At 39.6% G+C, this 72,089-nt stretch overlaps 1 pseudogene; it reads right to left on the bottom strand.

The window, feature by feature from the left end:
- Window positions 1-17,263: 17,263 nt before the first annotated feature.
- Window positions 17,264-44,144, bottom strand: LOC114083874 (homeobox protein OTX2 pseudogene; annotated as a pseudogene).
- Between the last annotated feature and the right edge of the window lie 27,945 nt (window positions 44,145-72,089).

Raw genomic sequence — 72,089 nt, 5'->3', positions numbered from 1 at the left:
TTCTTTCTTCTTTTCTTCCTTCCCTTTTTTCTTCTTTTGTTTGGTAGTGGGGATTGTTTAAATAAACAAATTAAATTAAATAAATAAGTAGATTTCTTTCCCTGAAAAATTTTCCATCCTCTACACTTATAGGGACATACACTGTCAGTCCTGAAAGTAGGGCTATTTCATGTACCTGGCAGGCTGATGAGGAATAAGTGCTCTCAGATTATTTTTGCAAATTAATATAGAATTTTAATATGCATAACTATGTTTTAATAGTTTGAATCCTCATGTTTTAATGTGCAGTAACATTATGGTGCTAATCACTGAGCATTGGTTATATACAAGATTACAATTATTATCCTGGTTTGTCTTAAACAGGCTTGGTTTTTGCCTTTTATCTTGGCATAATTATTAATAGTGCTTCCTTTCACTTTCAAAAATCCCCTTTTGGTTGACATATTATGTGCTCACTTAAGTTTTGTATATTGTTTCTGATTTTTCCCTATTATGAACAGCACTTTACTAAATATTCTTCCAGCCAAGTCTTTGTGTGGAATTTTTATATGACTTGGTCAAAGAATGTTTTACATTTTAGGTTTTTTATATATGTTGCTTTTCCTTTCAGAAAGATTATATAAATGTATGCCTCCACCGGAAATTATCAGAGAGTCATTTTCCAAAACTTTAACAAACTGGGTAGTGCTATTAATTTGTGTCAAATGGATAATTGTCCTCTAAGAGGAGGGGGTGAGTTCTTTGTGGGGGTCACCAGAGATATGTACATAATTAATTACCCTCAGCTAGCTGCCAGGAGCAACTGCTAACCATGGGGAACTATTGCACATATATTTTCCTATTTTTATTTTTATTTTTTTTTGTGGCTCTGGGGATCAAACCTGGGGCCTCTGACATGCTAATAAGCATTGTACCACTGCTCTATATTCCCAGGTCTTTTGAAACTTTTTTTATTTTTTAGTCAAGTTCTCAATAAATGCCAAAGATGGCCTTGAACTTGTGATCCTCCTGCCTCAGTTTCCCGAGTAGCTGGCATTATAGATGGGAGACTCAGTGCTGAACCAAGATGTTTTTTGTTTTGTTGTTTAAAACTGAAACTTGCTGACTGGTGGTGCATGCCTGTAATCCCAGCAGCTTGGGAGGCTGAGGCAGGAGGATCATTGAGTTCAAAGTCAGCTTCAGCAATTAGTGAGGCCCTAAGCAACTCAGCAAGACCCTGTCTCTAACTAAAATACAAAAAAGGGCTGGGGGTGCTGGGTTTGTGGCTCAGTGGTTGAGTGCACACCTAGCACATGAGAGGCCCTGGGTTTGATCCTCAGCACCACATATAAATAAACAAAATAAAGGTATTGTGTCCAACTACAACTAAAAACTAAATATTAAAAGGGGGGGGGCTGGGGATGTGACTCAGTAGTTAGTGCCCCTGGGCTCAGTTTCCAGTACCAAAAACAAACACCACCCTCCCAAACCCAAAGTACAACAACAACAAAAACTGCAACAAGTAGTTTATTGATTTTACAAGGGAACAGTTGTACACATCAGTAAATGACTCAATAAGAGTAAAAATAAAATGAGACTATCAAAATTTATAGAATACTCAAATTAAGTTACAAAGTCCAATGACCATAAATCTCATTTTGAGTTCTTTGACAAAACCAGGAATTATCACTCAAAATAGCAATATTTATCTGCTAATACAAGAAATAAAAATTCTTATTATTACTGTGATATTGCTAAACTTTTCAAAGATAGGAACTATCATGAAGTTTTCACATTTAATTTGAATATTGCTATAAAAGCTATGGTTCAAACAAAAAAAACATACCAAGAACAGCTCGGTCCCAAAGAGAGAAAAGAAAATAGAATGAATCAGCATGGAGCTAACAAAATTATCTACACAGTCACTAAGGTCAGTTCTGAAACTGTCCCATAAAGGCCTCAGAAGACTTACTTGGCCTGCTAGAGGGAAGCTGTGGCATGAAAGCCTATGTAAATCCTTCCAATAAATCGCTGCCTCAAACTGTATATCAGTGAGGGGCTGGGGCTGAGGCTCAGCAGTAGAGTACTTGCCCATCAGTGCAAGGCCCTGGGTTCGATCCTCAGCACCACATAAAAATAAATAAATAAAATAAAGGTATTGACAACTACAACTAAAAAAAAACAAAAAAAAAAACCAAATAAATAAGTATTTAAAAAAAATTATGGCAGTGAGTTCCTTCTTAGCTTCTTCAAGGGCTAATATGAGATTTTCCTGGATATCTGATACTATAAGGGCTCCACCCAGGTGGCCACTACTTTGCCATCTTTGAGGGTAGTGTCTGCCTCGGACAGTCTCAAAAAATGTTATCTATCTGCACACCCTTGGTGTAGGTTCCAGGATAGCCTGTACTTGCCAAGACAGATATGGTGTGGCTTTCTAGCCAAAAGGGTAGAGAGATGCACAGCAGACCCTCTAAGGTTTTAAGAAATGAGAGGAAGATGGGTGTGATGTTGCACCCCTGTAATCCCAGTGGCTCCAGGAGGCTGAGACAGGAAGGTCCCAAGTTCAAACCCAGCCTCAGCAATTTAGCAAGGACCTAAGAAAGTTAGGGAGACCCTGTCTCAAAATGAAAAATAATAAAGGGCAGGGGATGTTGCTCAGTGGTTAAGTGCCCTGGGCTAATTAACTGGTACCAAAAACAAACAAACAAACAAAAAAAGTGAGAGGATTATTTGGCACTCTGGCTCGCCAACACAACAATTGAACTTCAGAACTTTGGGACTTAAGCTGATGTAATTCTGTACTTCAATCAATAAAAATCTAAGATTTGGGGGTGTAGCTCAATGGTGAGCACTTAAGTGTCCACCAATGTACAAAGCCCTAGGTACAATCTCCCTCATTGCAAAACAAAACAATAAAAATCGAATGCCTATAGCGTATGTGTGATATACGACTACATGCAAAACGAGCAGTAAATCAAATTGTTTTTGTGCCCCTGGCTGCCACATGAAAGAGTGACAGGACCCTCAGTTACTATGGAAACACAAATAGAACTGACAGTCAATAAGGTCCTTCTTACTTCATTGCAACTTAGAAGTTTTATGTATGGAAGCTTTTTTATTTCTTGAGTCTTTTGCTGGGCTTTTGCTCAGACAATTCTTTTATGTACTTCTTCCTCTTTTTAAAAAACCATTGTTGTATCTGAAAAAAATGAGGCAGGTGGGGTGATTAGTATAGGAATCAAGATGCTGGTTATATGCATAATAGTGCTACAGAAGTGACTTTATCTGAAGAAATAGGTTGTTATACCTGTTTATCTGTCATGCTGAATTCAAATGAGAGTGACAGCCTGTCTTGTACTGTGGGGCACGCGCTTAATTTAAACTTTGCCCAAAGAGTGTCCATGAGGGATTTGCTGACTGGTCTCTTCCTGGGACACAGCTCCTCATGTTCCTCTTCATTTTTCAGGTTGTCTTTTAGCTTCTCTTCTTCTTCTTCTCCTTCTCCTTCTCCTTCTGCTTTGGCTTCTTCTCTCCAGTTGCGCTCCTCCTTTCCTTCATCTTCACTAGGACACTCGGGTGAATGCTCTGGACTTTGGCTCCATGGCATAGCTGGTTCTTTGTGAGTGACAAGATCTGTGAATAAAACCAACAGACACATGAGAATGTATTTGATTTTTGTATCAATGTTGTATATTGGTGGAAAGCAGAGAGGAAAGGGAAAGTCAATTTTCAAAATATTTTGAAAATATGGAATATTTTCATAAAAGTTACAAATTAAAATTTATTCACTTATGTTTTCTTTATTCTTCACCCTCTCCTTTTTTTGTTTGTGAGTTTGTGTGTGTGTGTGTGTGTGTGTGTGTGTGTTTTGTATTACTAGGGGTCTAACCTAGAGCCCTGTGTATGCTAGACAAACACTCCACCACCGAGCTATCCCCCCAGCACACCTCCTTTTTAAAAATTTCCACTTTGAGACAGGGTTTCATTGTTGCCCAGGCTAGCCTGGACCTTGCTATGCTCCTGCCTCAGCCTTCCAAGTAGCTGGGACAATAGGCACACCTCCTCACCCAGATCTTTCTTTTCTGGAGATTGAACCCAGGGAGATTTTACTATGGGCTACATGCCTGGTCTTTTTTATTTTTTAGTAAGACAGGGTCTTACCTAAGTTGCTGAGTAAATTGCTGAATATGGCCTCAAATGTGATCCTCCTGCCTCAGCCTCCTGAACCAGTGGGTTACAGGCATCCACCACCACACCTGGCTGTTGTTGGATTTTTAACTAATGTTCATAATGGAACAATACATAAGTATTTTATACTTATTCTATTAAATAGGTGTTATGCAAATTACAAAATGTTTTAGTATTATCTCATGGATGCAAAAGTTTTGAATAACACTACTGAATAAGTATGGAAAGAGAGTTGAATGACATCCACATAACTCTAACAGTGGTTATAAAATGGGAGTGAAATGAAATGAAATGGAAGTGACTGAGGGACACTTTTGCACTGTACACCAGACACTTCTGTATTGTTTGACCCACATGCAATGTCAGTGCATTTGTTTTTAGGTATATTAAGGAAAACAATCACATCAATGAGCCCCATACAATACCTGAATGTGGAGAAGCACTGCAGTGCTTTAGGAAGCCTTTTTTAATTGTCTTTGTGCTGTGGAGATATTGCAGGCAGTCCATATATTGTGCATCTTGAGCTAAAAATTGTAGAACTGAACTCAGGGTCTCTTCAAAGCTCATGCTGTTAACAACATCCTCCAAAGACAGATTTACATTTTGGTTCAGGCCAATCCAATTATTCTGTGAACTGGATATGCCTGTGTTATCTAAAATGAGAGTAAAGAATTTCTATGAGTTGGCTTTATTATTATTATTAACGGTATTATTATTCTGGGTATTGAACCCACTCCCTTCCACATGCTAGGTGAGTGCTGTACACTCCCACTGATATATGCTTGGAGTCCTTTTTAAAAAAAATTTTATGTTCATTTATGTTTTGCAGTACTAGCAATTGAACCCAGAGAAGTTCTACCACTGACCTAATTCCCAGCCCCTGCCCCATTTTTTTTTTAAATTTTGAGACAGGTTCTTTGTAAGTTGCACAGGCTAGCCTTAAATTTTCAATCTCCTGGTCTCAGCCTCCTGAAACAATGGAATTACAGGCATGTGCCACCACATCTGGCATCTTCTCTTTTTTTTCTTTTCTTTTATCACCATTTTGCCATTTTGCTATAAAAGATTTGTAATAAAACCTGGAAAAATAATCAACTTGGGAGGCTGAAGCAGGAGGACCACAAGTTGGAGGCCAGCCTCAACAATTCGGTAAGAACCTGTCTGGAAAAACAAAAATAATAATGAGGATGTAGTTAAGTGTAAAGCACTGCTGGATTCCCCAGTACTAAAAGACAAATACATAAATAAATAAGTAAATAAATAAAATAAATAAGTAGATATGTGGATGTAGCTCAGGGATAAATATCCCCTGGGTTTTTATTTTTGAGGGGGTACCAGGAATTGAACTCAGGAGCACTCAACCACTGAGCTACATCCTCAGCCCTATTTTGTATTCATTTTATTTTAAAAAAATATTTATTTTTTAGTTGTAGTTGGACACAATATCTTTATTTTGTTTATTTTTTTTTTTTTAATGTTCTGTGCAGGATTGAACACAGGGCCTCACACATGCTAGGTGAGCACTCTTCCACTAAGCCACAATCCCAGTCCCCCATTTGTATTTATTTAGAGACAGGGTCTTAGAGTTGCTTAGTGCCTCACTTTTTGCTGAGGCTGGCTTTGAACTCGTGATCCTCCTGCCTCAGCCTCCCAAGCCACTGGGATTACAGATTCTTTTTTTTTTTACTTACTCCAGCCTTTTGGTTTTATGAGGTTGTCATCAACTTCCAGCCCTTGCTGATAGTCATTCATGATGTTTTGGATCTTCTCTCCCAGAAGCTGATTGTTTTAGAGATAAAAATATTCTTAATACCAGAAGTCTTTACCTAAGAAAAGTCCTAAAAGAGATGAAAAGTAAAGTAAATAAGTAAATTATAACTTTCCAAAACATCTGTATTTGATAAAAATGAAAATCGTTGAATTTACTGAATTCCCAATTTGAAGTTCATTTCTCTAATTTTGTTGAAAATGAATTTTCTTGTGGTTGCTGTTGGTGCTGGGACCAGGGCTTTACACACAGGAAACCTGTGCACTACCACTGCAAAAAAAATAACCTGTCCAGCCCCTGTGTGTTATGCCTTAATTATTTATTCATTCACATGTTCTGTTTCATAGTGTATATTTGAATAATCGGTAGTTCTTATTTTGAGAATTCCATGGTCAAAGTTCTATCAGGTTGGAAAATGCACATGCACATCATAGAGTCAGGTTTTTTGGTTGTTGTTTGTTTGGTTGGTTGGTACTGGGGATTGAACCCAGGGGTACTATATTATTGAGCTACATCCTTAGCCTTTATTATTTTGAAAAAGGATTTGAGTTCTTGAGGTTGGCCTTGAACGTGGGCTCCTCTTGCCTCAGCCTCCCAAATCATTGAGATTAAGGCCTGTGCCACTGGCCCTAGCCTTTTTAATTTTTTTAAAATTTTGAGACAGGGTGTCACTAAATTACCATAATTGAGATTCAACTTGTAATCCTCCTGCCTCAGCCTCCCATGTAACTGGTATTACTGTGTCGGGCTATCTTTCTTATTACAATTTACATGTTGAAGCCTGGTGCAAGCCTGAGCAACATAGTGAGACCCCATCTCAAAAAAAAAAAAAAAAAAAAAAACAATGAATAAAAGGGTTGGGGGCATTGCTCAGTGGTAAAACATGCTGGGTTCAATCTTCAATACAAAAAACAAACGTTTTTGCATGGTGACATTTCTCTTTCTGTGTTTTAAAAAAAACCCAATATATTATAGTCATTTTGATCAGCAAACTCTTGTTGTTAATCCCACACCAGCTAAGTGAATAGAGAGTGTCACAGAATCAGTCTGAGAGACTGACTTTTGTGTGTGACATCTGACATCTGATTTCAGTTTGTTAGTGCCTAAAAGAGAGACACAATTGGATCTGTCCATGGTAGCCAAATGCACACAATTCCTTGAGGGTAGCGTCTTTGCTGGCACGTGGATCAGGTAAACCAAGTGTGCAATCATCTGAAAGGAGCTGAATGGGGGCTGTCATCGGGCATGTCATTGCTGCCTACAGTGTCACAGGCCTTTCATTCCAGCAGCTCTTCTTCTTCTTCTTTTTTTTTTTTTTCTTTTTTGGTACTGGGGATTGAATCCAGGGGCACTTAATGGTTGAGCCACATCCTCAGCCCTTCTTATTTTTTATTTTGGGATAGGGTCTCCCTAAGTTGCTAAAGGCCTAACAAAGTTGTTAAGACTGGCCTCCAACTTGCAATCCTCTTACCTCAGCCTCCGGAGTTGCTGGGATTACAGGTGTGCACTACCACACCCAGCCCAGAAGTTCTCCTTGAAAGGGACACTGACTTGCATAAGCCTGGGTTTCAGAGGAAGTTCCACAGGCCACCATGAATTCTGTAGGAGTAGGAATTGGATGGATAATAAATTTGCAATGGACCTGAGATTTTCTAGGTTTGGTTTTCTGGAAAACAGTAGCTGTCTTCCAGGCTTTAAAAATATATATATATATCCAGCTAGGTAGGTGCAGTAGCACATGCCTATAATCTAAGTGACTCAGGAGTATAAAACAGGAGTATTGCAGGTAAAGGCCAGCCTGGGCATCTTAGTGAGTCCTTGTCTCAAAAAGAAAAAGAAGAAGAAGGAGGAGGAGGAGGAGGAGGAGGAGGAGGAGGAGGAGGAGGAGGGCTAGAAATGCTGTTTATTTGGAAAGAAGACTTGGTTTCAATCTCTAGTATCAGGAAAAAAGACACACACACACATACACACACTACATATATTTATTTATTTTCAAGGGTTAGCAATTTTAGGAATTTAGCATTTAGCTCTGTGGAAGAGCCCTTATCTAGTAGTACTCATGAGTCCCTGAATTCAATCTTTGGCACTGAAAAAAAAAATCAAGTGGTGTTGGGTGGCATGTATCTGTAACCTCAGCTACTCTGCAGTCTGTGGCAGCAGGATCACAAATTCAAGGCCAGCCTGGGCAACACAGGGAGGCCCCCTTTAAATAAAACAGACAAACAGATTTCTTTCCTTGGCAAAACCCATGGAAGTTCATACAATTTAACTACTCTCTTTAGAAATTGTTTTTACCCTGGGCACTAAGGGAGACAAATACTATCAGTCCTAAAAGGAAAGCTATTTACTATGCCTGGCAGGCATAGCTCAAGTTATGTATATTATCTCTAATTTTCCCCTATCATGAACAATACTTTAATAAATATTTTTGCTTAAATATACATTTTAAGTTTTTGATATATGTTGCTTTTCTTTCCAGAAAGATTATATAAATTTACACTCCTACCAGCAATTATAAGAGGAGTCATTTTCTAAAACCTCAACTCACTGGGTAGTACCATTAATTTTTAAAAATCTTTTCCAGTTTCATAAGTGAAATTGTGATTTCTGTTGTAATAGGAATTTATGTCATTGATACTATGGGTAAGCATTTGGACAGATTAGTGTTCTTCCATTGCAAGCAACAAACAACAATTTTGTGTGAGTTAAATCAACAGGAATGCAGAGAAAGGAAATCAGAGACATTTAAAATATTTAATGCATTTTGGTGATATTTTTGAAGTTGCTTTTGATTATAATAGAAACTTCACTCTATGACTGACAGGTCTATTATTTGAAGAACATATAGGCATTCTTTAATATGGCTGGGGATGTGGTGCATTGGTTGAGCGCACCTGGATTCAATCTCTAGTACCAGAAATAAAAAAACAAAAAACAAACATCTTAGCTGGAAGCTGGGCATGGTTGCACATGTCTGTCATCCCAGCTACTTGGGAGGCTGAGACAGGAAAATCTCAAGCTCCAGCCCAGCCTCAGGAACTTGGTAAGGCCCTAATCAACTTAGAGTCTTCCTTAAAATATGGGCTGGGGCTGTGGGTCAGTGGTAGAGCACTCACCTAGCATGTGTGGGGCACTGGGTTCAAGCCTCAGCACCACATAAAGATAAAAAAAGGTATTGTCCATCTACAACTAAACAATAAAGATATTTAAATAAAAATAAAATGGCCTGGGTATATAAAAGGTTAACTACTGAGATCCAACTCTGGGTTCAGTTGGCACTGGGGTTGGCAGGTACAACTCAGCTGGAGCAAATGAATACGACAGGGCAACTCCTGTGTGAAACAGATCATCAGTACAATGGTGTCAGGAGGGCAGTCAGCTGCCTAGTGAAGTCCTGGGGATTTCAAAAGCTGAATGGGAGGGCTGGGAGTTAATGGTAGAGGTCTATCTAGCATGTAAGAGGCCTTGGGTTTGAAACCCAATGCCACACAAAACAAAACTCGAATGTCCCCTATTGGAGGACCCAGCACCATACACTGTTCCTCATCATCCCCCTAGAAGTACAGGCTGGGAAAGCGCCAATGTTACCAGCTTGCATTCTGAAATTTGGGGGAATATTTACTCCTGGGGTACATTGGTAACTGGTGGGGAATGCCCCGTAGGTGGTAGGATTCGGTCTCCTAAGAAATCACAGAGTAGTAGACATCATACCTGGGGCACAGGACTGAACATGGATGTGGAGGGTGCAGTGAGTGGAGCAGGGCTTCGGCCTGAGAGTAAAACACATGCAGACTTTGCCTAGAAGCCTCCTGCTCCTCAATGTGGTGCACCTGCTCTTAAGTAAGAGAGTAGCAGCTGGGCACCCTGGCATGTGCCTGTAATCCTAGATACTTGGGAGACTGAGGCAGGCTTGAGGCCAGTTTGGGCAACATATGGAGATCCTGTTTTCTTCCCAAAAAACAAAACAAAACAAAAAAAAAAACCACACACACAAAAAAACGGCCACATATGAGGTGGCAAGTGCATACAATCCCAGCAACCATGGAGGCTGAGGCAGGATTGAAGTTTCAGACCAGCCTCAGCCATTTAGCAAGAACCTCAGCAACTGAGAGACCCTGTCTCAAAATTAAAAGTCCTGGGATGTAGCTTAGTAGTAGAGCACACCTGGTTCAATCCCCAGTCACACAAAAAATTTAAATTAAATACATTTCTTTTTTTAAAGGCAGAGCATGGTGATACATGCCTGTAATCTCAGCAACTTGCTAAAGCAGGAGGATCTCAAATTCAAGGACAGCCTGGATATTTTAGCAAGACCCTGTCTCAAAAAACACAAGAGCTGAGCATGTAATTTAGTGGTAGAGTACCCTGGGTTCAATCCCCAGAACCAACACACCTGCACAATTAAAAAAAAAAAAAAAGAATAAAAGAAAAAGAAAAGAAAGCAAGAAAAGGTAGGAGTCCAACCTCAGTTCAGCCTTGGGGAGCCAGGACTCACAGGAGAAATAAAAGGAAAAAGAAGTTTTTATGTAGAAAACCTGGACCTAAAAAGTGAAGTCCCAGAAAACCTACTGACTCAGAGTGTCACTATTGCCAATTTCTAAATTTAGCAAGAAGACTGGGCCACATTAGAATCCATCAGTAATTCATTCATTGAATCCTTACTGATGGCTTAGTATATGCTCAGTACTCTCATAGGTCCTTGGAATACATTAATGAAAAAAGCTGACTGAGACCTTACATTACAGTGAGAAAAAGGTGTTTACAAGATTACTGGATTTTCTTCAGAATATGAGAAGCACAGGACCAACTAATTGGAAGGAAATCTCATAGTGACTTTTAAATTTGGAGGTGGGATTCTTTTTCCATAGAAAACTGGCATCATATAGATTTTTTGGTTTTGGAAGGGCTGGTGCTTGAACCTAGGGCCTTGCATGCACATGCTAAGCACACATTGTACTAAAGAACTCACCTCCTATCCCTAAAACTTCTTCTTCCTTTTTTTCTTCTTTTCCTTTCTTTTCTTTCTTTCTTTCCTTTTTTGGTACTGGGGAATTGAATCCAGGGGCACTTAAATACTGAGCCACATGCCCAGCCCTTTTTAAAATATTTTATTTTGAGACAGGGTCCTGCTAAGTTGCTTAGAGCCTCACTAAGTTGCTGAGGCTGGCTTTGAACATGCAATCCTCCTGCCTCACCTTCCAAAGTCATTGGGATTACAGGCATGTGCCATTGTACCTGGTTCTAAAATTTGTGACTTAAAACAATGCAGTGCTGAAAGTAGAACCCAGGACTTAGTGCTTACTACACACTCTGCCACTAAGTCACACCCTCAGTCCCATGGCACCATTTTGAGTGTGAAGCCAAGAAGATCTTCCTCTCTTTTTCCTTGTCTCCTATTTACATGCAGTTATCACCATTTCTTTGCTATGATCTTTGTGGGTGAACACCAAATAGAGAAGACTTGAGCCTTAGGAAAAGTTTTGTTTGGGAAATGACATTTCCAAGAGATTGGTGTTATGATTTAAGCTGCTCCAGTGCTCAAGCACTTCTAAAAAATGTCTTGGCACTTTTTTTTTAAACTTTTCTAATGTAGCTATATTGAGTTGGGAGTGTGATATTCTATGGAACTATGAGAGAATGCAACATACTAGAATCTAAGTGGCTGGGTTGTAGCTCAGTGGTAGAGAAGGTACTTAGCATATACAAGACCCTGGGTTCCATCCTCAGCAAACCCCCCACATACATTTTCTTTTTTTTACTGCATACTAATTTAAGGTAACTTGCAACAATATTAGGTTTTTCTCATGAGTATTTAGATAATCTCTCATCTTAAAAGAACAACACTTGGGCTGGGGTTGGGGCTCAGCGGTAGAGCACTTCCCTAGCATGTGCAAGGCACTAGACTCAATCCTCACCACCACATAAAAATACATAAATAAAATAAAGGTATTGTGTCCAGCTACAACTAAAAAATAAATATTAAAAAAAAGTTCCTGCACAGAAAAAGTAACAATTAAGAATGTGAAGAGAGGGCTGGGAGAAAATCTTTGCTACCTACTCTTCTGATGGAGGCCTCATATTTAGAATACATAAAGATCTCAAAAATCTTAACATCAAAAAACCAAATAACCCAATTAACAAATTGGAAAACAGACGAGTCTCAAGAGAATCTATGCCACTCCTCTGTTACTTATCCTGAAGAATTAAAGTGATCATACTACTGTGATACATGCATACCCTTGTTTACACTAGCACAATTCACAATAGCCAACCATGGAACCAGCCTAGGTGTCCATCAATGGATGAATGAATAAAGAAATAAAGAATAAAGAAATGTAGTTTAGCTGGGTGGGGTATGCTTGTAATCCTAGTGGCTCCAGAAGCTAAGGCAGGAGGTTTGAAAGTTCAAAGCCAGCCTTAGCAATTTAGTAAGGCTCTAAGAAGTTAGTGAGACTCTTTCTCAAAATAAAAAATAAAAAGAAAGGGCTGGGTATTCAGCTCAGTGGTAAAGCACCCCTGGTTCAATCCTCAGCCCCCCCCCCCCCCAAAAAAAAGAAGGAAGAATAGAAAATGTGGTATATATGCACATGGAATTTTACTCAGCCATAAAGAAAAATGAAATCATGTCATTTATAGGAATCCGAATGGAATTAGTGACACTTAGGCTAAGTGAGTAAGCAAAACAGAAAGTAAAGGTCAAATATTTTCTCTCATATGTGGAAGCTAGAGAGGAAAAAGGAAAAGTGTGTGTGTTGGTGGGGGTTGAGGGGGGACAGGGAATCTCATGAAAATCAAGAGAGAAGAGTAGAGGAAAGGGACCAGGGGAGGCAGGTGGGAAGGGAGTAGGGAAGTGGTTAGGGAGTGATATTGGCCAAATTTTATTTTTATATTTATATAAATATAAATACATGATTTATATGTATATCTCATATATATATATATATATATATATATATATATATATATATATATATATATATAAACATGTAACAACAAATGCCATCATTATGTACAAGATAAAAAATATGGGGAAAAAAGAGGTGGGGATGTAGCTCAGTCATAAAGTGTCCCTAGATTAAATCCCCAGTAACTCCCCCCCCCCCCCACAAAAAGTGTGTTCTATTTTATGTTAATTCATTCCTTTTGTTTTTAACTCTGGATGGAACCCAGGGGCACTGTTTGGCTTATTTATGTCTCAGTAAGTTACTTAGGGCCTCACTAAATTGCTCAGGTTGGTCTGAAACTTGTAATCCTCCTGCCTTGGCCTCCCAAGTCACTGGGATTGCAGGCTTGTGCCATCACTCCCAGCCTTGTTATGAATTTTTACATAAAAATTTCAAAAAGTGAGAACTTAATGTATTTGTGTTTGACATTGCTCAAAAGTTATCTGGAGTGGGTGCAGGAGGGTGCATGCTTTTAATCTCAGCCACTACAAAGGCTAAGACAGGAGGATCCAAAATTTGAGGCCATCCTGGACAATAAAATGAGATGCTGTCTCAAAATAAAAAGTTAAAATGCTAGGGTATTAGATCATTGGTAAAGCATCTTGCTTCATTTGAAGAAGTCCCGTGTTCAATTACCATTATCATCAAAACAAAACTTAACAAAAACTAGTCAAGGAATATGTGAGAAATACAGGAGATCATATTTGTTTTTTTGTGGTGTTGAGTGTTCAACTCAGTGCCTGTGCATGTTAGACAAACCCTCTACCACTAAGTCACATCCCCAATAGAAATATCAAGAATAAAGCAATAAGAGTGACACTGGAGATCTTCATTGGATTCAGCAGTCATGGGTTACCATTGACCAAAAAAAAAAAAAAAAAATTCATAGTCAGGCACAATGGCACATGCCTGTAATCACAGCTGCCTAGTAGGCTGAAGAAGGAGGATGGAAAGTTCAAGGCCAGCCCCAGCAATTTAGTAGGCTCTAAGCAATTCATCATGAGCCTATCTAAAAATAAAAATAAAAAAAAAAACAAAACAGAAATAAAAACTGCTAGGGATGTCACTTTATGGTTAAGTGCACCTGGATTCAATTGCTGGTACCAAAGAAAATCAAACCAAACCAAACCAAACCAAACAAAAATCCTATTATTTCTCAAAAAAAATTCCAGGAAGTGGTGGGTGCAGGTGTGCATGCATGAAAGCCCAACAGTTCAGGAGGCTAAGGCAGGAGGGTCAGGTTTGAGATCAGCCTTGACAATTTAGCAAGAAATGTCCTCAAATTAAAACAAAAACAAAAAACAAGCTGGGCTTGGTGGCCTATGCCTATAATCCCAGCAGCTCAAGAGGCTGAGGTGGGAGGATCATGAGTTCAAAGCCAGCCTCAGAAATTTAGTGAGGTGCTAAGAAGTCAGTGAGATCCTGTCTCTAAATAAAGTACAAAAAAGGGCTGGGGATGTGGCTCAGTGGTTGAATGTCACTGAGTTCAATTCCCCAGTATCCAAAAAACAAACAAACAAACAAAAAGGAACACCCCCAAAATAACAAGAGCTGATGATATAGAACATTCTGGGGTTTGTTTTGCAAACAAAACACAATAAAAGAAAAAGAAATTTTCAAAAAGTAATAAGAGAGTAGCTATTTATTTCTTTTTTTCCGCTTATTTATTTATTTTTCCCTGCAGTACCAGGTATTGAACCCAGGTATGCTCTACCACTGTATTTCTCTGTCCACTTTTTAATTTTCAATTTTAAGGTTGGGTAGGGTCTTACCAAGTTGCCCAGATCTGCTTCAAATTTGTTATCCTCCTGCCTTAGCCTCCCAAGTAACTGGGACTATAGGTGTGTGCTGCAGTGACAGATCACTGGAGCTAATTCTGAATCACATTTTTCTTCTATAAAATATCAACCAGGTAAACCTTGAATTTTTGTTAATGACCAAATAGGCATGGTCTTTTAAAAATGAGTGTTTAAGTTTTGAGAGAAAGAGACTATGCTCAGATTTGTATTTTAGGGAAAAACCCCTAAGGATTACGGGGAGAATAAAATTGAGGACAAGACTGACAGTGACTAAACTGAACTATTGTATAAGTCCATTTTCTGTTGTTAATAACAACACCGCAGACTAAGTTACAAAGAAAAAGGTTGTTTTGACTCACAGTTCTGGAGGTCTGAGGTCCAAGTTCAAGTGTGGCTTATGGTGATGGTCTTCTTTCTGGCAGAATCCCCAAGTGATATGGAACACCCAGTGTTAAGACACAGGAGCTCAAGACCTTATGCCTCTTCTGGTCTCTCTCCCTCTTCTTATAAACCATCATAACCCAATCAGGAAAGCTCCACCCTAATAGCTTGATCTAATCTTCAGCACCTTGTGGAAGCCCCACCTCCAAACCCATGATCAGATTAGTAGCAGTGGTGCATGCCTATAAATCCCATCATCTTGGGAGGCTGAGGCAAAAGGATTGCAACAGTGAGGTGCTAAGCAACTCAGTGAGGCCCTGTCTCTAAATAAAACCCAAAATAGGACTGGGTATGTGGCTCAGTGGTAGAGTGACCCTGAGTTCAATTCCCAGTTCAAAATAAGCCTCAGCAACTTAGCAAGGCCCTAAGCAATTTAGTGAGAACCTATATCAAAATAAAAATAAAACAGGGCTGGTGATGTTGCTTAGTGGTTAAGCATCCCTGGGTTCAATATCTGATACCAAAAAAATAAATATATTTTTTTAAATAAATAGTTGCCTGAAGCTGATATAATCATAAATTAACTTTGGACAGTGAGATGTATTCATTTGTGGAATTGGTTTGAGTGACAGTAAGATCTAGGCTGACCAAAAGCTTTAAAGAAAAATAATAGTATATCTGACAAATAAAATAATAAATGGGCATTAAAGAAAATGGGGGAAACAAAAGGAAAATAAAATTATAATCACCTTTACCTCACTAATCAGTTAAGAAGTCATTAATTTGTGTTTTTTCTCTTTGTTACTTTTAATATGTATATACAAACTTGTTTATATGTGCAATATAAATAACAGTGATAAAGCATTCTACACTCTGGTTTGTATACTGCTTTGGAGAATGATTTTTAAGTGCCGAATATCTAACTTGGAATCCGGCCCATAATAGACACCTGTGGTTCCACAGTACCATCCCTGTGGCTCCCCAGAACTTTTCAAAATTATTTTTAGGGAGTACTAGGGATTTAAACCAGTGCCTTGAGCTTGCTGAGCAAGTGCCCCACAACTGAGCTACATCCTCAGCCCTTTTTTATTTTTTACTTCTTGCATATGTGTTTCTCTTGCCTCTGCCATCTGCAGTGACAGAGGAGTGCCATTATGCCCAGCAAGAATTTTTGTGTGTGTGCTAGAACCATTTTAATATAATTATACTTATCTGCCAAATCCAGGAAGAAAAGGCTTATGCATATAGATCTTCCAGTTAACATCTGCAAGCATAAACAACAATGATCTCAGTTTAAAAATTCATCAGGGTCAGAGCAATTGACCAATGTCTCTTTACTGCTAGGCTTACCAACAGTAAAATACAGATGAATTAATGTCCTTTATGTCTCTTCTCTCACTCTCCTTGTCCAGACATTTTGTTGTAAAGTTTCAGTGCAGCTCACCTCCAGCCAAAAGTAATTTTTTAAAATCAGTACTCAGTTGCTCTGAATTTTGCTTATAATTATAACCCATTTAATCACGAAGAACTCCTGGAGAGGTGGAGTTCAAGGTTGCATACAATAACAGGAGATCACAGTTTTGAAGTTTAGCACAGATTAAAAACCACAGAAGTACCATTTATATAAGACACACACTGATTGTCTCTTAAACTACATATTGACTACTTATGAACATTATTTTTTAAATAAAGTAGTGCATCTAGGACAATCAGTCACACAATTCACACAGCCCTGAAGTTTTTCAGTGCCAACTACCAGTTGGTCATGAAACGTGAATGAGCTTGACACACTGTTCATTCCTAAGATTCAACCAAAGATTGGCTAAAACATTGAATCACCTCTGCTTATGAAGGCTAGGACCTTCCCTCCCTTCCCTCACAACTTGTTGTGTGATTTTTATTTTTTCGTTGTGTTTGGTTGCACATGGCTGGAATGCATTTGATAGATCACTTTGTAAATCAGGAAAACCAATGATCTACAACTATGAGAGGATCTTAAACAGATTGGTTTGTCCATTTCAGGTTGCTGGTTGGTAGGCCCCTTTAAAGCCCTTCATTTTTCCTTCTATGCCTCCTGGAACTTTCATCAGAGGAGTCTGAGCATCATCCCATCTAACTCTTTTAACCAATGCCTGGCTAAAACTGGAACATCCAGCCCAGCATATTTAAAAATCACCCACAAAAAGAGGTTCTATAGGTCTTCACAAAACCTGGAATTTCCATGAGGATGTCTGATCTTTATAATCCAAGCAGTGAGCATTGAAGTTAAGCTTCCAGGAGGCAGTTTGGTTCTTATAATCCAAGCAATCAGTGGTTGAGTTAAAACCCAAGCTTGAAGCTCCTTATTCCTGGATGGAAAGAGAAGCTGGGGACTGATTGAGATGGCTGGTAACTGCATTGGTACCCGTGGGACTCAGTGTGGCTCCTGGTCCACGAAGCTGGTGATGCATAGGGGTCAAATAAGATCCACAGTCCATGCCCCCAAAGTAGGAAGTTGAGCCAGCATATCCTTGACTATAACCTGAAGCCTGAGTATAGGTCATGGGATAGGACCTCTGCATGCAGGAAGAGGAGGTGCACAAGGGATCTGACAGTGGGGAGATGGAATCTGGCCTCCAGATAGACACTGGAGCACTGCTGCTGGCAATGGTAGGGACTGAGGTGCTAGAGGGGGGAGTGAACTGGCCACTTGTTCCACTCTCTGAACTCACTTCCCCAGCTGGAGATGTCTTCTTTTTGGCAGGTGTCACTTTATTTTGACCTCCATTTTGTTGTTGCTGCTGCTGTTGGCGGCACTTTGCTCTTCCATTCTTAAACCATACCTGCATCCTGGATTCGGGCAAGTTGATTTTTAGCGCCACTTCTTCCTGCATGAAGATGTCTGGGTACCAGGTCTTGGCAAACAGTGCTTCTAGGATGTCTAGTTGAGCTCAGGTGAATTTCGTCCTCTCCCGCTGTTTCGGGGTGGGGGGGGGGGTGAGGATTGGGGGTTGGTTGCGGGACGCGAAGCCCAGGGCCCTTTAGGGTGGGGGAGCAGTTTCTCAGTCACAGGAGTTTCCGCAGGTCCTCTGACTATCCCACCTTCCCCCCCTCTTCTCCTCTACTCTTCCCAATGCTCTCCCCTCCGCTTCCAGGGCCTGGGCTCCTGAGACTCAGGACATACTGTCCTTTTCAGAGTAGCACCCAATTCTGAAATGCAGCAAGAATTTTTAAAATTGGGGTTATTGGTGGGGAAATATTAATTAGTGATTTTTTATAGTGCTATAATTAAATCCAGGGCCTCAAGCACGATAAGCAGGTACTCTCCCTGAGCTCCTTCCCCAATCCGATTTTATTCTTATTTTGAGACAAAGTCTTGCTAAATGGTCCAGGCTGGCCTCCAACTTACAATTCTGCTGCCTCACACCCCCAAAATAGCTAGTATGGAGATGTAACTCATTGGTACAGCACCCCTGGGTTTAATCCAAGCAACACACACACACACACACACACACACACACAAAGAGAAAAATTTTTAAAAATTAAATTTTGGCAAAATCTAAACATAGGATCATATTCTTTCAATTAGAAGCACCAATGACCAGTCTTTCTTAAACAGTATTATAGCGAAGGTAATCCTGTTATTTGTTTGTTTGTTTCTTTATTTGTTTCAGTAGAGGAGATTGAATATAGGGGTACTTTATTACTGAGCTGCATCTCCAGCCTTTTTCTTTTCTTATCTCTTGAGACAGGTTCTGACTAAGTTGCCCAAGCTGACCCTGAACTTGAGATTCTCTTGCCTCAGCTTCCTGAGGAATTGGTACTACAGGTATGTGCCACCATGTATAGCATTACTGCTACTTACTAAACCCATTAAGTTTTTTTTATTTTTTTTCCTCCTGTACCAGGGATTGAACCAGTGGTGCTCAACCACTGAGCCACATTCCCAGCTTATTTTTTTTTTAATTGTTTTAATTTGAGAAAGGCTCTCAATATGTTGCTTAGGGCCTCACTAAGTTGCTGAGACTGGCTTTGATATTTTGATCCTCCTATCTCAGCCTCCAAAACTGCTGGGATTACAGAAGTGCACAACCAAGCTCAGCTAAACCCACTAGTTGTGTTTTATTTTAACACAATTTTTATTTATTACTTCAGATATCTTTAATAACCATATGTGTGTGTATTTGGTACTGGAGTTTAAACCCAGGGGGTTTTCACCAGTGCTCTACATCCCCACCCCTTTTCATTTTCTATCTTGAGATGGGATCTCCCTAAGTTGCTTAGGGCTTCATTAAATTGCTCAGGCTGGCCTCAAACTTGTGATCTTCCTGCCTCAACCTCCAGAGTTGCTGGGATTACAGCACCCAGCTCAAACATATTGTTTTTTAGCATGTCAAAGTTTATTCCCTCCTTCATGAGGAATCTAATAAGGAGATAATAGTCTGTGCCACTCACAGTGGCCTGGAAAATAAGAAGATTCCATAAGGAATTAATATCTAGGTTTCCCCATGCAGTACTGGTCATTATTGACTGCTGCTGGCCTTTCCTTTCCTTTTTCCTTTTTCTTCTTCTTTTTTTGTGAACCTGGGGATTGAACTTAGGTTCTCACTCTCACACCTGCTAAGGAAACACTCTACTACTGAGTTACTCACCCAGCTTTCCATATATATATAAAATATATATACATATATATTCATTAAAATGTCATGTTTTTATTAGCTGATATAAAGTAAATTTAGGACATGATGATTTGGAGGTATTTTCCCAGAAATACCATTAGCAGAAACAATACATCATGTATCTGTGAAGCAAGCCATAAATAAATTGACCTGAGACTGTTTGTTCATCAGTCACAGGCATCAAGGTCCATCTTCCTGGCTGGGTGTTCTTTATCTGAGAAGCACTGAAAAGTGACAAGGAGAGTTCTTCTAGCAGAGGCATGTAGTTTCCTTTGTTTTCTAGTAGCTTTCAATTTCTTCATTAGTCAGTATAAATTGTGAGACCACTATTTTTTTTTCATTTATTGTTTTAATTTGTTATATATGACAGCAGAATGCATTACAATTCATATTACACATATAGAGCACAATTTTTCATATCTCTGGGTATACACAAAGTAGAGTCACACCATTCGTGTCTTCATATATGACTTAGAGTAATGATGTCCATATCATTCCCCCATCATTTCTACCCCCATGCCCCCTCCCTTCCTCTCCCTCTTTTTTTCCCCTTTGCCCTATCTAGAGTTCATCTAATCCTCCTAATCCTCCTATGCCCCTCACCACCACATTATGAATCAGCATCCTTAATCAGAGAAAGCATTCAACATTTGTTTTTTGGGGGATTGGCTAATTCACTTAGCATTATCTTCTCTATCTCCATCCATTTACCTGCAAATGCCATGATTATATTCTCTTTTAATGCTGAATAATATTCCATTGTGTATATATACCACATTTTCTTTATCAATATCATTCATCTACTGAAGGGCATCTAGGTTGGTACCACAGTTTAGCTATTGTGAATTGTGCTGCTATAAACATTGATGTGGCTGTGTTCCTGTAGTATGCTGTTTTTAAGTCCTTTGGGTATAGATGGAGGAGAGGGATAGCTGGGTCAAATGGTTGTTCCATTCCCAGATTTCGAAGAAATCTCCATACTGCTTTCCATATTGGCTGCACCAATTTGCAGTCCCACCAGCAGGTATAAGTGTGCCTTTTCCTCCACATCCTTGCAAACACCTATTGTTGTCTGTATTCTTAATAGGTGCCATTCTGACTGGAGTGAGATGAAATCTTAGAGAAGTTTTGATTTGCATGCTTCTAATTGTTAGAGATGTTGAATATGTTTTCATTATTTGTTGATTGATTGCATATCACCTTCTGAGAAGTGTCTGTTCATGTCCTTGGACCATTTATTGATTGGGTTATTTGTTTTTAGTTTTTTTTTTTTTTTGGTGTTAAGATTTTTGAGTTCTTTATATATCCTAGGGATTAGTGACATGCATGTGGTAAAAATTTGTTCCCAAATTGTAGGCTTTCTATTTACTTCTTTGACTGTTTCTTTGGCTGAGAAGAAGCTTTTTCGTTTGAATCTATTCCATTTATTGATTCTTGATATTAATTCTTGTGCTATAGGACTCTTATTAAGGAAGTTGGGGCCTCATCTGACATAATGGAGATTTCAGCCTACTTTTTCTTCAGTAGCTCAGGTCCATCATAGTGAAATCATTCTGGACAATGAGTAGGTGCATTATTTGAAGAGAGAGTGTCAGGGAAGCCCATAAGCATGCAGGGCTGTGGTCAAAGCTTTCCAGGGAGAAGCAGAGTGTAAAGCACACTATAGGAGTTTCACTGGTACACCTGACTTTATTTTTATTTTTCTGTAATGGGGATTGAACCTACAATGCTTAACCACTGAGCAACATCCCCAGCCATTTTTATTTTTATGTTTTTAAATTTTGAGACAGGCTATCACTAAGATGCTTAGTGCTTGCTAATTTTCTGAGGCTGGCTTTGTACTTGCGATCCTTTTGCCTCAACCTCCAGAGTGAGGCAGTGTGATTACAGGCAGGCATGTGCCAGTACACTGGGTTGACTTTATTTTTTATTTTTTTTGAGAAGGGGTCTAGCCATGTTGCCCAGGATAATCTCAATCTCCTGCCTCAGCTTCTCAAGTAGCGGGAATATAGTCATGCACAACTGCACCAGGCTGTTCTAGAGGCCAGCCACTTCTATCTCCAGAGTTAATGCCCCTTTTCAAGGAGAATTGGAAAGGATACTGGTTTTATACTCAGGGCCCATGGTCACATTTCCAGGAAAGACAAAGGGGTCAGGTTCCAGAGTCAGGCTTTTGATCACTACAGGGTCCTTACCTTGGTTACAGTTATCCCAGTAAAAGGTAATGATTCAGACAGACAATTTCAAAGACCTCAGGATCCCAGAGAAGGGGCTCAGGGCACTCAGGATCAGGTCCCTGTAGGGATGCATTGCAAAGGATGCATTAGCACTGGCAAAATTTTTCATCTATTAATGTATTATTCATATAGTGTTAAAGTCTGATTCTATCAACTCTGTTCCAGGATTTTATTTCATTTTCTGTTTTAAATGAGATCTTGTCTTTTTTTTTTTTTTTCTTTTTTCTTCTCTCTACTTAAAGGATAGAAACCAGGGGCTCAAGTATGTTAGGCAAGCACACTACACTGAGCTACATCTCTGGCCCTTTTTTCTTTTGAGAAAGGGTATTACTAAGTTGCCAGGGGTTGGCCTCCAGCTTGTGAACCTCTTGCCATTCACTCAAGTTGGTGGAATTACAGGCTTGCTCCACTGTGCCCAGCTAGATCTTATGAAATTTTTTAGTACCAGGAATTGAATCTAGGGGTGCTTAAACACCGAGCTACATCTCCAGCTATATATATATTATTGTTAATATTTATCTGTACATATGATATTTCAATATATTTACACATTAGGTAATGTTTCAATCAGATAATATTCAACATGTCTATTTCTTTAACATTTATCATTTCTTTATGATGAAAACATTCAAACTCCATTCTTCCAGGTTTTTAAAATGTATAGCACATTATAATTATCTACAGTCTACTCAGCAATGGCACACCAGAAATTGGCTTATTTCATTTAACATAATGACCTCCAAGTTCTAACCATGTTGAAAAAGGACAGAATTGCATTCTCCCTCATAGATAAAGAATAGTCTATGGCATATTTATACCGATTTTCTTTACCTATTCATCACTTGATGGACATTTAGGTTCATTTCTTAGCTATTTTTGAATAGTGCTGTGTTAACATGTGAATGCAGATATCTCTTCACTGATATTATTTCCTTTGGATATATTCCTCATGGTGGAATAGCTAAATCTTAAAGTATTTTTGTGGGTTTTATCCATCAACGAGCAAATACTTTCTTCTCAGCAGCACATGAATCCTTCTCTTAAGGAGACCATTTATTATGCCACAAAAAATCTTTTTTATTATTTTTCAGCTTTATTAAGGGTTAATAGGAAAACAAAAATTATATTTATGGTATACAATATAATGTTTATACATATATATATATATATATATATATATATATATTACAAAATTATTAAATCAATCTAACGTATTCATCATCTCACATTTTTTTTTTAGTGAGAATGTTTACAACCAACTCTCTTTTAAAAAATCTTTTATTGATTTTATTTTTTTAAATACACGACAGCAGTGGAATGCATTACAATTCTTATTACACATATAGAACACAATTTTTCACATCTCTGTAATAAAGTATGTTCACACCAATTCATGCTTTTATACATGTACTTTGGTGGAGTTTTTTTGCATTTCAATTCTTAATACACATATATACCATGATTTTTCATATCTCTGACAAAGCAACTCTTAGTAAATACAAAAAAAAAGTAGAGATACTACGCTGCATTTTATCAGACCACAATGAAATGAAATTAGAAATTATTGGTAAAATAAAAAATAAAATCCACTCCAACACATGGAGACTAAATAATATGCTATTTAATGATCAGTAGGTTGCAAAAGATACCAAGGAGGAGATTCAAAAATTCTTAGAGGTAAATGAGAACACAGATACAACATATTGAAATCTTGGGACACTATGAAGGCAGTTCTAAGAGGAAAGTTCATTGCACTGAGTTCATACTTAAAAGAAGAAAAAGGTCAACGAATAAATGACCTAACATTACATCTCAAAATCTTAGAAAAAGAAGAACAAATCAACTCCAAAAGCAAAAAAAAAAAAAAAAAAAAAAAAATCAACCCCAAAAGATAGGAAATAATTAAAATCAGAGCTGAAATCAATGAAATTGAAACAAAAGAAACAATTGGAAAATTTGACAGAACAAAAAGTTGGTTCTTTGAAACATAAGATTGATAAACCATTAGCCATGCTAACAAAGAGAAGGAGAGAGAAAACTCAAGTTCCTAACATCAATGAGGGAAAAAGAAATAGTATGATGGACACTACAGAAATACAAAAGATAATTAGAAATTATTTTGAAAATTGTACTCCAATGAAATAGAAAATATCGAAGGCATCAACAAATTTCTAGAGGCATATGATATGCCCAATTAAATCAGGATGATATACATGATTTAACCAGATCAATTTCAAGCAAGGAAATAGAGGACGCCATCAGAAACTTACCAATCAAGAAAAGCCCAGGCAGGACCCATGGATGCACAGCTGAGTTCTACAAGACCTTTAAAGAAGAACTAATATCAATACTTCTCAAACTATTTCATGAAATAAAAAAAGAGGGAAGACTTCCAAACACATTCTATGAGTCCAATATTATCCTGATTCCAAAACCAGACAAAGACACATCAAAGAAAGAAAACTTAGTGAGAGGCATGTGCCACTGCAACAGGCTAGATCTTTTCTTTTTAAGGTACAGTTATTTTCCATCCAATACCAGATATTATTCATAAAATCTTGAGACAGCATAACTCCCTACTTGAATTCCTTTCAAAGAGGAGACTAGAGGTTCCTGAAAAATAATACTTTAGCCAGGTAATTAAGGTCAATGTAAACAGTAAGTTATAAGCATGTTGTGCCCTTGGGCTGGGGACATATAGCTCAGTGGTAGAATGCTTGCCTGGTATGCACGAGGCCCTGATTTAATTACCAGTATCCAAAAAAAGGAAGCTGGGCTTAATAATGCACATCTGTAATTCTAATTACAGGAGGCCAAGGCAGAAGGACTGTAAGTTTGAGGCCAATCTCAGTGGTTTAGCAAGATCTTTAGCAACTTAGTGAAATCCTGTCTCAAAAAAATAAAAAGGCATTTGGGGATGTAATTCAGTGGTAAAGTGCCCCTAGGTTCAATCTCCAATACAAGAAAAAGAAAAAAAGAAATGATATGATAAAAATGCCACTTTTTGTGGTTTTTCTAACAAAAATCCATAATCAAACTGTCATGAGAAAAAAAAAAGTCAAACAAATACCTAAAAGGGACATTCTGCAAAATTCATGACTAGTATTTCTCTATCAAGTTCATGCAAAAATAAAGGAGAAGGGATTCTAGCTCAGGGTCTCCAATGCCAAGTGAATAGGAAGGCTGAGCCAGGAGGACCACAAGTCAGAGGACAGCATTAGGAATTTAGTGAGAACTTAAGCAACTCAGTGAAGCCCTGTCTCAAAAGTGAAAAGGTCTGGGATATGGCTTAGTAGTAGAGTGTCCCTCAGTTCAATTTCCAGTACCAAACAAACAAACAAATGAAAAAGCAAAAACAAAAACAAAACACACATAAACAGAGACACAAAATCCAAGAGAAATCTGAGAAACTCTTATAGGTCAGAGAAATCTAAGGAGATCTGATTATTAAATATACCCTGGTATCCTGGTTAAATTGTGGAACTGAAAATTACATTAGTTGAAAATTTAAAAAATCCAAATAAAATATGAACCTTAGTTAATAATAACATATCAATGCTTGTTTATTAGTAGTGACAAATGGACCAAACTAATGTTATTAACAGGGGAAATTGGATCTGTTTCTAGGAACTCCCCAGTGCTATCTTCTCAATTTTTCTGTAAAGCTAAATTCATTCTGAAAGCTTAAGTTTATTTTTTGAAAAAACCGAAATTCAACTTCTGCATTGTAGTGAGGAGTTGTTGGATAATCTGACCTTTTCCCAGAGATAATTTACTTTCAATTTGGCAGCTGGAGTTAAGGTAGATTAAGGCACATTTTGCCTTAATACAGTCAGGGATTGGGTGGTTTTCAAAACTGCTTTTCAGGGCAATAGTAGAGTGCTTGCCTAGTATGCACCAGGCACTGGATTCCATCCCTAGTACTGCAAAACAACTAATTGCAAATTTTACAGAGCAACAAACTGCATTTTAGCCTGAGATAACAATCTATTTTCAGTTCTTCATTATTCCTAGGGCACTGGTGGGTTGGATCCTAAATCCCCTTGCTCTGGGAGTCTTCTAAATCCCTGTTTTTGAGTTTTGGTCTTTCTTGTCACTTTATGTGCAGATTCACAGTCTTACAATCAAGGGGTTTTATTTATTTGTTTTGGTACCAGGGATTGAGCCCAGTGGTGCTCAACCACTGAGTCACATCCTCAGCCTCTTAAAAAAAAAAAAAATTGAGACAGGGTCTCAGTAAGTTACTTAGGGCCTCACTAAATTGCTGTCTGGCTTTGAACTCATAATCCTCCTGCTTCAGCCTCCAGACTTGCTGGGATTACAGGTGTGCTCCACCACACATTGCTGCTCTCCATGCTTTCAAATGGTTGTTTTTGTGTTTTACCCAGCTTCACTAGTTGGTCTCAGCAGAGGATTGATCTGACACTAGCTATTTAGCCACAGTCCAAACTGGAAGTATCTGCTTCTTATTTTTGAGTGTGCCTTTCATATCCTCATTGATTGAACAATTTTAACAACAGGATTTCCATTAGTCCTGGTGCTGCTTCTTAGGATCAGACAATAAAATAAATTTAGTAGTGGCATTTTAAAAATCAGATAAAAAGTCACATAGATAATAGAATAATAAAGAACTAGTTAGGGAGTAAATGTAGAAAATCAAGAAGAATACTACTGACACATCTCACATTATACTATGGGAAGGTAAAATACTAGTTAGCATGTTCCAAAGTAATCCCCAAAGTGCTGGCAGGAAGTGCTAAAACTGGATCTAACACAGGTGTATCTTTTTTGTCTAAAAATGATGATGATGATGATGATGATGATGATTGTTCTGGGAACTGAATCTGGAGCATGCTAGGCAAGTGCCCCATCACTGAGTAACATCCCCAGTCCTTTTTAAATTTCATTTTGAGTCAGGGGCTCATTAAGTTTCCCAAATGACTTCAAATTTGGCATGATACTGTCTCAGCCTCCCAGTGACTGGGGTTATAGGCTTGTGTCACTGTGTCTGACTACCTGTGAGAGTTGCCCTCTTAATTCTCAGCATTATTTATGTTATGATACTGGCAACATGTCTTGGTCTATTATTTATTGATCCATTTTGACAAAAAGAGATGTGAGTTAATTTGCTAATTAATTTTTAATATTTGTCAATTTGGAACCACTGATAATTTAAGGGCCTTCTTTAGGGCAAGAAATGCATGCTGGGAAAAAAGGAAGGGGGAAAAATTCATCTTTTTTTTTTCTTTTTTCCAATACTGGGGACTGCACCCAAGGGCACTTTACCAAGGAATCACATCCCTATCCCTGTTTTTATTTTTATATTGAGACAGGGTCTTGCTAAATTAGTTGCCCAGGCTGGCCTCAGATTTGTGATCCTTTTGCCTCAGTCTCCTGGGTTGATAGGTGGAGTACCACTGCACCTGACTGTGGGAAGCCATTCTAGCACGTGATTTGAGTTACCTCCCTGGCTAGGTGAGAGGCACTTAGACACAGCTGTGTCAGAGCCTTCCCCACCCTGTCCCAGGTGCGTGGGGTTGTCCGTGTGGGGGTGTGCCTGACCACTGACCCCAAGAGCAATCACTGACCCTGACCTTGGAATGCTGCCCCTCTTGACCTTCATTGGATGGAATTTTCCCTTGAGTTTTTGTTCCCCAATAAAAACGCACTCCCTGGCATGTTCCTCCTCTCTTGTTTAACCACCACATTAGGTGGCTGGAGGCAGGAGCTAGGAGGAGCCATCTCAAAGCTGGGCAATAAAGGTAATGAGAATTATGTCTCTTTAATTTTACAACTCACTAGTTAATTTTTATGCTTCGAACATCTATTATGAAGCTAGCGTACTGGTCGCGTGGCTGACCTGACTAATATTTCAGCTTTGGAGGTCATGAGCAAAAATATTAAAAAATAGTAGTATGGGGTCCAGGGGTATATTTCAGTGGTAGAGCACTTGCCCAGCATGCATGAGACCCTGGGTTCCATTATCAACACACACACACACACACACACACACCTGTATTAATGATAAAATTTACACAAAACAGCACTGCTTCAAGAAAGAAACAGGAGCAGAACTTTTCCTCAACATGTTTCCCTTCTTGAGGGGTGACACCTATTCTCCATATCTAAAAAATACACCCCACGAGAAGGTGTACTCAGCTAGGTTAGTTGAGCCAGATAGGGAAGGCTTAGAACCTAGTCTGTCATGTTTCCTCACAGATAACAGTAGCTTTATCTGAGTTTCCTATATTAATCTTATGTTTTCTCTGTTCTGAAATCAACTCTCCCTTTCTTTATCTGCCATTCAGACTGAAAAAATGCATAATTGGGTTTTTTTTTTTTGTTGTTGTTGTTATTACTGTCATTTGTTTGTTTGCAGTGCTGGGCATGGAACTCATTGCCTCCCATGTTCAAACAATTGCTCCAACAGTGAGCTATATCCACACCCAAGATGCATAGTTTTATCAAGATTGATACCAGTTTGTGAAATTCTGAGTTGGAAGCAGCAACAGGCTGCCTGCTTCCAGGTCTTGGGACTGCACATGTGGCTGGGAAGGCTCCTGTTGATCAGCCAGGAGGTGGTGCTGTGGGTGGTGATGGAGGAGGCCAATCACCTCCAGGATAGGTCTGGGAGTCTTCCACCCTCTTGGACAGCTCATGCCTTCCCTTAAGGACTATGGGATGGGTGTACATGTGAACTTGCTCCACCCCTCTGACCTTTATCTTGATTGGCTCCTGTACAGTATATAAGCTGTGTGTACTTCCTTGTGAAATGAGATTCTGCTTCCACTCCTCTCCCTGGTGCATGTGATTGTCCTCCCATGAGGGAGGGCTGGGTGAGAGCCGCCAGCCAACCTTTACCTCTCTTGGCTTGTCCTGGTCTGGCCTGCTTTCCCAGCTTCTACTGCAGGTCAGTGGGGGGGGGGGGGGGGGGGCTAAAAACCCCAACAACAGAGACTGCTGAAGTAAAGAGAAAGGAAAGGAGAGAAATAACAGCATTCCAGAGTGAACTATCACCAGACTAACTACACTTCTCTGTTGATCAAGGATGAGCTCTGGAAAATGACCCAGACACTAAGAGAGAATAGGGTAATGATAATACATGGTGCTTAGGTAAGGAAGAGCAGGAATTAACTATCTTCTTCAAGAATACATAGCACTTTTGTGAGTATTTGACTTTGTATCAGATTATAGCTCCTTCCCTGGTCAACATTAACCAATTCACATATAATGGAAACAGTGAAAAACAGGCAGTCTAAAACACCCAGTATCCAAGACACCCCTGTGTCTCCTAGAGGAGTAGTTTGCAGAGTTGGGGATCCAAGTGAGGTCCTCCACATAACAGGAAAGTGCTCTACCACTAAGCCACATCCCCAGCCCCAAGATCGTTTTTTTTTTTTTTTTTTTTTAATGAGGATCAAACCCAGGGACATTTATAGCCACTGAGCCACATCCCCAGCACAATTTATATTTTATTTAGAGACAGGGTCTCGCTAAGTTGATTATGGCCTCACTAAATTGCTGAGGCTGGCTTTGAACTTTTTATGCTCCTGCCTCAGCCTCCTGAGGTGCTGGGATTATGTGCATGTGCCACCATGCCCAGCTCCCAAGATAGTTCTTAAGAAAGATGCAGAGAAGTGAAACTAGTCTTTGCTTTCCTTTTGCAGAGTTTCAAAGGAACTTACCATCAAAATCAAAAGATACCATTAATAAATCTTTACTAAAATATGAGATAATAGATGTTGTTATTATCCCATTAGTATATGCATTTGAGACTCATGATGTTTTACAATAAAATTTTATTTTCAGTAGGACAAACATACAGAATTGTATCTACAGGCACAGTTTTTGGGTGCAGAGTTCTGTATGTCCTCCTGCCCTTTGTGAAAAACAATGTATTGCATAAATGAAAAATTTATCAGCTAATGAATAATATTACTATGTTTGAACTTGGTTATTTTGTAAATGTAGATTTTTTTGTTCTGTAGTACTGGGAATTGAATTCAGGTGCATTTTACCACTGAGATACAATTCTAGCCCTTTTTGTGTTGTTTTGAGACAGATCTCACCAAGTTGCCAAGGCTTACCTGCAATTTGTGATCCTCCTCTCTCAGCCACTGGAGTTCATGGAATATTAGGTGTTTGCCACAGCATCTGGCTTGGAAATATTTTTAATGATGTAAGATTTGAATTTTTCTGTTCACTTTCTTGACATATGGTGGTGTGGTATGAATGTGCCCCTGCTGAAATTAATATGTTGAAATCCTTACTCTCAAGGTGATGATCAGGAGGTGGGGCCTTTAAAAGTTGTTTAGCTCACAAGGGTTCCCCCACATCATTGAACCCAGTGCTCTAACTAAAAGACTCAAGCCAGGTGCCATGGAACATGCTTATAATCCCAAATATTATGGAGTCTGAGGAATTAAGAAGGCTAAGGCAGCAGGATCACAGGTCTGAGGCCAGACTGGGTAAATTAGCAAGACTCTATCTCAAAATAAAGTAAAAGTAAAAATGGGCTGGTGACGTGGTTCAGTGGTAGAGTGCTTGCTTCATATATGAAGGTCTGGGGTTCCATCTCCAGGATACCCACCCAAAATAAGATCTTGAGAGGGCTGAGAGTACAGCTCAGTGGTAGAGCACTTGCCTTGCATGCATAAGGCCCTGGGTTAATCCCCAGGATTTCAAAGAAACAACAACAAACAAAACAAAGTTTAAAAATAAAAACAGAAACCCAGAGAGCTACCTTGTCCCTTCCACCATGTGAAGACACAGTGAGAAGACACCATACATGAACAGAAAACTGTAACCAATCTGCTGGTACCTTGATCCTGAACTTTCTAGCCCCCTGAACTATCAGAAATAAATTTGTGTTTTTATAATATCCCGTTTACCCTATTCTGTTATAGCAGTGCAAATGGACAGACATTGGCTTTTCTTCTACTTCTGTGGACATTTTTCTTTTTCTTTTTTCCAGAAAATATAATGTTTTATTCATATGATATCATTAGCAATGGTTTTTATCTTTTAAAAAATGTTTACTTGTTTTGAATTGTTTTAAATAGGAAATTATGAAAGGTTTTAACAAAGTCAACAGGTAAATTTCATTTGCAATTCAATTAGAATGACAGAAAGTTTATAGAATTAAATTTGAGGAAAGTGCTGTGTTTATTGAGTATTCCCACCTAGGAGATGCTGCATCATTCCTTTTAATAAGATCATGTTTAGCCTGTCAGTAAAGTTTGGTGATTTACTTCATGTTACTTTTTCTTATTAAATTCATGGTTAGGTGTGGTTTATGATTTCAGTTACTATAAAATGAGTACTAATTACAATATAATTGTGGCTCTAGACTAGAATGCCAACAAAACAGTGATACAGTTACCTCACTCATCCCTTATTGTTATAAAAATGTTATTAATTTCCTTAGAATTTTGAAATTTTATTAGAGTTCAGCTATGTCATTTTTTGGAGGATTTCAATGAAATGTTTTGAATGTCATATTCTTTCATTGAGATATTTAGCTGGTAGAAGCGTAGTTTATATACAGCAAACTACACCCCATTTAAGCGTCAAGTTCAGTCTTGACAAAGGTGCACAACTATGTAGCTATTGGTCCAGGAAAGACAGAATGTTTTTACCCCCATTAAATGCATTCATGCCCATTCTAATCAATGATCCCCAAAGGCATCGGCTGTTCTGATTTTTCTGACCATGGATTAGTTTTGCTTGTTCCTGAATTTTACACTCATACACCATTTTGTATCTGGCTTCTTCTGCTCAGCAAAGTGTCACATTTTTTATATTTACCCATGTTGCTGCACATGGCGATTGTTTATTTGGTTGGGTTTTTTAAATTTTTTAAAATTTTGATTTGTTATTTATGACAACAGAATGCATTATAATTCATATTACACATATTCAGCACAAATTTTCACATCTCTGATTGTATACAAAGTAGAGCAGTATGGAGAATACTTGGAAAATTGGGAATGGAACCACCATTTGACCCAGCTGTCCCACTCCTGGGTCTATACCCAAAGGACTTTAAAAAACAGCATACTACAGGGACACAGCCACATCAAGGTTTATAGCAGCACAATTCACAATAGCTAAACTGTGGAACCAACTTAGATGCCCTTCAGTATATGAATGGATAAAGAAAATGTGGTACATATACACAATGGAATATTATTCAGGATTAAGAGAGAATAAAATCATGACATTTGCAAGTAAATGGATGAAGCTGGAGATTATAATGCTAAGTGAAATTAGCCAATCCCAAAAAACCAAATGATTTCTCTAATCTAAGTATACTGATACATACTATGCTAGGGGTGGGAATGGGAAGATTAGAAGAACTCTAGATAGGGCAAAGGGGGAAAGGGGAGGGAGGGGAAGGGCGAGGGTATAGAGGTAGGAAAGATGGTGGAATGCAATGGTCATCATTACTCTAAGTACGTGTAAGAAGATATAAAGGATGTTTTCTGGACATTATTATGTGTCCCCTTTGCAGACTCATCCTCTACAAACAATACACTCAAAAACCTTAATACTGAAAATTCTCTTCTCAGTGTGCACTCCAGCCCAGACTGTGTACCCAGGAACCCATTGTGTGTTCTCTGTCATGAAAGGCAGCCCAGCCATCTGCTCATGCATTCAGAGACTTGGAAGTTGTCCTAGAAACCTATTCTCTCCAGTCTTCCCTTTCCAATCTGTCACCAAATCCTGTGGATGTAACCACATAAACAGCTCTTGAATTGGTCTACATCTTCCCACCTCTTTTCCACCTCTGGTTCAGGCTCTGGAAACTTTGGCAAAGAATGCTAAAATCCTCCTCATTGCCCTCTTCACATCTTGTCTTGCCTCTCTTCAACAAATTCTCTCCATTTAAGCCAGAGACAATTCAAAAGAAAGCCTGATCCTGTCACCTCCTTGCCCTGGTGCCTGTAATGGTTCTCACCTCTATTGGATAAACTCCAATCTCACTTTACACTGCAGGGTCTCACTGCTAACTTCTCCTCTGACCATGGTTTAGCATTTCCACCACCTTGCCAGATGTGGAACAACCTAAAACACTAAGGGCTGCTGTTCTAATTGACCTTCTTTCTTGGTAGAATGTTGCAAAGGTAGCAATACTCACAAGGAAATCCATTTTTATGAATGCATAAGCAGTAATAGATTGGGAGTGGGGTCCTTTTTACATTTTGGTTGTTCTTATTATTTGTGGATTTTTTAAAATTAGAGATTGAACCAAGGGGTGCTTTATCACGGAGTTACATCCCAGATCTTTATTTTGGGACAGGATCTCACAAAATTGCTAAGGGCCTCCATGAAGTTGCTTGAACTTGTGATCCTCCTTCCTCAGCCTCCAGATTAATTAGGATTACAGGCTTACACCATTGCACCTAATTTTATTGTTTATTTTAATCAGAATAGTTTTACATTTTGCCAACAGTAATTTTATGTCTTAGGAATATAAGTTCAAAGTAGTAAACTTCATTTATTTATTTTTTACTTTATTCTATTCTATTTGTTTATTTAACTGGTTATTTATTTTTGTGATTCTCAGGATCAAGTCCACCCTGCTAGGCAAATGCTCTCCCACTGAGGTCCATTTCCAGCTCAGCAGTATAATTTTGATTTTTATCTGAATGTCATTTAAAAGAAGCAGAGACTCATTTTTGAGATTGTCTCTAAAAGCAAGTTTTAAATGAGATTAATACATACAAATATCAAAGTTTCAAGACCCAATAAGGGGAATACTATTTATATGTTTTCCACAACAGAATTACTGGGTTAAAAGTGATTTTCAAAAGAATTAATGGCAACACTGTAACCTGTTTTTATAATTAGCCTCATTTTATCACATAGATTTTGTTTCACATGAACTGTAAATGATATATTTATTTGACATTTTAATATGGAGACCTTATTTTCAGTCTTTATACTAATATAACTTAAAGTGCATTTATTAGTATTACTGTAGTATATAAACAAATGATAACCATTATTTTAAAGATTTTTCATGTAACTTTTTTCTTAATAAATGTGGCCCTGCCCACAGGCCTCTTTTTTTATCCTAATATAATTTGGGTCACTGTGTAACTCATGCTGTTGTTGTGGGTGTTTTCCCATCTCAAAGATGGAAATAGTGATGAGATACCCAAACAATTCAGCCTGTGCAGAGTAGCCAGACCAGTGCCTGATAAGCAGCTGATGGATATCAGGTATCTTTGTATGGACATTAATATTAACAGTAATATGTAAAACTCCACATATTTTCTTTCATATAAATTTTATCTCATTTGTGGTCTATTATATGTTCTTCATTCAAAACAGGACTTAAGTATAAATTTATAATTATAAATTTTAAAAATTGGATACAATTTTTTTCCTTTTTGAAATATGAAAACATACAGGGGTTAGATAGTTATTTTCTTACTCTTTGTTAAAGATTTTATTTTGTTTTAGATAGTTTTAGTTATATCCTTTTGTTGTTGTTGTTGTTTGTTTGTTTATACCTAGATTCTCAAATAATGTTAAAGAAATTACCCATCTTAGGAATATTTAAACCATTAATATTCCTCTGAGTATTTAAACTAGCTGTTCATAATGGCACAAGCTTGTAATCTCAGCTACTCAGGAGGCTGAGGCAGGAATTTGAAAACTCCAGGCCAGCCCAGATTTTATATATATATATATATATATATATATATATATATATATATATATATATATATGTATATATATTTAAAGTATTTTTATTAGTGCATTATAGTTATGGTAGGATTCATTCACTCAGGAGCCTGAGGCAGGAGTGAAAAGTCCAGGCCAGCCCGGACAATTTATTTTTTTTATATATATTATATATATTTAATATATAAAAGTATTTTTATTAGTGTATTATAGTTATGGTAGGATTCATTTTAATATACTCATGCATGCATATAACATAATTTGCTCCATTTCAATCTCCTGTATTTCTCCTTTCTTTCTCTACCTCTCCCCTGCTGATCTCCTTCCTCTACTTTATTGGTCTCCCTTCTATTAATTTATTGTTGTTCTAATTGGTGCATCATAAAGATATACATAAACATGGGATTCATTTTGATACATTCATATCTGCACATAGCATAATTTGCTCAATTTCATTCTGCAGTTCCTCCTCTCTCCTATTCCTCTTCTCTCCCCTACAGTCCCTTTCATCTGCTTTACTGTTATCCCTTCTATTTTCATGAGATCCGTCTACTTTAAAATAATTTCTTATTTCTCTTCAGCTTCCACATATGAGAAAAAAATTTTGGCCTTTGCTTTTCTGAATCTGGCTTATTTCAGTTAGCATGATGTTCTCCACTTCTATCCATTTACCAGCAAATCACATAATTTCATTCTTTTTATGGGTGAGTAAAACTTCATTGTGTACCTATACCATATTTTGTTTATCCATTTATGTGTTGGCACCTGGGCTGGTCCTATAACTTCACCTTAGGCAATTTAGTAAGCTCATATCTCAAAATAAAAAGGGCTGGGGATACAATTCAGTAATAAGCATTTACTTCCCAAGTAAGAGGCCCTGGGTTCCATAAACAGAAACCAAAAATAATTTTAAAATGTATAAATGTGGGCTGGGGATATAGCTCATTTGGTAGAATGCTTGCCTCACATGCACAAGGCCCTGGGTTGAATCCCCAGCATTGCTAAAAAAAAAAAAAAATAAGTTATTCACAATACTAATAAAGTAAACTAATAAATGCTATAATAAATTCAACTTTCAGCTCAGTGTGGTGGCACATCCCTGTGATTCCAGCTACTTGGGAGGTTGAGGCAGCAGGGTCACAATTTTGAGGCCATCCTGGGTAAGTTAGACTCTATTTAAAAATAAAATTAAAATGTCTGAAATGAAATTATAGGGTAGAGCACTTATCTATACAAACATGGTTTGGGGTTAAAATTCCAGTGCTGGAAAATAAGAAGATGGAGAAGAAGAAGAAGGGAAAAAACAGAAAGACTTTAGATTATTTCATTTGTTTAATTTTTTTCCCCAGAATGAGAATTAAGTGCAATGAAGTCTAGTGTTTTCTCAGCTCCATTTCTTACTTTCTCCTTCATTCAGAACCTCACTAATCCTTTATTCTTATTTTCATACTAAGATTCTTGTCTAGAGTTGTAGTTCAATGTAATTTTTATTTTTCTTTTTTTGCAGTGCTGGGGATAGAACTAAGGGGCTCTTGCATCTAGGCAAATACTCTGTCACTAAATTGAACCCCACCCCAGTGACAGGTCATCTTTCTAGTGTATGTGAGGTCCTGGGTTCACTAACCAACTCATTAAGGGAAAAAATATTTATACATTTATATTTTCTAAGTGCTCAAGTTAATCCTATTCTGGGTTATATTACATGGTCAATCATGGAGTTATGATGGCTTGTGCTTCCAGTGCCTTTCACAGACAAACTATTTTAGCTGTGATATGATTCGGGTCAGGCAAACTATTATGAAAACTCATAACATGATTATGTTAGTGTCTCACACTTTGAGCTACTGGCCTTTTTTTTTTTCTTACTGAACTAGACCTCACTTCAGCATGAATATAATTTCTGAACCGGTAGGTAGGCACAGGAATAAAAGTTATACTGGGCAAGGAAATCATCCTACCACAAAGGTCAGTTGTAATCCACAGTCTCTGCTTCAGTTAGGGTTCAAATATCTTCAAATAGCTTGAATATCAAAACTTGAGGATGCTCAAACTCCTTATATTAAAAATGGTGTAGTATTTGCATATAACCTACCCATCCTCCTGCAGACCTTGTGTGTCTGTGTGTGCATGTGTGTGCACACACCCACCTGCACATGTGCTGGGAGTCCAACCCAGGATTAACCTCACCCACATGAGGCAAGTGCTCCACCACTGAGCTACAACCCAGCTTTACCTAGCTTTATAGCTGTACACATTCAAGACTCCCTCAACATTTAACTGTTTATAAGATTAATTTGAAATTCTTTAAGATAGAATCTGTGTTTTTCTAACTTTTGTTGTTCTGTCACAGGCTCCCTTACTTTTGGGTGACTTGGAGGAGGGGTTCCCAGGATTTAAAGTTCCTAGCACATTGAGCCAGGAGCTCTGCTAATTTCAATCATGAAGGACCCCTTAATATATTTTTTAAGTCTTTTATAGAACAATCTCTGACTGGCCAATAAACACTTGGGTTCCCCTACCCCTTCAGCATGTTGTACATGTCCCAATGTCACCATTTCCTGCCAAGAAGAAAAGCACTTCATCCTTTATGTTTTAGGACAACGTCAAGTGAAGACTGGGAACTATCTCCCTGCTTTTTGCTGCTGTATATTCAAAATCCACCTGCATAGAGGAGGGAGGGAGTAGCATCTGTGGCTTATCATGGTTTAATTATATTTTAAGTCTATAACCGCTCTTCTATTATCAGTACTCCAAACTATTTCATTACCTTTGTAACAAGGCTTTAATTACACTCAGTAAAAATGCATATTTCAATCCATATGTTTTTCCTTCTTCAGATAGTATTGGTATATTTTGATTCCCTAAGAACTTTTAATTTTTAAAGTCCTCAGAGCAAGAAATGTATAATATACATAACACATATGGCTGTGTCTATGTTTGTATATGTATGATTTTCGTGATTGAACCTGGTGGTACTCTACCACTAAGATTTTTCCCATTCCTTTTTATTTTTATTTTTTGGTATCAGGGATTGAACCCAGGAGTAGTTAACCCCTGGGCTCATCCCCAACCCGTTTTAATATTTTATTTAGAGACAGTGTCTCACTAAGTTACTTTCAGCCTCCCAAGTTGCTAAGACTCACTTTGAACTTGTGATCCTCCTCTCTCAGGCTCCTGAGCTGCTAGTATGACAAGTGGCAATAAGGCAAGCCCTATTTATTTTGCTAAGCCATTAGATTTATAGCAGCAAACTACCATGCCCGGTTTCTCTTGCTATCTTTTAAAAACTTGTTAGATAAATAAAAATGTCATGTCTTTTATTTCTAAACTCAGAATTCATGCCTTATCATTTTTTTTGTGGAACTGGTAAAAGAATCCAGGTCCGTATACAGGCCAAGCAAGTATTCTACAGCTATAGCCCCAGTCCTAACCATTTTCTGTTTAAATTAATAGTGTTCCTGGACATTTATCGATTTTATTAGATATTTTAAAGAACCAATTTAGTTCTGTAATGAATTTCCTTATTGTGTTGATTTCCCATTGCATTGATTTCTTTGTTTTGTTTCGGATAGTGCTGGAGATTAAACCCAGGGCCTGGAGTATACTAGTCAAGGACTCTCTCTACCTCTGAGTGACACAGGAAAGGAGCCACTTTTTAAAAAAATATAAATAAATAAATAAATGCATAAATAGACTTACTCTGTAGAAAAAGTTTCTTCCTCTATTATTCATAGGAGGAAGAATCTATCAACACATAATCATACTTTTAAAACATACAGTTTGCATTTCCCTTTTCTTAAATTTATTTCTTCATAGAAGATTTGAAAAATAAAAATAATCAAGAAAATTTTTACTGAATAAATAAAACTCCAACCACATGCAATGAATTACCAGGAGTATTTTCTTTCTCTCCAGCCTTTTAAGGTTTTCTCTCAGTGTATATAGTAAATGATGTGTTTATAGTTACATATATTTTAGAGCCATCTTGGAAATCATAAATAAATAGCTGACATTCCATCAGGAAATCATAAGCATCTGCCTCATGCAGAAGTTTCCAAACATCAGTTACACTGGAATCACCTGAAGAACTTCTAAAAATAGACTGCTGCCCCCTATATCCCAGAGTTTCTGACTCAGTAGTCCTGGGGTATAGTGCAAGAATCCTGTGTCTGACAAATTTCCAAGTGACTTATTCTACTGATCCAGGGACCAATTATAGAACCACTGATCTGTATCATCCAGCTCTGAGCAATCAGGGTAGGTTCCAGAGCCAAGCAGAAGTATGTAATTGTCCTCACAGTCTAATAAGAAATATATTTTGCACTCAAGTTAGTAACTTGTTTTTCTTGTTACTAAAGCAGGGAAATTTTTCATTAAAGTATATGAGGAGTTTCATTAGTGGATGAAGTTTCTTTTTTAAATTAATTTTATTTTTAAAATACATGACAGTGGAATGCATCACAATTCTTACTATACATATATAACATGATTTTTCGATCTCTGTTTACATATAAAGTATGTTCACATCAATTCATGTCTTCATATATGTACTTTGGATAATGATGTCCATCATATTCTTCCATCATTGCTAACCCACTGCCCCCTCCTTTCTCCTCCCACCCCTCTTCCCTATCTAAGTTCAACTATTCCTCCCATGCTCCCCCATTATGAGTCAGTTACCTTATATCACAGAAAACATTTGCCATTTGTTTTTGGGGGATTGGCTAACTTCACTTAGCATCATCTTCTTCAACTGCATCCATTTACCTACAAATGCCATGATTTTATTCCCTTTTATTGCTGAATAATATTCCATTGTGTATATATGCCACATTTTTTAATACATTCATCTACTGAAGGGCATCTAGGTTGGTTCCACAGTTTAGCTATTGTGAATTGTGCTGCTATAAATATTGATGTGGCTGTGTTACTGTAGTATGCTGTTTTTAAGTCTTTTGGATATAGACTGAGGAGAGGGATAGCTGGGTCAAATGGTGGTTCCATTCCCAGTTTTTCAAGGAATCTCTATACTGCTTTCCATATTGGCTGCACCAATTTGCAGTCCCACCAGCAATGTATGAGTGTGCCTTTTTCCCCACATCCTCACCAACACTTACTGTTGTGTCTTCATAATATCTGCCATTCTGACTGGAATGAGATGGTATCCTAGAGTAGTTTTGATTTGTATTTCTCTAATTGCTAGAGATGCTGAGCATTTTTTAATACATTTGTTGATTGATTGAATATCCTTTTTGGAGAAGTGTCTGTTTATGTTGTTGGCCCATTTATTGATTGGGTTATTTTTTTTTTTTTGGTGTTTAGATTTTTAAGTTCTTTATATACCCTAAAGATTAGTGCTCTATCTTATGTGTGAGAGGTAAAAATTTGCTCCCAAGGTGTAGGCTCTCTATTCACCTCACACAAATTGTTTCTTTGGCTGAGAAGAAACTTTTTAGTTTGAGTCCATCCCTTTTATTGATTCTTGGTTTTAATTCTTGCTCTATAGGAGTCTTATTAAGAAAGTTGAGGCCTAATCCCCCATGATGAAGGTTAGATCTTACTTTTTCTTCTATTAGATGGAGAGTCTCTGGTTGAATTCCTAGGTCCTTGATCCACTTTGAGTTGAGTTTTGTGCATGGTGAGAGAGAGGGCTTTTTCTCCTTTCCTCATTCAGGTATTACGGTGAATCAATCACAAAGATGCATCCTCCATTAGAAATTAATCATTGTCAGTTAGGTACAGTGGCATGCTCCTGTAATTTCAACTGCTGGGGAGGCTGAAGCAAGATTATCACAAATTTCAGGCCAGCCTGAGCAAATTAGAAAGACTCATTTTTATTAGAAAAATAAAAATGGCTGGGGATGAAGCACAGTGGTAGAGTCCCTGGGTCCAATCCCCAGGACTGCAAGAATAGAAGAAAGAAGGAGGACAATGAGGACAGGAAAGAGGAGGAGGAGGAGGAGGAAGGAGAGAGGAGAGAAAAAAAATTATCATTGTCATGAAGCTACAGGGTCTGCTCTCCATAAAACCAACTATGAGGATATGTTTTAATAACTTCTCCTGGCACTTTTCACCAGCCTATGTGAAAATATATCTTCAGTATTTCTGCTAGTTATTGGGGTATGGGGCAGTTTTAAGAGGGTGGGGTGGAGTATAGGAACCAAAGAACTTATCAGAATTTGAGGAGCTGGGTAGAATGTTTGATAAAAGATCACTACATGAAAGACCTGTAAATTCTTCCATTACATTTGTTTCATTGCAGCAAAGTGCCTTGTCTTTTCCAGAACTTTCTAATGTAAGAGAACCTCTGTGTCCACAAGAATAGAGGGATTTGGGCAATTTTTTTTTTCTGCTTCAATTGCAACTTCTAGAACAGTACCTGGCACATCATAGGTGCTCAGTAAGTATTTGTTATGTAAATAATTAAAATCTAAATTCCTAAAACCATAAAAATTTATATTAGTATAATCTCAGTTATGTCTGTATTCCATTATAACTCTCAGTGCATTTGTTCCAGAGTTTATAATTTTATGCCTTTCCAACTGTAGACAAACTTTCTGTGGTGTCTTTTGGGAAACCAAATGTCACTGTACAAAGCAGAGCATTATAAATAATACATAACCTGCTTTCCCTAAAGAATCATCCCACCATCTTATTAAACTCAAGTGGGCTTGTAATGTGGAGAAGCAGGCTGGGAAAGCATATGCTTTTCCAGAGGTAATGCTATCAGGCTTGCTTCCATATTACACTCTCTTCTTAAATCAATGAAGGATAAGGTGCTCTCTGGCCTTTTCACCTTCCTCCATTGAATCATGTAGCAGGAAGGCCCTTGCTAAATGCTGACATCTTGAAATTGGACTTCCCAGCTTCCAGAATCCAAGACAATATATTTCTGTTCATTACTTTTATAAAACAAACTGGGCATGGTGGCCCACACATGTAATCCCAGTGATAGAGGCTGAGGCAGGAAGATTGCAAGTTTGAGGTCAACCAGGACAACTTTGTGACACCCTGTCTCAAAATGCAAAAAAAAAAAAAAAAAAAAAGTTGTGGGTATATCTCTGTGGAAGACTATCCCCAGGTCCAATCTCCAGTACCAGAACTAGAGAAAAGAAGCTAAGGGAAGAAAAACATACTAAAAAACATCTCAGCCTAGGGTGTTCCTACTGTCTCCCTGCAACCAGCCCACTACTGCCATGGGCTCTGGCCTCTGCCCACTCTCCTCTTACCTCTGCTGGATAGGCCCACCTTTCTCTGACTGCACGTTCCTCCTGGATGTCTATCTCTATTCTAAGGGCAGGTGAGGTGTCCCTCAACTTCACTCACATCATAAGACTCCTACTTCTGAGGCCTCGCAGCAGCATGCAGCTCCACTCCTCCTGCTTATGACATCCACTGTCCTGAGTGCTGGCACCTGCCTGTACATGGCCTTGAGGTGTGTAAACTTTCTTAGGTCACATGGCAGGGTTGCCTATGGGGGGAACCCCCTCCTTCCCTAGGCAGTCAAACAGAGCTAGCCTGTGACCTTGAGAGGGCCCCGTCCTCACCAACTCTCCCCATTCCAGGTACACAGAACCCAGTGCTCTCAGAGTGACAGGCGCCAGATACTATTTGATAGTGGTAATCAATAGCCTTTTCCTGAGGAGGGTCACTTGTGCATCAATTGCTTTGCTTCCAGGACATTGCCAAGAGCAAATGTGTGTAAATTGCTATGGGGGCTTTATTATTGATAGTCTACCCCTAACACTTCTGGAAATGCTTAGCAGTGTAAGAAGATCAACATGGTGTAGCATGGCGGCACACACCTGTAATCCCAGCTAGAGAATGAGGCAAGAGGTTCCTAAATTTGAGACCACCCTTGGAAAATTAGTCAGATCTGTCTCAAAAGAAAAGATTAACAGGGCTGGGAAAGTAAATGACTTCCAAAGCAGCCTTGGCTTCAATTGACCCTAACACAAAAAATATAAAAATAAAATGAATTTTTTAAAAAGAAAATTATTATGATGATATTAAAATGCCTCCTTAACATTGACCTCTCTTCACTTCAAATTCTGCATTGTGTCTGTGTGATTTCAATGGGTGTGTCCACACAACCTTAGACCCAGGTTGGCAGGGCAGATCCACATTCAATCACATTCAATTTGTATTCAATTTGTATTTGTACCACCCTTGGAGAGGGCTACAGTACCATTCCACAGATGAGGAATAGGAGGTCCAAATGAGACCAAACTTCCAAAGACACCTGATCTGTCTGACTCCAGGTCCCATGTACCTAATCTCAGGGGCACTACCCAGGGAAGACAGCACTCTCTGGTGAGTGGGATTCCTCACCACTCTCTAGGCAGTCACCTTTGCCCCATACACAGGGGCTTCTATCTCACCTCCTCTGGATGGCCCGTGTATGTCCACCCCACAAGATCCATGTGCTCTACTGGGGACTCTATCTGTAGGTACACATTGATGATGATGGCAGAACCTGGTGAATGGATTGGGCATGAACTTTAAATGAGTCAATAATAAAATTTATGACTACAAATACCTAACATGTCATGATAAAAATTGAAAAAAAACCCCAGCATGACAAAAAATAAAATTGACAATTTATAAGGGCAAGGAAAGGACAGCTGTGGTGGTGGAACTGCCAGTAGGTCACACTCAAGAGCTGACGGGGATGGAAGTTCCATAGAGTCCTCTAGAACAATGGCAGCTGGAGTGGCTTCTGCATTGAATGTTCCTGTACATCCTACCTCTGGCTTTTTGGTGCCTGCAATGTCTGCTGCTACATGGGGAGGTAGCTCTCTTTCAAGAGATGTGGATACAGATGACTTACCATTCATAGCAACTGGAAGGCATCATTCAATGTCCTCTGGCTTGCTTGCTGGCAGCTTAGATACCTCCTGGCCCACAAGTATCACAGTGGCCTCTGGAAGTCGAACTCTCCTTCTGTGGATGGTATCAGAGTTGATCTGTCCTCCTGCATTGATTACTGATCTTCTTCCAGCTCAAGGGGTATGGCTATGTGCTGCCCCAAATGTTAGAATGCAAATTGGGGTTCTGCTGCTGGAGGCAGTTCTCTAACTTGTGGTGGCATGGAGCTTCAGGATAAAAGGCCCCAACATGACTGCCTCTCCCTGGGCTTTTCCCAATTCATAGAAGATCCCCACTTCTGAAAGTGGCCCCAGGTCCTATCTCCACAATATGATTTCTTACCAGAGTAGGTTCCACCACCTGCAGGATGCTTCTTGTGTTCAGGATCATATGCCAGTCCCTGGTGGGACCAGCATGAATTCTTCCTCATACACTTTGTCAGTCACCCCAGGTCTCCTCATCACTGGACTCAGGCTCACTGGGATCTGGGTCCTCCAGCTGTTCAAGGAGTTTGTGGACATGATCACCTGTGATTTAGGCATGGTGAAGGCCAGGATGGTCCTGAGATGCTTCAGGTTCTTCAGGTTTGGTGAGTCACCAAAACCTTCTGGATAGCTGTACATCTGTGTTTGCACTAACCAGCAGAGGGCACTGGACAGCAGCCAGGGTCTTGACCTCTTCTTCCCCTGGAACCCCTTAAGGACCTTGCATCATGTACTTACCCTGCAGTGACTACCCATTTCACATGCAGCTGGGCACAGAGGGCAACCATGTGAAACACGTGTGTGTAGGTGCCTCCCTGCCCCTACTGTCCAGCCTCTAGACAGGAAAGGGTGGGCAATCAAGGCTGGGATGGACTGTGCTGTGGAGGGATCCAATAGGTTCTAGCTCTGAGCCCCCAGTCACTCCTCTGCTCCTTGGGGCCTGGAAACCCACCACAGCTCTCCATGTTTCTCTTCCTACTGGCAAAGTCCCAGATGTAGGCTCTATGCTGGAAATTACACAAGGATAGAACTTGGGGTTTGCCCAGCCCTCCTCTATACCAGCCTCCCAAGTACCTTGCTCTGGAGACAAGAGCCCTCCCTCTTGGCCCAAAGTCCATTCACTTCTTTACTTTAAGGTACTCCTCCTGAAAATCTGGCTGGAGGTTTCCATAACTAGAGAAGGCCAGGAGGATATCACCTCTTACATTTTGTACCACTCATCTTCCTAGATATGCATAATGGGATTGGCTGACTTCCTGGCAGGGATGGAAGTTTATGAGGGCTGGGAGTTTTGTCTGCACTGCTGCCTAAATGATAAGCTAAGATACTGCAAATGCAGGTGATTCACATATGTTTGTACTACAAAAAAACCCAAACCAGCTCCTTCTAGATGGCGTAGGGTCATGTCACCCTCAGTTCACCCCAGGGTTCCCTGCTCCAAGTACATGTAGGTCAGGGCCTCCCCATGAAGCAATCTGAAATGTCCACACACCTCCCAGGAGGAGGCACCTGCATGTTGCCTAGCTTCCTTCCTGACAGATGAGCTAAAGTTCATAAAATGCACTCCTGGGTCCAAATCCTGGCCAGATGCTGGATACTGTCTCATCCTGGACTAGGTCAAGATGCATGAAAATATTCTGGATAACTCTTTAACTTTGGGACTCTGAATGTGTAGCAGAGGTCAGCAATGTGCAAGAGGGTTCAGACAATCGCCCTCTTAAACACCCTGAACCCCCTGCAACCCACACAAAAGTCAGTAAATTATTCTGATATGAAACAAGCCCACTTTCTACATGCATAGCATACCCTGGCAGAACCCCCTAGCCTGGGCACCACTCAATTGGAGCCACTATGTGTTGTCTCCAGGACCAGCTGTGGCCTTGATCTCAGGGAAAGGCCTGAATAAACAACAGTTCAGCTCCAGAAGGAAGGCTGTCCCTGAACACACATTCTTCACTGATCCTCCAAGGAATAAACTTGGCAGTAGCCTTCATGACTTCCAGATTTGTATGCCAACATCTTGAAAAATCCAACTTAGAGGCGATTAGGAAAGATGTTGTGCACTTTAGATCCATTTTGAGTCCCTCCTGCACAACTTTCTGGTGATGACAACTTTATTGATGATACCTTTATTCCCCACTGTCCAAATGTAGCTTCCACAAGAACATTGGAAATGGAGTCAGGGCCTGCTTGCTTCTGAGAGGAAGTTGGTTGTGATATAGGAAACCGGAACCTGAAGTCTTTGTTCAGAGCAGGGGGATGATATTCTACAGTTGTAAGTCCTTGAAGAAAATGTAGACTCCTCTCCTTGTGTTTGGGAGGGTTCCGTGAAGATCAGAGCCATTTTGAGTCACTTCCCCAGAGGTGGCCACCAAGGACAAAAAATCGCCAGCTGCCCTTGTCAGCTTCACAGTTGTATTTAGTGACAGGGATCCTGACTGACTGAACTTCCTCCTATCACAGGTCCCAAAGGGGCATGAGAGGCTGGTCCAGGTCACTTTCTCCTTCCCAAAGAAACAAAGAGGCCTAGGACATGTAATCACCTGAGGCCAGGAACTGAATGCCTGTAGCTTCAGGACACAAGAGGGCAGGATTTTCCATTCCTCTAACCTCAATGGGGCTTCAAACTCAGGGGCCATTTCCTGTTTGCCAGTGGAATGAAGCCTCAGGGTGGGCCAAGCCCATCTCCCTTCTGAGTGGCTGCTGGTCTTTCTTGTGGCCTTCCCTGCCCAAATGCCACTCTACAGCATCTATCTATCCAAGAGCACAGAGGCAGCCAGGGATGCCCTGTGCTAGGAGCCTCCCTCAGGGGTGATTTGGCAAATGAGGAGTGATCTTCCAGTCTTTCCTGGCCAGTGGTCTATGCTGTGCCTCTGACCTTGGCTGGCAGCAGCATGAGCAGCCGCTTAGCTCTGTGTGCACCAGGAAAGTGGACCTGAGGCTCCTGGCATGGGGGGCAAATTCTTGAAGTTCCTTGGGAGCAGGGAAAGGCCTCAGCCTCTTGGGTTGCCCTAAACGGTGAGCACAGGGTGCTCAGTCAACACGCATTTGGTGAGGGAGTGCCCCTGCCAGGAGTGGCCTCCTGTTCCCTTTCCATTCCTCCACACTGAGTTGTCTGTCCTTGGGCCTGCTCAGAAGCCTTGGTTATTGTATGGATATTGCCTTCTGGGAGGCTTCTTTGCTCCTAATACTGGGGCATGGTTTCCTCTGTGTTGAAAGAATGGGAGACAACAGTCTTGCCTTCCACTGTGCACCAAACAAACCAAAGTGGCTTGCTGCCACCCTGAAAGAAGCAATGTCGCCTCTCCCTGGAGATGTGGAGGAGGGGGCACCTATGCCCATGCTTGAGACCATGATACTGGACAGACTCTTAACCACTTGACACCATCCACACTTCTTGATATATTTTGTGCTTGAGTGAATTTTGAAACCCCAATATTTTCACCTATGTGGGGCACTAGGAAATAGAAGCAGAGAAAGGCCAGCTGCTGGTTATTTCCTGGGGCCCCTGGGTCTCTGCCTGCTGCCACTTCACCTATTTTTGTCACACAGCTCGAGAATCCCAGCAGTCCCTCCTGGCTGGGGGGCAATAAACCCACAGAGTCCTGAGACTTCTCATGAGACCATGTTGCAAGGGATACCCCATGATTCTGGCTGTTGCCTCTTTCTCAGAATCCAGGTAGAAGTGATGTGGACCCCCTAGAGTGTAGGGAGCTACAGGACTTGGGCACAGGGCTGCTTTGGAGATTGGGAGCCTTCGTAGTGCACCCACATGATACCATGGAAAGAGACATGGGTGCTATTCAAAATCTCCCAGAAGCCACTGGCAGTTCTGGGGTAAATGAAGGCTCTCTCTGAAAATCAGTCCCTACACACTTCAAGTCATGCACAGTCAGGCACAATCAGAGCCAAGAGAGGAGTCCACTCTCCCTCTCTCACTGTAGGACTCAGGGTGGGGTAGAATTGCATGTCATCCCTGGTTCCCCCCCTTCCTGTGTTGTGTCACCTCTGTGTTTGTGTATGACAGACACATGACTCCAGCATGAGGGTTGCCCAGGTGGTTCACACATGCATGGGCACATACAGGTGATGACCATCTCCAAGGCAGAGGGTGGAAGGATCCCGAGGATATATTAGGAAGCTCTGCAGAGCCTGTGAGGCCCCCTGGATTCTTGAGACTCACACCTAAGGTCAGAAGGAGGAGATGGGTCTGAACCCAGCTCTGTCTCCCCCAACCAGGGCAGTTGCTGGCAAGACCTGGATCTTCCTGGGGAAGAGATCCAGGCTGTGTTGGCAGAATTCTGTCCACTTGTGCATAGGCCATGGAAGATGGCAGCAGCCAGCACCCCAGGTGGCCTTTGGAACCATCTTGTGTGAAAAAAGGGACTCAGGTAAGGAGTCCCAGAGGAAGTGACCTCACTTCCTTGGCGATGGAACATATAGAACTTGGAACCCTCCTAGCTAGGTCCCAACGGTCCACCTCCAGCCCCTGTCCGTTCACTTGAGTTGACAAGACAAGCAGAGGGCCATGAGCTCTTGTGGTCCAGTCCTCAGTGGACACACTGGCCTCAGGAAAGCCCTTCATAGTGGCCTTTCACGTGCGTGGAGGCGCTGGGTCAGCCGTGGGTCCAGAACACTCTGGCGACTTTTCACAAGGACACTGGAGGTGAGACAAGACAGAGAGTTGCAGGTGACCAGAGTCTAACCCGCTTCTGCGACTCCCCTTGGGACAGCTTCAGAGCCTCACCAAATGCGAGTGGGTGTGAGTGCGTGTGTTTCCTTCATTTCAACTGAGAATTAGAAGGGAAGGAAAGCGTTTTGTTTGGTTTTTCACTTGAATGTATGACAGTGAGACATTTTGCAGATGATACTGTTTCCTGGTTGAAATGTCCCTCTTTGATCCCTGAAACTAGGGAGGTGACAAGCGTTCGTCCCTGGCTGTGTCCCGTCTGGTGGACAGCTTCACCTCACTGGTCCGCCAGGAGTTAGAGAAGGACCTCGTGAATGTCCTGCAGAGGGGGCACTCTTCTTGGCTGGAAGGATTGTTGTGCAGACGCCCAAAGGTGCTCAGCATCCAGAAAGTGCTGGAGCTCCTCAGTCAAAAGTGTGTATGACCTCCAGGCCCCGGGACATGGCCATATCTTGGGTAGATGGGATGCTGGGCACCACTCTGGACCTCTGGCAACTCTGTGGGATGTAGGATATTCACAGGAGAACCCCACTGGGGTGTCGAGCCAACCAAGTAGGATGAGCCCTAGGAGTGTAGGTCTCAGGCCTTATCCACTGGGCCAGGCTTCCAAGGCCTCAGGACTTCCCCCGGGGTGCCTGTCCTGCCCCTGTGGGGAACTCTTCTGCCTCAGCCCAACTGGACAGAGGCCTCAGGAAGAGCAGTTTGCACGCTGGGGAAGGAGCATGTGGCTTGCATGTGGAAGGGCCGCTGACCTGCCTGGAGGCAGAGCGGGGACAGCTAGGGTGGATGGAGGGGGACCTGGTTGGGTTCATTCATGGGCCCAATAGATGTGAAGCACCTGCCCTTGGCAGGCACATGGCCTATCCATTAGGAAGCAGTGCACACACACCTCCCAGCTCTCCTGAGCTTTCAGTATTGGCAGAAAGTTAGTCAAAGCCACCAGGCGTCTTGGTGCATGCAGGGCAGAGCATATACGAGGTGACATTCTCCTGGCCTTCTCTAGGTATGAGGACCAGCAGCAATGCATGGAAGAAGTCTTCCTTCCGGGACAGATGTGAGTGGTTTGGGGGCCATGAGAGTGGGCTTCTGACTCCAGGGTCTCTTGGGGAAACTTGGCAGTGGATGGGTGGGCAAAAACGCAGGTGTCCGCCTTCTGTGATTTGTGGCCCACGGATGTGGTCTGTTGATTTCCCTCTGGAGTGGGCACAGGTAGCTGTGGTGGGACTCTGGGTAGCTAAGGACCGCAGGTGGGGCTGGTGCCTCAGAACCTGGCCCTGTGAGCATCCCTACCCTCCACAGCCAATCCCAGCCACAATGGCCCTCACTTTTCTCTATTGAGGCAAATTTGGGGAGCCCCCGATGCACAGGAGATGGGAGCCTCTTACCCACACATGGCCCTCACAGGATGTCCCCCTTCTCGCCCTGCTGCATGGGACCCACTTGGCCACTCTCTGGGAAGCCCATCATCCGGGTGGTCCAAAGGGGCATCCAGCTCAAGGAGATGCCCAATCACTCATGGCTCCCTGCCCCACTCCTATGTCCCCAGGGCCTTCTGCTCCACTGTCCAAATGTGGCTCTACCTATACCCAGAAGATTTTGTGGGGTCCATGGACAGCCTGAGGAGCCTCAGGACCTTCTTGCTCCACACCATGCCGGAGTCAGGGCTGACAGTCCAGGTGGAGAGCCTCCTGACAGGACTGGAGAACACAGATCCCAGTGAGTCCAAGGCCTGTGATGAGGGGGCCTCGGGTGGGTGACTGCATGTGTGTGTCCAGGAAACTCTGCCACTCCTACTGGGAACTGGCCTGTGGTCCCCAGCCAAATACTCCTGACCCTACCTGCAGCTGGAGGGCCCTCGTCCGGGAAGAAGTCCTGGTGCCAGGATAGGGGCTGGGCTCTTCTCACAGCCAGGGTTCTTCTGAGAATCGGGAAAGACCCAGGGAAAGGCAGTCATGTTGGGGCTCTTTTCTCTTGCAGCTGCCTCTCCAGGAAAAACCCTCAATTAAACACGGCCAAACACCAGAGGCACCAGGTCACCCATCTCTCAGGCCAGCACCCACTCCACATGTGCTGGAAAGTTGACACTGCCCTAGAGCTCATGTCTCCTCTGGCCCCTCTACCTTTGTGAGCCCCTGAGGACTACTGAGATCCACATCCCCACCATGCCTCTCCTCTTCCTCTCCTCTGGAATTTTCTGGATTTCTAAAATTTATTTATTTCCTTATTTATTTATTTATTTATTTATTTATTTATTTATTTCCTTTCTTTCTCTCTTTCTTTTATTTATTTCCTTTTTTCTTTCTTTCTTTTATTTATTTATTTCCTTTATTATTTATTTGTTTATATATTTATTTATCATCTGTTTTCGTTTGAGTTTTGTTTAGTTGTTTCAGGTTCTTTCATTGTTGTTGTTATGGTTATTTCCCTATAAGATTTCATTGTTGAGATAGGTGTGTTAAAAAGGATGGTAATAAAGTTTTACATTGTGTGATATCAAGTTGCCTGCTCAATCCATTCCCAAGGTTGTACCACCACCAACACTGTGTAGCTTTGATGGGAGAGACTCCTAAAGAGCACATGGGTCTTGTTGGGGAGAACATACACTGGTCATTCTGGAGGAGGTGAGATAGAGGCCCCTGAGTATGGGGAAGAGGTGACTGCCTGAAAGGTTGAGGATTCCATGCTACCAGAAGGGGCTGCTTTTCTGGGGGCAATGCCCTTAGGACCAAGGACATGGAATGTAGAATCCAACAGAAGAGGTGTCTTTGCCAGTGTGGTCACACTTAGGTCTCCTGCTCTCCAATGTGGACTGGAACCCCCGCCCCCTACTGGGTGGTAGGAACTCAAATGGAAATGTGATGGCAAGTGGAATTCCCCTGCCAACTCTGGGTCTCAGGCTTTGGGCCCATGTCATTGAATCCGTGCCAAGACACCATGCAGAATTGGAAGAGCACACAAGTTCGTGTTCAGGAGCCACATTTTCCTCATACAAAGCCCTGAAAACGTGATGGTTGACCTATTTCAAACAACATCTTTCTTCTTTACTTTTTTCTTTGTTTTTGTTTTCTTTTGCAGTGATGTGCAAGGAAACCAGGGTGCTCTGCTACCGAGGGTCTTGGGTAGGACTCTTTCATGGAGCATTTTGTGAAAAACTCCCTAATTGGCGAAGACTGACACAAATTTTGAGATCCTCCTGCCTGGATCACGCAGGAGGTTGATAGGCACAGGCCCAGTATGAGGATCGACTTAGAGCACTGCTCCCGATGTCCACAGTGTCTGAGGGTGGAGTGTATGTGTCAAAGCCCTCATCTAAGGAACTTACACACATTGGATCCTGGTAATGTCATGGAAACAAATCCATAGAAGTCACATGTCCAAAAGACTCCCTTCAGGACCAGGCCAAAGATAGCCAACCATAATAAAGGTTGGAACTTGTCAGATTCAGAGCCCTGGGTGCTGTCTCCTTGAGTCAGGGAGATCTGCTGTGGGTGGGGCCCTCTCCTGGTACAGTGCAGCCCTTTAGATGCCTAGGAGGTGAGGATGCCCCACCACCTATCACCCCAACACCTGACCCACAAGAAGATAACATACTTCCTAGTGCCTTAGAGACAGGTGTCCGCACTCTGGATGCTGAATGTCACAGGAACGGGGGTGGGGGGGCGTGGTTTGCAGATGGTGTGCAGGGACCTAGGCAGATGGTCTGAATGGGGGATCTCATAAGAGGAACACTGCAACATCACCACTAAACCTCAGAGTATCCATTTGCTTTTGCTTTTGAGCTCCTGGCTGACTTTCAAGATGACCATCGTTGTTTCAGTTGACATGATGGAGGTTTAGCAATATGGAATTCAGTGCCTTGGATCATCCTGCTTTGTGCTAGATTGGCTCCAGCTCATTAGGACCCACACCTGTGTGTGCAGTGAGCAGATGGGATGTCTAGTGCCAGCCTGCATCGAGGGCCTTGTAGAGGTGACTGGGTTGATGAGGTTGTCTCACCATAGTCATCCTCCAGTGAGGTAGCCTGTACTCATGGACATGGTGGCAGGTGTGTTCCAGTAGTAGCCAGGCTTCCCACCCCAGAGTTCACATTCTTTCCAAATGCTATGTGCCAGGATCCAGGTCATGCAGACACTGAAGACCCTGGAGGGCAGGATTTCAAATGGAAGGCCGCACCCTGCAATTAGAGAGTCCTGGTCTCAAAATGAAGCATCAAAGGAGCTGTGGATGGAGCTCAGGGGCAGAGCATCCTGGGTTCAATGGTCCATACTGGAAAGACAGAAAATACCCTGTGCTTCAGAACCCAGGCACAGAAGTGTACTCTGTGAATGCCAAATTACTTGGGAATCTAAGGCTTTTGTACATCACAAGATCCAGGTGAGCCTGGGCAATTGTCCTTATTCTGTCTGATAAAGAAAAAGAAAAAGTATGGAAGATGGAACTCACTACGAGAGTAGCCTTGTGTCAGAATCTTTCCAGTTCTTTCAAATGAGATCATTGAAGTGCAATTTCCTTTTAGAGTAAAAGTTTATATTTCAGCCATGTTGAAGAGGCTGAGCTGTAAACATGGTTACCTTCGCTAACTTACAGCCTAGGACTTGAAGTCAGAAAACCAAGTGCTGGAAAATGGCAAGTCTCAGTACTCGTAATCATTCCCCACACCCCAAGGGTCCTGCTCATCAGAGAAAGAACTTTCAGAAGGAAATTGCCTGTGACCAACACTGCCTGAGGCTCTCCCTATCTAGGGCCTGCTCTTGTACTTGGGTTCACACCCTGGTCTTGACTGCTGATTTTGAAGAATTACCAGAGGCAAGGGAATACCAAGATTTTCCGATCCCCTTCAGTCCTCCACAGGCCTAGATGTCAGTTTACAATTCTTGCAGCTTCTCATCAGATGCTCTTTCTTGTGCATGCTTCTCCCAGTGACCACATCCTGTTCTGGCCTTGCACACCAGCATGTGGAAAAGGAAAAATATACAATATGCAGAAGAAAAAGTATGCAGCTGGAAGAGTGGTAGGCAGGGCTGTGGTTACCCCTTTGCATAGGAATCCATTCCATATCAACTCTCTTTATACCTCCTCTCAGAAAAAATGATGGGGATTAGTTTTTCTTTTTTAATTTTAAATTTATATAGAAATGCCTGCCACAAGTGAAATCAAAAGAGAATCTTTCCCAGTCTTCCTTTATGTCATGCAATACCCTGTAGAACTGAGGAGACATAGAAGCCCTCTGCAGCACTGAAGTGTTTGTCCATGGTGGCCAATGGACTCCTGGCTCTGACCAGAGGTCATGCCCCAGTATGTCACTGAGTTTGTGTGGGTACTGGAGCCCTGTGTTGATTCTGTCCATACGTTTGCACACGTGTGAACCACACCATTCATGGTTGTTGTTTTGCCTGCTTCAGCATGCAGGCATTCTGTCTCACCTGTCTTGAAGTGGGTGATTGGAATATTGCACTTTTCATTCCTTGCAATTCCTTCAAGACCCACAAATGCTTTCCTATAGGGGAATCAAAAGCCTTTTAAAAATTGTATTAAAGTATGACGTTTTGGGGAAAACTTATGAGCCTCTACAGTTCCTATGTAAGTTGTTCTACCTTTCATTAAGTAATTGATCTCTTTTCACAATACTAGTGAATGGGGCCTGATGCTCTCATCCAATTTAATGTTTTTTCCACAGAGCTAGACCCCTTTTCCTCTCTCTCTCTTTCTCTTTTGCTTTCTCTCTCTCTCTCTCTCTCTCTCTCTCTCTGTTGAATGTACCCAGGGGTGCTCTCCCACTTAGTTACTTTCCCTTTCTTGTATGTATTTACATACTTTTTTAAAAAAAATTTACATTAGGTTTCCTTTAGTTTGCTTGGGCTGGACTTGAACCTGATATTCTCTTGGCTCAGTTCCTCTGAGTGGCATTAGAGCTGGGTGCACCTCTCCCTAAGCACACACTCTAAAGCTGAGCCCAGCAGCAGGTTGTTGTTTATGGAGCACCTCCTCTGTGTCTGCAGTCTGCATGCTGGACAGTTGATTAATCCAAACAAATTAGACACTATTGCTTTGCCATGCAAGATGATGCACATTTTAATTCCAAATACCATGTTTGCTGTTGCAAGAGGACCATGAGTCCCTGGCCTGTCATGATGGGGCTCTTTTCTCTTTCACCTATGTCTCCTGGATAAAACCTCAATTAAACCCAGCAAACATCAGAGGCACCAGGTCAACAATCTCTCAGGCCATCACCCTCTCTACCTCTGCTGGAAAGTGGACACTGCCTTAATGCTGACGTCTCCTCTGACACCTCTACCTTTGTGAGCTCCTGAGGATTATGCAATGCCAGATACCCCACTTGGCTCTCCTTTTCCTCTCCTCCCGAGTTTCTGAGTTTTTCTGTTTTGTTTGTTTTCTTGTTTGTTTTATGTTTTTCTAATTGTTGTTTTTGTTGTTTGTTTTTATGATATGATATTTAATTTTTGAAAATTTGGGGGTATATGATTTTTATGTTGTGATATAAAATATGTCATTTTTCATAATCTTAGATTCATTTCTATGTGCAAATTATTTTTAAATCATTCAGAACAAAGATAGTTGAGAAAGAGATAACATATTTACAGTAAAATTGTAATAATTATTGGATCTAAATAGTGAAAATACTTGTGCTCATCATCAGGCACTCAAGTGCATGTGTAATCCCTGCTGCTTTAGACTTGGGCAGTAAGATGGCAATTTTCAAGAGAGCCTTTAAACTTAGCAAACGCCTGTCTCATAATAAAGTAAAGCTTGACGATGTAGCTCAATAATAGTATACTAGGTTTAATCTGCAGTAACACAAAGAAACAAACAAGAACTGGTGTCGTCCAATTATTCTTGAACCTTTGTTTAAATGTGAAATCCCTCCAACAAACTTTCATCGTTGTAGTTGCGCATTATGGCCACACGGTGGCAATAGACTCACTTTGGAACTTCTCTAAGAGCACTCCTGTGGTCAAAGGAGTAGTAAGAAATCAATACTTCAACAACATCTCTTTCATTGCTTCCTCTATGAGGAGAAATGCGTAAAACATTTTAGAAGGCAGGCATCCTTGAGAAAACTTAAAATACAAATGAGTGATTAACATTCAAGTAGGCATATTGTAAAGTAGAAGAAACACTAAAGAAACAAGGATTAGTAATCTGGGTGAGATCTGGGTTCTAGACCTGGCTCTGCAGCAGATTAATTTTGTGACCTGACCAGGAAACCTGTGACTAAGTCTCACATATGAAATGAGGATCTTTGGCTTTCTTTCCACTTGTAAAAATAATGCTTCCCTTTTATTTCTACTTGAATATGTTCATTGTCTAATAATGTATTTTCTGAGTGTGAAGTCTTCAGATACAAGAATTACAGATGAGTACAATTTTTATGCAGTTGATATAGAAATTATATATGTACATATATATATATATATATATATTTACATATATAATTGCATATATATATGTGTGTATATATATATATATATATATATATATATATATGCATTTGTGCTTATAGATGCCTTTAAATGTCTTTATGAAAGAAATCCCTTTGCAAAATATAACATTTTTAACAAAACAAAAGTTTAATTAGTGGGTACTAAGTTCAGAGTAAGAAGTTCTGTTGTGCTGTTGCACAATAGGGTTACTATAGACAATATGGTGTATATTCAAAAAGAAAACTAGAAGAAATGATACTGAATGTTTTCACCATAAAAATAATGCTTAAGGAGATAGATTAAATTTACCTTGATGTGAACATTACACAAATACCCATGTATCTAAACACTACATGTCACCCCTTAAATATTCACAATTTTTGTTTTATTTTTTAGGTTAAAACTTAATGTAAATATCCAACACCCGAATATCTGCAATTTCTTTTATAGAAGCAAGCTAATTAGAGCCAATTGCTTCTCCTCCTGCTTCTAGTATCCTGGTCCTGTATAGAAGAGCAATGGGACCAGTGAGGGACAGAGTAGAGCAGGGAAATAATGAAGGAGGAAGAGGCAGTGTGCAAGGGAACATGAGGAAGCAGCAAGATTTAAAGGACATGCGTCTTGGATGAGGAAAGAAAGTCCAACTGACTGAACAAATTGCCCTGTGAACCTCATCCTTCCCAGGCCACAGGCAATTCATTTTGTCCATGATCCTCTCTTACTCTCTACCTGCCACTTCCAGGATCCTGCTGTCCTTTTACTGCCTTCTGGCAGCCTCAAAGACATCCAGATCTTTCCTCCTTTGCCACGCCCCTATTATACACCTGTTGTCAACTTCCTTCTTAAAGTCCATTCCTGGTAAAAATATTTTCAAAGGAATTGACATCCATTTCATTGATTAAAATCCCCCTTTCCCCACTCCTTATTTTTGTGGGTGAAACTTATAATTGTGAATCTTAATATTGGAAAATTAATTACATTGAGGCCATGTAGTCCTAATGTTCCAATTAATAAATGAGATTTTTTCACATATGTTATATTATATCTGATATAATAGAAAATAAATAATCTTGAAGTATCGTATGTTGAGGTACAAATTAGTCCCATGTCTGTTTCCCTACCCTCTCCTTGTACCTAGGCCCTTTGTAGAGACTTTGTGCCCAAAAGACAAGCCAGTTTCCCTTGAATCTGGGAAGACTTTCGGCTTGATTTGTTCAACACAATGTGAGAGAAGTGAATGTTCATTTGCAAGTTAGGATCTTTCCACACCTCTGAACTCTGCCCAGAGGTCATGTGAACAACCTGGAATAATCAGATGGAGATTTAGAAACACATACTTCTGCTTCTCTCAGTCAAGTGGACAGTAAGCTAACTGTCCTTTGTCTGACTCACTCTGGCCTCAGAGGATAGGCCAGCTGCCCACAGGCATGAGTCAACCTGGGAAAAATCACCTAAGACTTGACCAGTAGAATTGTTGAATTGATCTACCGCCTCATCAGCAAAGTGGAATCATTGTGATTTAAGTCACTGAATTTGAGTTTGATTAGTCATGCAGCAAACCACTAACCCTGATGGCAAAATACAGTTATCTTTGTGCTTATTAATTCTAATTTTATTTCAGCACTATTTTAATTAATCCCTTGAATTAAATTTGAAATGGTTTTGAACAGTTTGCTACCATTTTGTTTGATTTGATTTATTTGACAGTTTGGAGGCTTTGCTTTAGCAATTATTTTGCTGCATTGGTTTTTGTCTGTTTTCAGATAGTAACTGCAATGGATCTTAATTTAGGAAAGAACATGGACAAACCAAAAGCAGCTCAATTAAGTACTAAACAAATGCTAAATGGTGTGAAAATATTTTTAAAATAAATCCAAGTAAATGATTGTATTTATTTTAGTGCAGTAACAATATTGACAGAGAATGAAATTGAGAATATATCTGATACAAACAATATACCAAGACTGGAAGTGAAATAAAATTTCAAAGAAAACAGTATTTACTGCATTTTGAAACAATAACAGGCTGCTCCACAGAAGACAGATATAGATTCTTGAAAATTACTGCAGTTGTCAATAGTTAAAGAAGAAAATAAGAGCATTCAGTCAGAAAAACAACACAAATGAAAGCATTCTTGTCCCATAAAGCATCTTCTAAAATTATCCTATGGATTACCAAAAATTTCCTACAGAGCTTAAACCCTGACATGAAAGAGTTAAAGTGTTTTTTTTTTTTTGTATATTCATTCATTCAGTAATCACTGAGAGTTTACCATATGCTAGGCATTTTCCTGGTTTTTATTATATATCAGTGAAGAAAGAGACAAAGATAATTGTTATGGAGCTACATCTATGTACATATAAATCCACTTTTCTTCTGTTTTTCCACTTTTCTATCTTGTTTTCTTTACATTAGCTTCCCAAATTTAAATGAAATAGTATATAATAATTGGGTATATTTTTCATGCTTTAAACCTGCAAATAGTGATGGATAAAAATATGTGAACACAAACTTGTAAACAAAAGTTTACCTGGAGAGTAATTTCACTCAGAATTGGCATTATATTTAGTGGTCAAGTACACTCTGGTTTTACAGTATTCTAATTTTTATTTTGAAAGTTCCCTGAGCATGTTGAGATAGAGTGAAACTGAGTGCAGTCAAACTTCAGTTCTATTTCCACTAGTGGACTACCTCCAACATGTTGACAAATCATTCTGTGTTTCTGCTTTACTGTTTGAAAAATAGTCCTTTTGGGAAAACCACTCTTGCCACACTCTTGAGGCTCCAGGAAAGCCACATGTGTGAGGAAAGCCTTGGGACCCAGTCACCACCACATGCTAACTTACAGAGATCTCAAGCAAAAAACTCTGACCAGTTCAGTAGATAGATGAAACTAATTATTTAGCCCACAACCCATGCTGGCTTCATGAAAGAAGGTACAAATCATGAGAAACCACTAGGGAGTTTTAAATTAAAGAGACAAGACTCTAATTACCTTTAAACCAGCTCCAGCCTGAAGCCACCTATTGTGGTAGCGAGGTTTACTGAAGAGGCTAGTGAGAGAACATGCCAGGGATTGGACTTTTATTGGGGAACAAAAAATTCTGGGGAAAATCCCATCCAATGAAGATTAAGGGGGGCAGCATCCCAAGGTCAGGGGTGACTGTTGTGTCAGGGGTGACTGTTGTGTCTTCGGGGTAGTGGCTAGACGCGCCTCTGCACAGACAATCCCTTGGACCTGGAGAAGGGTGGGGAAAGCTCTGACACAGCTGTCCCTAAGTGCCTCTCACCCAGCCAAGGAGGTAACTCAAATCACGTGCAAGGATGGCCTCCCACATAATTATATAATTATATAACTATTCATTTGTAATATGTATATATATATATATATATATATATATATATATATATAGAGAGAGAGAGAGAGAGAGAGAGAGAGAATCTATTTTTTGTCATAATCATTCATTGATAAGAATACAAAGAAAGACCTTATTCTCACAGAATTTACATTCCCCTGGAGAGGCCCTCATAATAAGATTGGCAACAGCAACAATAAAAAAAATTAGCAAATAAAAATAAATAAGCAACTTAAATTAATGAATAATCCAGTTTCATTTGTTGTAGAGAAAGTAGATACTGCAAAGGGACAAAATGGGTAAACATGTTCTGAATAATATCGTTTTTTTTGTTGTTTGTTTTTTTCTGTTTAGCTTGTTTGAAAGGGTAAAAAAGCAGTCACAAAACCAAAACAAAATGAAAATTAAAGAAAAAAAATAAGTGAGGTTATAAGGTAACAGAATGGAGTTTACTACAAAAAGTCAAATCATATTTCAGAAAATTGAGAAGAAGAAATAAATTACATATTTTTAAAAGAGATTTAGAGGAAAAATTATTTAAAAAATGAACATTTAATTTGAGCCTTCTCCAATTACTAGCACCTGTGGCTTGGCTGATATGGGGGAAGGCTGCTTGGCCATCCCAGAGCGTGGAAAGAATGAAGGAACTGGGTGATAGAGGGTCTCAGGTTTATGCATTAAACTGTGAAATCAGAAAATGTGAGGATGTGTTTGGAGAATGATGAGGATTCAGTGTCCCTGGACCATGTCTTTAAGTGGAAATGGTCTTTTTTTCCTTTATAAGAAAAATGGAGTGGTTCAGGCTCCTCCTCCTCTCTCTCTCTCTCACACACACACACACACACACACAAAAAAAAAAAAAAAAAAAAAAAAAAAAAGCTGAGTAAAACAGAAATTGGTACCAGGAAGCAAAGTTGTTGCCATGACTAACCTGACCAGGTGTTTCAAAAATCTTTGGAGCTGGTTTGCTGAATGTGCAGGGGAGCGGGGATTTTGAATAGTTTAGAAATTCAAGTTGCCAAACCTTTAGATTGTTGTAAGTGGAACTTCATAGGGGATTCTGGTGGGCACTCACAAGACCAAAATACCTATTGGACATACCACGGACAACAAAGGCTGGGCTTGTAAGGTTTCAGAGGAGGAGGACTCTATTGGAAATTGGACAAGAGGCCATTTATGTTGTGTTTTGGCAAAGACATTATCTACATTGTGTCTGTGTCCTGAGAATTTCTGTGAGCCTCAATTTAAAGATGATGGACTAACTTATTTGGCAGAGGAAATTTCAAGGTATCACAGCATTCAGGTGGTGATGTAGATATGGCTGGCAGCTTTTTGCCAAGTACACTGTGATATCAGAAGCAGAAAGAAGAGCAGAAATATTTGAAAACTGTCCCATTTGACCAGAAAGGTGTGAGTAAAACTGTGGTTGAAGAAGTTATGGTTGTTAAAGACATTACATTCAGTAAAGAAATTGTGACATTAAAGCAATAGGTATGTGTGCAGCTGCTGAATTTGGTAGGTCAGACCCAACAATGAAGACACTCATTATACAAGATAGCATTTATTTTAGGAACAATATAGAAGCAGGAGCAAAAAAAAAAAAAAAAAAAAAAAAAAAAAAAAAAAAAAAAATCAAAAGTGGTAGGCAAGAGAGGAAGAGCTGAAAATACATCATTAATTCAGGGAAACAGTAACCCCTGAAGTCATGCAGCTGAGGAGTTCTGGGCAGCTCTTCAGGTCCTGACTGGGAAGTCCTGGGCAGAGTGGCTTTTCCATGGGTGAAGCTCCAAAGTCTATTCCTCCTTAAATACAGGGTAGAACAAAGAAAGCTCTGTTTTTACAACCTGTGGGACCTAGTGATCTGCTCAAGGACACTTATCCCCACAGCCTGGCCAGCTCCTGGAAGGGAGGGAGTGATAGCCTTGAGAGAAGTGAACAATTCAGAGTATTCAAGAGTGAGCCAAAGGCACCCAGAAGGCCACCTTCTTTAGATGTTCCATGAAGGGTGTGCAAAGGTCACAGCTGGCACATGGAGAAGGAAGATCTTTCATATGTTCCTTAGTCCTTTAGAAATGCTGAAGACTTTATCCAGAGATACAGGAAAGTTGGCTTAAGAGCAGCTCAGGAATTGATATGACCAGACCCATTTCAGGCTTAAGGGAGTAAAGGTAAAATTTATTTGAAAAGAGATCAGTGAGGTATGCTGTTTACACAGGGGAACTCAGGAAGGTGTTCCACTGGGTTCAGTTGCTCAGATGCTCAGAGGTTCCTGTAGCTATGGTCCCAGGCGGCTTAGCTACTGACTCCTGCTTGAGGTGATGGCAGATCTTGGCATCAACCTCATGGTGCTTGTAAGCACAAATGAAGGCCATGGGAGCAGCCCTCACAGAACAGCAATGCCTTTTACTTGGCTGTCAGGCATCAGAAGGGCTCACTTTCTGGGTAGAAAATGGCCTCTGGTTATAGGAGAGGTCTGGGTTTTTATAGGTTACACTGAAAGGTGAGTTAATCATTGGAGACATTGTCAGAAGGTGTCAGTTTGTGTGTTCAGGAAAAAAATTGAAACTTGTTTTTACTGGAAAAGGATGGAGGGTCTCAGTGTTTATCTTTTTGTTCCAGGGGTCATTTTATTGTAAAGAATCAATGTTCAACCTGGGACTGCCATTTTAGGATTGATGTGTGCATCCTTCTCAGAGATTTTCTTGTCACTGGGAAAGAAATAATTGGAAAAGAATCAATGTTTTTGCCTTCTTCCTTCCTCCCTTCTCCCAGGTCACATTCTCTTGTTATCATTTTCCATCTCCTTCAGTGCTGGTTCTTCAGGAAGGCACAATGCTGGAGTTACAGGGTCTTGGAGGCTTCCACTAAGATTTCAAAGGAAGGTCAGGGAGATCAGACAAATTGCAACAGGTTAGAAGTCCCTACAGGACTACCCCGGAAATGATAGTGCCTGAAGATATAGCAAGAAAGCCAAAGATGCACTGGAGACCCCTGGATTAAGAGATGCCATTTACATGGGGTATCTTTGAAAGAAAGCTGTAGGAATTGAACAGAAATAAGCCAAGAGAGAGGTCATGTGGCCTGCAACCAGCAAGGCCACAGGGGCAAGGATCACCATGCTCTGTGCCCCAGATGCTGGAGGCGGAACTACAGGACTTGTTTGCCCTGCTGGGTTTCAGTCTTTCTTTGGTTCCATTCCTTCTTTCTATGCTCTTATTTCTTTGTTACATAATGAAAATATCTAGTGTGTGCCATTATATATTGGATATATGTAATTTGCTTGTGGTGTTTTACAGAAGCTCATGGTATGAGTAACCTTGAGGCTCAGGAGACCTTGGGTTTGGATGTTTGAGTAATGGTGGAACTCTTAAGATTATGAGAACACTGGAAATAGATTAAATGCATTTTGCCAGGGATGGGGGTACCAGAGGTGTCATAAACTTTAAAATATCACTATTGTTATGTGTTTTGTTTTATAATGATGTTTTCACTTAAGATGTTTTCCTAAATAATTTGTTTCCCATGTAATTTTTATAAGATAATTTATACTTAGATTTTAATATACTTATGGCATGTATTATAAATTTTCAATCCTAGGAAATAAAATCAAGATATTCTGGTCATTATACTGCTTGAATTTATATAATTCAATTTGGCATTGAATAGTCATGGTAAGTATATGTCTACTTTTACAGAAATTTTATTAATTTATAATAAATTCAATATCATTACTTGTCTCCCTAGGAAAATGTGGCATATTTTTAGAAAAGTGAACATTCAAGGGATCTAAAAGAATAAACACTTCTTTTTGCTTTTACTTTAATTCACCCAACTGAAGAGCTGAAGAAAACATGTCATTTATTTTTTATTAGAATAATGAAAGATATGATTACATTTTGGGTATAGTTTGTGAGCCATAGAAAGAAGGAGATGTGGCAGAAAGGAAGTGTTTAGAAAATTAAAATGGGAAGGCCTGTGGGAGGGTGAGAAGAGCCAAAAACCTGTATTAGTCCATTTTCTGTTGCTATAACAGAACATGAAGAGGAAAAGAAGTTTTTCTCACAGTTTTGAAGGCTGGGAATTCCAATACCAGGGTGCCAGCACTTGGTGAGGGCTTCTTGCTGTATCATGACATGGTGGAGGGCGCCACGTGGAGAGAGCTCTCTTTCCTAACAACCACTCCCATGGTAACAGTATTGAGCTAATTTGTGATGGTGGAGCCTGCATGGGTTAATATCTTAAGGGGCTTACCTTTGAATACTGTGGCAATGACAATTAAATTTCAGCAAGAGTTTTGAAGGGGACATCCAGACTATAGTGGACCCCTTCCCAGACCCCTTTATTTATGGATCTGGTGTCAGAGTTAAGAGAAAGGATTTTCATCATGTTCTTCCACAACTCAGTTGTGTGATAGTACAGAATAAGACAGACTGTGAGAGTTGCACAGGACTTTAGGAATCATTTACTACACCTCATCTGAGCTGAGGATTAGAGGGATTAGCAAAAGCCACACTTTCTCTTCAGGATTAAAATTCACTTCCTTTCAGCTGTCCTGGCCTGCTTTCCATAGAATATCACTGTCTCTTAAAATGATATGTCTGTGTCTCTTTTTCTTCACTTACAGAATGCATGGATTGGACACTCTGTAAGATTCCTTATAGTTTTAGAATTCTCTGCAGTAGTTCACTTTATGCCTCTAAATCTACAGTTTGTACAATACACAGAATTAAAATCACAGAGATCTGTAATGGAAAGTAGAGAAATTGAGATGGGCTTTATAGTCAAGATACTTTATTTCTGACAGGTTTTAGTTTCTTTTCACAGATCCATTTGTTTTCTGAATTACAGTTCTCAGAAAATACTTTTATCTTTGAGATGGCAGCACAGCTGTTTTCTTTATTTTCACCAAAAATTTTTAATCTGAGGAGAAAAAGAAAAACTTCTTTTACTGTTTGTGATTTTCTCAAACATAATGATATAAAATTTTAAGATAAAGTTAATATGAATCTCTGGAACTTCATCTTCACTTGGAAAGAAACCTTCTAAGAAGAAACTTGAGAACAAACACAGACATATATATAGAATCTTTGGAAACTGGGAATTAAACCTCCCAATTCTATAGTACATTCTATGAAGTCTCTTGACTTCACTGAGCCTCAGTTTTCTTAAATATATGGGTTCTAACAACATGTTTGGGTGAGGCACTGAGATGAAACATAAATGTATGACAATGCTTAAACAAAAGCCTATTTTGGTAACTGAGACCTGATGAAGAAAGCCTATGTAAGGTCTATAGAAGTGGATGCAGGGGAATGGAGATGCAGTTCATGTGCATGTAGTCAGGGTTCCTTTCATCCTCATTCCAAGCAGAGGTTGGTGGGTATCTGCTTCAATCTACTTTAGTTCCAACAACAATGGATATTGTGGCTTATTGTAGGTGGGGATGAGAATAAAATTTGAACAATGGGAAGGGCTAATATGGGGTTGGCTGCAAGGGAGAGGTGAATTTAAGGCTCACTTATGTTTGTCTCAAACAGAAGGTGGTAGAGGCAGTGGTCAGAGCTCCATCATGGCTTTTGTTTTTCTCCTTTGTTCCTCTTCTTCATGTTCCCATTGGGCCTGAGCAGCTAATCTGATTTATTCCAGTGCCAGCCTTCTGGTCAAACCGTGAACTTTCCTTAACTGGACTGTTGGAAACATCCCCTGGATTTTATGTCTCACATCCTTTGAAGTATTTCTTCAATTTTGGGGGGTAATTTCTTTAAGGCCAATCTGGCCAAGTCAATGACTCTCTTTCAAAAGGTCCTCAATGGCTTGCCGGTCCTTCCCTAACCAGATGTCTGATGAATTCTCTGACAGTATCCTCTTTAATTCCCAAATAATTCTATAGAAATATATTATCCTCTCCTTTATTCCCTTTTATTCGAAAAAAAGGATCTAGAAAGTTGAAATCAATGCAGAATTTAACTGAATCCCCTCTACTGTACCATGACAGCTTCCAAAGTGGACCTGATGAAGACATCTCAAAGCCTCCAATTTTATCCTCAGGCTAAAATAGGAGGCTCAAAGGAATTTAATCCATCCACTGCATATATTTCTTCACAGACACGTGTTTTCAAATCTTATTTTTACTATGACTACAATGAAATAAACCTTTTACATCATAGCCCAGTTAACACACACACACACACACACACACACACACACACACTATATTTAATGAATCTAAATCAATCCTTAGTATGTATAAAAAGATAAATAATGAATTAAAGTCAAATTTAATTTCTTTTTCAAGGGATTTTAAGCACTAAACGACATTCCCAGACCTTTTAATTTATTTTGAGACAGGGTCTTGTATATTACTGAGGCTGGTCTTGAACTTTCTCAGTTTCCCAAGTAACATGGATTACAGGTGTGTGCCAGCACACCTGACTCAAACTTAATTTCAATATAAATAAAATATAGAAAAAATACCCAGAAAACATTATGAAAAATCAGGATAGATTTGATTAAACAGATATATATTTCCTTTTTCAAAAAGGCTAAATTATTTTTGAATAATCTTCATTTTAAAATCTAATATTCAAAAAATGTTTTAGAAGATGGACTCTATAATGTCAAAATTTGCCAATTAAGCCAACTTTTTTTTAATGTTTAATATTGTCCATACTTAATACATTAGCACTGTATTTTACATAAACCTGAATGATTAAAAAATACATTTTAAGTCTGAATGTATGAAAATTTAATTAAATTGTAAAAGATCCACTAAACTACACTCAATATCATCTCTTGAGAAAAACTCATTGGCTGTTCCTTACAGAAACTTTGTTGGATCCCTATGTGCTTTTGCTTGTGAAAGAAAAGAGTACTCTGCTCTTTGCTATACAACTATCCATGAATTCTGTTAAAAATATGTAATTTAACATTGAGGGCTCTCTTGACAATGTTATTCAATAAAAAATGAGATACTTAAGAGAAAATAATAAGTGGTTTCTTTGTGGTTTATGCATATATTATCACATTCCCCAAAATAACTGTCTAAATATACTACATACTATATAATATAATATACTATAATATTTGCCTCAATGCAGTTGGTCCCTGTCCTGCATCTAAGTTCCACACTCTGATATTTGTTATTTTTTCCTTTAAAATATTTTATTTTTTCTATGTTGGTTGGGACCTACTGAATTGGTTCATGATCCACTATGATGCTTTTCCATCACAATTTAAAAAATACTGCTTTGGAAATTCTATGTGCCAATAGTCTCCATGGAGACATTTCAAAAAAAATTAATGTGTCCCTCCCAAAGTGTTAGTCCTTGTCCTTTAACACTCCATTGCAGATGCAAACATATGTTCTTATAAAGGGCTGGTGTCTTTTCATACATAGTATTTTCCAGTCAACTTTGGAGTTATTCATCTTCCCAGCCTATTTTGAACCTATGGAGAATGGCTAAGCCAAATTAAAACTATAAAATTCAATTTTCAATATTCATTAATGTTACCACCTTGCAATGTGAACCTGATGTGAACTACATATTCAAATGAGCTCACCTAATACTCACATGTCATGATTTAATAAAGAGCCATTTATCCACTTCCACTTCTTCTCTGATAATGTAAAATTTAATACAATACAATACAGATTTCCTTCATTCTTTATCAGGTTCTGTATGAATCTCTATAATTGAAACAAAATGCATGACAATATTGAACCTGTTTATCTAACCAAGATTTGTATTCTTCTCATCCCCTAAAATCTAGTTCAATTGTGCTGCCATGATCATTGATGTGGCAGTATCCCTATAGTATGCTCTTTTAAGGTCCTCAGGGAATAGACCGAGAAGGGCGATAGCTGGGTCAAATGGTGGTTCCATTCCCAGCTTTCCTAGGAATCTCCATACTGCTTTCCATATTGGCTGCACCAGTTTGCAGTTCCACCAGCAATGTACAAGTGTACCCTTTTCCCCACATCCTCGCCAGCACTTATTGTTGCTTGACTTCATAATGGCTGCCAATCTTACTGGAGTGAGATGGTATCTTAGGGTGGTTTTGATTTGCATTTCTCTGACTGCTAGAGATGGTGAGCATTTTTTCATGTACTTGTTGATTGATTGTATGTCCTCCTCTGAGAAGTGTCTGTTCAGGTCCTTCGCCCATTTGTTGATAGGGTTGTTTGTTATCTTGTTGTTTAATTTTTTGAGTTCTTTGTATATTCTGGATATTAGGGCTCTATCTGAAGTGTGAGGAGTAAAGATTTGTTCCCAGGATGTAGGTTCCCTATTTACCTCTCTTATTGTTTCTCTTGCTGAGAAAAAACTTTTTAGTTTGTGTAAGTCCCATTTGTTGATTCTAGTTATTAACTTTTGTGCTATGGGCATCCTATTAAGGAATTTGGAGCCCGACCCCACAATGTGTAGATCGGAGCCAACTTTTTCTTCTATCAGGTGCAGAGTCTCTGATTTGATATCTAGGTCCTTGATCCATTTTGAATTTACTTTTGTGCATGGCGAGAGAAAGGGGTTCAGCTTCATTTTGTTGCATATGGATTTCCAGTTTTCCCAGCACCATTTGTTGAAGATGCTATCCTTTCTCCATTGCATGCTTTTAGCGCCTTTATCAAATATAAGAAAGTTGTAATTTTGTGGATTGGTCTCTGTGTCCTCTATTCTGTACCATTGATCCACCTGCCTGTTTTGGTACCAGTACCATGCTGTTTTTGTTACTATTGCTCTGTAGTACAGGTTGAAATCTGGTATCGCTATACCTCCCGATTCACACTTCCTGCTTAGAATTGCTTTTGCTATTCTGGGTCTTTTGTTTTTCCATATGAATTTCATGATAGCTTTATCTATTTCTACCAGAAATGCCGTTGGGATTTTGATTGGCATTGCGTTGAACCTGTAGAGAACTTTGGGTAATATCGCCATTTTGATGATGTTGGTTCTGCCTATCCATGAACTGGGTACATTTTTCCATCTTCTAAGATCTTCTTCTATCTCTCTCTTTAGGGTTCTGTAGTTTTCATTGTATAAATCTTTCACCTCTTTTGTTAGGTTGATTCCCAAGTATTTTATTTTTTTTGAGGATATTGTGAATGGGGTGGTTTTCCTCATTTCCATTTCAGAAGTTTTGTTACTGATATACAGGAATGCCTTTGATTTATGCATGTTGATTTTATATCCTGCCACTTTGCTGAATTCATTTATTAGTTCTAGTAGTTTCTTTGTAGACCCTTTTGAGTCTTCTAAGTATAGGATCATATCGTCCGCAAATAGTGATATTTTAAGTTCTTCTTTTCCTATTTTTATGCTTTTAATTTCTTTTGTCTGTCTAATTGCTCTGGCTAGTATTTCAAGGACTAAATTAAATAGAAGTGGTGAGAGAGGGCATCCCTGTCTTGTTCCAGATTTTAGCGGGAATGCCTTCAGTTTTTCTCCATTTAGAATGATGCTAGCCTGAGGCTTAGCATATATAGCTTTTACAATGTTGAGGTAAGTTCCTGTTATCCCCAGTTTTTCTAGTGTTTTGAACATAAAAGGATGCTATACTTTGTCGAATGCTTTTTCTGCATCTATCGAGATGATCATATGGTTCTTATCTTTAAGTCTATTGATGTGGTGAATAATATTTATTGATTTACGTATACTGAACCAACCTTGCATCCCAGGGATGAATCCTACTTGATCATGGTGCACAATTTTTTTGATATGCTTTTGTATTCGATTCGCCAGGATTTTATTGAGAATTTTTGCATCTATGTTCATTAGAGATATTGGTCTGTAGTTTTCTTTCTTTGAAGTGTCTTTGTCTGGTTTCGGGATCAGGGTGATGTTGGCCTCATAGAATGAATTTGGAAGAGCTCCTTCTTTTTCTATTTCTTGAAATAGCTTGAAAAGTATTGGTATTAATTCTTCTTTGAAGGTTTTGTAAAACTCCGCTGTATACCCATCTGGTCCAGGGCTTTTTTTGGTTGGTAGTCTTTTGATGGCTTCTTCTATTTCTTCCTTTGTTATTGGTCTGTTTAAATTGTGTGTGTCTTCCTGACTCAATCTGGGCAGCTCATATGACTTAAGAAATTCATCTGTGCCTTCACTGTCTTCTATTTTATTAGAATATAGGGTTTCAAAATACTTTCTAATTATCTTCTGTATTTCTGTAGTGTCTGTTGTGATATTGCCTTTTTCATCCCGTATGTTAGTGATTTGAGTTTTCTCTCTTCTTCTCTTCGTTAGCATGGCTAAGGGTCTGTCGATCTTATTTATTTTTTCAAAGAACCAACTTTTAGTTTTATCAATTTTTCAATGGTTTTTTTTTTTGTTTCAATTTCGTTGATTTCCGCTCTGATTTTAATTATTTCTTGTCTTCTGCTATATTTGCTGTTGTTTTGCTCTTCCTTTTCTAGGGTTTTGAGATGTAGTGTGAGTTCGTTTATTTGTTGGTTTTTTCTTTTTTTGAGGAATGAACTCCAGGAAATGAATTTCCCTCTGAAAACTGCTTTCATTGTGTCCCATAGATTCCGGTATGTTGTGTCTGAATTGTCGTTTATCTCTAAGAATTTTTTGATTTCCTCCTTTATGTCTTCTGTAACCCATTGATCATTCAGTAACATATTGTTTATTTTCCATGTGATGCAGGATTTTTCCTTCCTTCTTTTTTCATTGATTTCCAGTTTCATTCCATTATGATCAGATATGGTGCATGGTATTATCTCCACTCCTTTATATTTACTAAGAGTTGCCCTATGGCATAATATATGATCTATCTTTGAGTACGATCCATGTGCTGCTGAGAAGAACGTGTATCCACTTGATGATGGTTGATATATTCTATATATGTCGGTTAAGTCTAGGTTATTGATTGTGTCATTGAGTTCTATAGTTTCTTTATTCAGCTTTTGTCTGGAGGATCTGTCTAATGGCGAGAGTGGTGTGTTGAAGTCACCCATAATTATTGTGTTGTGGTCAATTTGACTCTTGAACTTGAGGAGAGTTTGTTTTATGAACGTTGCTGCACCATTATTTGGTGCATATAAATTGATAATTGTTATGTCTTGTTGGTGAATAGTTCCTTTTAACAGGATATAGTGTCCTTCTTTATCCCTTTTGATTAACTTAGGTTTGAAGTTGATTTTATTCGATATGAGTATGGCCACTCCTGCTTGCTTCCGAGGGCCATGTGAGTGGTATGATTTTTCCCAACCTTTCACCTTCAGCCTGTGTATGTCTTTTCCTATCATGTGAGTCTCCTGAAGGCAGCATATTGTTGGATTTGTTTTTTTGATCCAGGTTACCAGCCTGTGTCTCTTGATTGGTGAGTTTAGTCCATTAACATTTAAGGTTACAATTGAAATATGATTTGTACTTCCAGTCATGTTTATTTATTTATTTATTTTAGTTTGGCTAGTTTTTACTTTTTGGTTGTTTTCCTCCCCCTTTACTGAGATACCTCCCGCTGTTGGTTTTGGGCACTGTTTTTCCATTCCTCTTCTTGTAGAATTTTGCCCAAAATGCTTTGCAGTGCTGGTTTTCTGGCTGCGAAATCTTTTAGCTTTTGTTTATCGTGAAAGATTTTAATTTCATTGTCAAATCTGAAGCTTAATTTTGCTGGATACAGTATTCTTGGTTCGAATCCATTATTTTTCAGTGTTTGAAATACATTGTTCCAGGATCTTCTCGTTTTCAAAGTCTGTGATGAAATATCAGCCGTTAACCTAATTGGTTTACCCCTGAATGTAATCTGCCTCCTTTCCCTCATAGCTTTTAATATTCTCTCCTTGTTCTGTATGTTGGCTATCTTCATAATTATATGTCTTGGAGTTGGCCTATTACAGTTTTGGATGTTTGGGGTCCTGTAGGCTTCCAGGATTTGGCAATCCATTCCATCTTTCATCTCTGGGAAGTTTTCTAGGATTATTTCATTCAATAGGTTGTCCATTCCTTTGGCTTGAATCTCTGTGCCTTCTTCTATCCCAATGACTCTCAAATTTGGTTTTTTGATGAGATCCCATATCTCTTGGATAGATTGCTCGTGAGATTTAAGCATCTTTTCAGTATTGACTATATTCTTTTCAAGTTGATAAACTTTGTCTTCATTATCTGATGTTCTGACTTCTACTTGATCTAGTCTATTTGTAATATTCTCATTAGCATTTTTAATCTGGTTTATGGTTTCTTGCATTTCTAAAATCACTGTTTGGTTGTTTTTTAAGATCTCTATCTCCTGGTAAAGCTCGTTCTTTGCAGTTTGAATTTGTTTGTTTAGTTGGTTTTCAAAATATACTTTCAATTCTTGGATTTGCTGTCTCATGTCTTCTCTAAAATTCCGTTCCATCTGAGTTAGGTATGCCTTGATTTCTTTCCCTGTCTATGTTTCTGATGCTTCTAGGTCCTCCTGTAGATTTAAGTTGTCCTGCATTATCTGTACTCCTTTTTTCCCTGGTTTTTTCATGTTGTTCACGTTACTTTCCAGCTCTGTTTGACTGCTTTGTAACTGCTTTCTCCTATACATTTGTTTTGGCTTTGTTTATATCTGTTGTTTCTCCTTTGTGGTGGGAGATTATGCCTATAGATGTTGGGCTTTATTGTACTTTAGAGCTGATTCATTCAATTTATAAAGGGCTTCCGGATTTTTTATGCATATAGTGATTTGTTTTTTGTTCTTAGGACTTTATGTTGGGTGCTATGAAGGTATACGGGTTAGTATGTCTTGGCTACTTTAGAAGATTGCTCTACTGAAGGGGGATGCTAACCGTCAATTGGATCAGGGTGTTGGTAGTAGCTAGGTATTTAGGAGCACTATAGACGGCCTCGAAACATTCACCTGTTTGCATTTAGACAGTTACACGAAATGGAGGACGTAATGCTTGGGATGAAAGTTGGGGGGAAGGGGAAGGAAGGTGCTCTTGAAAAGTAAGAAGGAGGGGGAGTTAGATAGCATAGAGGAGAATGGAAAGAACAATAAAACTTGGAAGGGGAGAGAAAGAGGGAAAAAGGGAGAGAAAAAATAAAATAAAATAAGAAATAAAATTAGGTCTTAGAGATCCATTTTCTTCTCTTCCCGTAGGCAAAGCTGTGCCCTCCGGGCTGAG

Source organism: Marmota flaviventris, chromosome 3, assembly GCF_047511675.1.
Source record: "Marmota flaviventris isolate mMarFla1 chromosome 3, mMarFla1.hap1, whole genome shotgun sequence".
NCBI classification, from domain to species: Eukaryota; Metazoa; Chordata; class Mammalia; order Rodentia; family Sciuridae; genus Marmota; species Marmota flaviventris.
This window is presented reverse-complemented; position numbering and strand designations above follow the sequence as displayed.